Source organism: Strix aluco, chromosome 8, assembly GCF_031877795.1.
Source record: "Strix aluco isolate bStrAlu1 chromosome 8, bStrAlu1.hap1, whole genome shotgun sequence".
Taxonomy (NCBI): domain Eukaryota; kingdom Metazoa; phylum Chordata; class Aves; order Strigiformes; family Strigidae; genus Strix; species Strix aluco.
In genome coordinates this window covers 10,230,457-10,291,404 of record NC_133938.1, presented here as the reverse complement: position 1 = coordinate 10,291,404, position 60,948 = coordinate 10,230,457, and the positions used below count along the sequence as shown (strand labels likewise).

The window sequence follows — 60,948 nt, the reverse complement described above, 5'->3', positions numbered from 1 at the left end:
CAGCAGGAACTGCCACCACATCCCTGGCCCTGGGCTCTCCTCCAGCTGGAGGCAGACCGCAGACAGCACTGAGGGAAGGAGGTGGCTCCTATAGTCCCTGGTTCAGCCGTCAAGTCCTTGCTGCAGGGGCTGAAGCCTACACAGGACCATGAGGAGATCTGGGCTTCTCCCCCATGAACGTGCCCACTTGAGGGCTATTAAAGACAGACGCTCAGGAAGACCCTGGCCCACAAACAGCTGGAAATCAGCAAAGTGACCTGGAAAACTAGTGCAGGATGTTTGCCCTTCCCTGAGGCAGTTCATCTAGGATCTAGGACGCCGGGCTAGGGGAACTGTTGGTCTAACTCAGCGCAGCCTTATCGACCATATAGAAGCAGCCTGGGCATCTAAATGGTTTTTAGCACAGATCTCACCCAAGCTCTCAAAGCTGAGCAGACAGGCTCATGCAAGCCCCATGTGTGCCGGTAGCTCAGAATAAGGAGACAAAGCTCCCCTCTAGTGGCTGCACGGCACAGAACCTCAGTTACCTTCTCTCCCCACGCCAAGACTAACGTGTTATTTTCACCAGCCCTTAGGCTCAACACAGATCCTAAGTGCATCAAATCTAACAAACCCTGTGCAAGTTTTTAGTGGCTTAAAACCGGTGCAGCTGCCAATTTGCACAAACCCGCGGATAGACCTGGGGGTCTGTGTCCATGCTGCGGCTTGTAGGTGCCCATCCCCATGGCCAGCTCCCACCCAGGCCACACCAGGCGGCCGGCAGCGCGGTTCATGCACAGGTGCATCCCGGGCACTGGAGAAGCCACACAGCCACGAAACATTGCTGGCCTGTTCCTGCAGCGAGGACAGTTTGCAGGGCCAATTCTTCAGCTGAGTGGCTCCCCCTTACTGGGACAGAGGATCAGGCCTAGAGTTTCTCTTGGACTTTTTTATTATGGGTCCTTGTCCCAGTTTCAGCTTCATCACCACCACAGCAGCAGTCAGCACAGATCCGAGTGTGCAGTTCCAAGTTCTAACTGTAGCACAAGCACACACATTAGCGTATATATTTCCAAAAGTACCAAAACTTTCCACTTTTCCATTTACAAAGTAGGGAGCTTATTCACACTGTGTCAAACTTGCACCCTACAACTGGGCCACTGAATGTTGAAACAACTCTGTTTCCCATGACTAAAATGCTCTGGTTTGATGATGCAGCATCTCAGACTACCAGGCCATCTGCTCTTATAATCTGTATTCCTACATGATGTTATAATCTGTAGAAATACGGATTGTAATCTGTATACAGATCCTACAGGAATACAGTAGGAAATACTCTCTGAAGCTTCCCTGCTCACAACAGCATTTCAGTGGCACAGTCCATCAGACTGGCTTCCTGCAGAAAACTTTTCTGGGGCCACAGTAAATCCCATCCCCAGCAGCAGATCTGGGAATACCTCCCAGGAGGGTGTGCAACTTCCAGTTTTGCAAACCCTCAGCCCTCTCCCCGCCCTTGCACACACACGCACGTACAAGTCTAGCCACCTCTTTGCTCCTGTTCTTCTCAGGGAGATGCAATACAGTGCCAGATCATTGACACCAAGTCAGTCATTTCTGTGCCATGTGGTCTCACCCTGACACAAGAACTAACATGTTATGGCATGCGCTTCAATGAATACACCTGCAGAAAAAAGCCCTTGCTCCCTCCATCAGTCAATTCCACCTCTGCCAGGGCCAGAAAATGCAGTCTCTTGCAAAACAGCTGCAGGTGGTATGATCGTGACCTTTTCAGTTTGGGTCTTACTTAAAAACCATTCCAATGCATACAATGCAAGAAATGTTTCCTTTTCTTGACTTTGCCATTTCTGTCAGCCTGAAACCCTTGGAGAAGTTCTTAGGTTGGGATTAAGCACATGATGGGTTGAAAAAAAAACCACCCAAAATTACAGGTAGTGATTGCTACAGCCTTCACTGAAGACTTTGGTCTTTTAAGCTCAGAAAGAGGCTCAGGTGTAGATCTGGAAGCCTTGAATTTCACTCCTGTTGCCCATTACTCATCCAGGGATGTTATATTACAGCTATATTAAAAATGAATACAGCAACTTTGACATCTTCAAAGCAGGAAGTGAATAATGAATCAAAACTGCCCTTATTTCAGCTAAGGGAAAATGATAAATGGAGCATGAATGCTATAGAAGTAGAAAGGCTCTTTAATAAAGGTGCTTTGCTGTTCAGATTGTTAACAGCCCTATCCTCACCTCCTCTGATTATTCCCCTGCTATGCACACGCTCACAGACCCAACACAATCAGAAAGAAAAAAGACATTACCAGGGAGAAAGACCATCTTCTTGCAGCAAAGCCCAGGAGATGTGCCACTCCTAAAAACATAATTCCCTGAATGCACAAGAGTTCACACCCAACATATGCGAGTCACTGCTAAAATAGACCCCAACAATAAAACCTTACCATCTACTGTCAGTGCTTAGCTGAACACTGTTCACGTCCAAAGAATGGGCTGACAAAGTATGGAGTGACAGTATTAGAGCAACACGGTCCTACAATTACACTAGCAAACAGATTAAGAGCCCTTTATAACTAATCAAACCTTCCGTATCATGTCATGGTTAAGGGTAGCACAGATAATCTGTTACCAGCCCTACACAAAAAAATCTGTCTTCCTCTGACAGCGAGACAAGTTGCATATCCTTCTTGCCTCCGTTTCTTTGGCAAAGGAGGGAATGCTTGCCAGCTCCAGCAGGCTGATGGGAAGACACGATGTGGCCTGGACTCAACAGACAATTAGTTCTAAGGGCAAGTTAGTGCCAAGGATTTGATGTGGACATGGGAAAGCATTTAGTGTTGCTCCTGGGAAGCTCCGGGCTGTCCTCTGTTTACTAGTCTGCCTGTGCAGTGGTGTGTGCTGGCAGCCCACGCGCAGGCTGCACGTCGTGCTGCTGCAGCGTGCCCTTGTCCACAGACACACTGGCTGTCTCTGCTGGGAATGAAAACAAGAAAAGCTCAAAGCCTGAATGCTCTGGGATTCTTTTGTTGAAGGCAGGTTTAAAAAGCAAAACCAGCTGTAGTCCTTAAAAGCCAGATTCCTACCACCACTGCCATATTAAAGCAGCTATGCATATTCATACCAACACATTTTTTTCATGAATTGTCACTTAGCAATTGAGAAGCCAGTTGGTGGCTCGTGCTCTGTTACTATGCCAGACCATCTTGCTTTTATTATGAATAGTGCCTTTCCTGAAACAGGAACAAGAGCTATTTTCTGTCCCTTCAAATACCATTTGTAGAGCTGGCTGACTAGATGCCAGTCTGAGAAAAATTAATTCTATGAAGCAGGCAATAATTCCTCTACACTATTAAAAATATACAAAAATAAAACCATGCTCAGAATATCCTACTCCTCAAGAAAAACATCTCTAAGACAAAAACACAGCAATGGGATAAAATTAATATATCAATTAAGCAGCACAAAATTCCCAGAACAAATCTAGTCACTCTATTTTTTAATTCTGAGAAAAACACAGGTCACAGTGTACATCTGTGTAAGGAACCTCACACACAACGTAACAAAGAAGAGTCTGTTTTAGACCATTGGTCCTATTCTTTTTTCTTGATGGACAAGTCTGTATAAATTCCACACAGATTAAAAAGCACCGGACCATGCAATTATAATGGTGGAGGGCATTTAAAATGCATTTACTGAGAAGAAACGCTGGTTGTTATCTCTCTCCTGATGTCAATACAGTCCATTACATAGCTCCCCTTCTGTCACTTTATTTCAGATTTCAAAAATACAGCATGCAGCAGAAGTTACAGGATGGGAAAACGGCTTGTTCTGAGGAAGTCACACTGGAGTACAGGGCTCCACTCTGGCAATTAGTTATTGACGTTCAAATGGCCCAAGTCCTGCATCAGTGCCAGACAGGCTTGACTACCATACTCCCAGGATGTCTCCAGATCCTTTCTGTAGCCAAACCAACTTCATAAAACAAGTGAGACAGGGCCACTCCACCTAGGAAATCCCCTGCCTGCTGCTGGCTCACTTCACCCACAGGTCAGGATCTATGACTTGTCAGAAACCTGACCAGGTCTCAGTTCTCTTCCAAGGCCACTTTGCTCAAGCTCTGCTATAACTGACATATACTTAAATTCACTAGAGCTGTGGTTGAAGGTCTCCACTAATTTGTAGGTCTCAGAATGATCCGTTGCATAGAAAAGCTGCACCTGATTTGCCAAGCACTGTGCTTCGTGGACCACCTGCAAGTTAAAAGAAAGAATGTATTACCATTGAGTTTTGTTGTATTTGAGTATCCCACTGAAAATGGCTCTTCAGCAGCTGAAAGGCTGCAGTCCTACTCACCGAATGACTCAATTCCAAGTCACCTTAGTTTAGCAAATCTCTTAAACCACCTCCCTCTTGTTCCTGACCTACTTACACATTTTAGCACTGTGCCTTTAAACTTTAAACCTGCTGAGCATACACTCAGAAGTCAAACAATGTCAAATACATCCTTCATGATCCCTGCCCACTCTAGGGCACTGGAGATTCACCAAAGTCTCATCTTTCCCTTCTTACAGTTGACCTATTTGCAAAAATTGATTGTTTACCCAAATGCATAACCAATGATTCCTCTGTCCAGTGTTTCAGAACTGGTATAAGCAGGTCAGTTAGAGGTGGGATGCTTTAGTTATCTTGTTCCAAAGCCCTACTGCTAGTGGTCCCAGCACTGTGCTATTTACAGATATGCAAATACACCCACACCTAGAGAAAAGATCAAATACATGCAGAAACTTAACACAAAGCTCTGGAGGTCTCCTGATTTAGGAAGTAGCATTAAGCTTCAAATATACTGTTTTAACTTGTTGGCAGGTAGCAACAGCTTTCACTTAAGTATGCTTCCATTAATATGAAAAAAAGAAGCACTTCTATTTTTTTTTAATAACAATAAACTATAATACCCAAAGTAAGGAAAAAAAGAAGCATGAGCTTAAATCTCCAGACAGACAAAGACTGATGATTTCTTTCTAGCTTCCCCTAGTATTAAGTAGATTAGGTTAAAGAAATCTAGTGAGACCATTCTTTGGGAAAGGGTCTTTTAAAGACTTCACTTTAATTTGGTTTTAATTCAAAACTGTAGGAGTTGCAGCATAAAATGAAGGAAGCCACTGAGCAGATTTCTCTTACCAAGAACTTGGAGTCCATTTCTGCTGTCATTAATACTATCCCTTTTTCCTTCTGCAGCTCAGGATAATGGTACAAGACCAACTGGCTAGGAGCAGTTTCACCCTGGGTCTGAAGAAGGTAAAGAAATCAGCATCCCCTAAAGAACTTCAGCTCTACTACTGCAGATTTGGAGGCCTGATTACAAAAACTTGTGTATTAACTGCTATGGAGGCAGTCATTTTTCAGGGCTTAAGGGTCAGTTCTAATTAAAATTATTCCTGGTATTTACAGAAAACAAAGGATTTGCAGAGTTGTGTTGGGTTTCTTCTTGACTAAAAACCATTTTGCATTTAAAAGAACCCACAATTTTCAGGAAGACATTTCATCTTAGAGCATCTACTGGTATCTTAAGTAGCTTTTACAAACAGTTCTAAAAAGTTTGGCTCTTGCTTCTATTTTGAGACTATTTGACTTCTACCTCATTCTCCTTTAGATCAGAGAGACATAATTAATTTACTAATTTACCTATAATTAATTTACTAATTTACCCATAATTAATGGCAGTTTTTCCCTTATAATTCTTTTCAAGTTAAGCTAGACAACCTGTTCGTTAAACTGTCTAGGAAATATCTACACTGTAATATGCTGATATTATGTATTGCTGGATCCTAAGCCATTTTTGGACTTTTTATTTCAACCACTCACCTGAATGTTTATTAGGGAAGTGAAGTGCAATTCCATTCCTGACCACTGCCCCACGAAGAACTCATAGCCTTCTTTTCTTGGCAAAGCATATAGAAACTGCAGAGAATTATTAAAAAAAAAAACAGTTCTCCCTTTGATAGAACAAAATGATGCCCATGTCATACTGGCCTCCAGCACAAATGCTTTACCAAGAGAAACACAACAGAAAAAAGGGTTTCTTTGCTCCACCAGGAGTGACAGGACAGCAGGAACAAGACTTCAAAGCAGACATAAACCAGCATTACCTTATCAGTACTATTTCATTAGCAAATATGTTGGCACATATTTTTATCACTATTATATGAAACAAAGGAAAGGAAAGGACAGTGGAGAACATCCGGACACTGACCTTCTCGTTCACTTCTAGAAAATCAACAGCAGAAATGGTCAAATATAAGATAAGAAGCACTCAGTATATTTAATCCTCTAATTTCACCAACTGTTCCAGAGCAGGCAGCAAGCATTTTCTCTCTAGAGATTTAGTCTATTCAGCTCCACAGTCTAGGGACTTGCTCATTTTCCTACACCAAGGGAAAGGACAACAGGGGAGCAGAAAAACATGCAGGATACCTGACTAAATGCCAATGCACTGTACAGAAATGCACTTAAAGCTATAAATAACCTTCTGAGCTCCAAGTAGCTTGGGAGGCCAGATCTATTTGATCTTGCTCTTGGCAAGTGAAATATACAGGACCAATCCATCAATCCAGGAACATCTCCCATTCAGATCTACAAGAGCGCTCCTCTCCATGCAGCGAAGTCAAGCTAGTTTGTTTTCATAAAGGAATGAAGCATTTCATTTCTGCCTCAGCACAGTGAAATTCGCAAAGTCCGTGCTTCAACACACAAACTACTGTAAAAACACACTACTTTCAACAGAAAACAATACTAATCAGCAGCACGTGGTACAAACTGCAGAAAGATATCCTTTAGCTGTTCTGCTCTTTTGTAGTTTAACTTCTTCAAAGCAGCAACATGCTCATTCACACAGGAATCTTCTAATTGAAGCTTACAAGATATCCACCAACCCATGTGAGAAACAGTGAATCCCAATCTTGGGAATCCACTCATTTCTGAAATAACCATATTACGCATTCTCAGTATTTCATGCTTTGCTGTGCTGGCATACACTTAAGACACAACCCACAGAGTATTTACTCTATTATCTGTAATAAAGGGTTCAACTACACCCAATTCCCTCCTTCCTTTCCATCACAGCTGTTGAATTACAATGCTCTGCAACAGAACTGACACTACTAAGTTTTGCAGTACATGTCATATAGTCTTTTTTGATGACACACTTCCTTAGAGACAGAGGTGCATTACTGACACAGTATGGCTTCCATGCAAATAGCTCGCATTTGCTTACCAACATTTATCTATCACAGATCACCAGCATGGTGGTCAAGAAAGCATGGCTGTGCATATTTATGATGAGGAAAAGCAGGCTAATAGATGACAAGGTTCAGCTCTCTCTTTGGACAGAACCCCAACATATTGATTTCTTGTCTTTTTTCCCTTTCAGATACTGCCTATCTTCACTGCCAGTAAAGAAACATAAAAAGAAAGAGCAGCTCACACCAACCATTAGACAAGAGAACTCACTTTCTCCATGTACATGCAACGTAATGCCATGGTGACATGTAGCTATAGCTAACAACAGTTCCTCCAGCTTAAAGTGAGGATGCTTTAAGCAATAAGGAAAGATAGGCAGGAACATCAGTGAAGCTGGCATAAAAGGCTTGGCTCTTCACAACAATGCATGGAAGACACTTAACCACAAGACATCAGTTAATGGAAACCAGAGGCATGTAGCTAAATTCACTCCCTGCGAGATTCTGTGCTTTCATTTCTGAACCCTCTATCTCTTATATCTAGATATCTGACAGCTAGATCAAACTGTTTAATACATATGAATCGCCATTGCTTTTATCTGAACACTAAGACAAGTATTTGAACACCTGGACTTTACTAATCGAGCTGATACAGTGAGTCTGAATACAGCAGCGTCAAAAGTTGATGAATTAGGCTTTAGAGAGGATAAATGAATTACAGCTATACATCCAAGCATTGCGAGTCTCTGCCGTACGTACCGATGGACATTTCTGGGCTCTCTTCCATATTAAATCAAACTTCTCTGCCTTTGGGGAAGGAGAAAGAGAAACTCAGTTTTCATAACACAAACATGGATGCAGAGTTATTCAGAATCATCACGTTAACCTTTATAGGGCACAACTTCCATCTACAGAAGGTCTCGCTGTGGGAACAGCTAACAATGAGTGCATAGAAAACTATATTTACTTCTTAGTTACCTAAATGTCATCAGTATCGCATTTTAACAACGCTGTCTCTAAGATGCAGCAGCAAACTCCTCGGATCCAAAGCTTTATTCCTTGGAGGTGGGGGGCCCACGTGCCAGGCTTACATTACATCCTCTTTCAGCAATAGCTCCACTGCATCATGTGGTGACAACAGTTGAGCAAGACAGACGACATATCCCTGGCCCCAAACTGGATTTTACACCATACATATTTATTCAACTACTTATTGCTTACGTTTATATTAACACCACAAACATATTTGGTCATCCCTGATGAAACCTGGGAATCTCATTCACGTGTTCTCTGTGTTCTCCCAAATATTTTGCCTGCTCTTCTCTTCCCAGCACAATCTATTAATACCTACTCTAAGGTGTTCAGGAATGAAAACATATGCCATTCATCAACGTGAAATTCCTCCATGTGTGTTTCTGCGCACTAGAGAATTATGCGAGTCCTTTCTTCCAGCCAACAAAAAGCTTCTGGCAAAAGGCGTAGGTTTTTTTTACCCCCGATGACACCATGAACTACTTCCTAATGTGCCTAAGATCTGGTTTGCATTAAAGCCTTAAAAGCTTCCAAAGCTCCTCTAAAACAGTGCACCAAAGAACAGTGCCAGCCTCACTAATGAAAGACCTACACCATCTTAACTGGAATCCCTGGCTTTGGCCGTCTGCTACAGTAAATATCCAATTTAAATTATTTTCACAACATCCACATGTTGGGAAAACTAAAACATGAAGCTGCTTGACTTCAAATCCCTCACTGCCATTTTCAGAGTATACAACACTTCGTACAACAGCCTTCCACTGACTTCAGTTGCAGCTCAAAGGGCCAAGTACAATTGCAAATCAGACCCCAGATCTAAATGAGGTTTCAAGAAGTCCAGGAACACACAGTTTGAGCCGAGCTGTGAAACGACAGATTTAAGAGATCACAATCACATAGAGACTCTGAAGCAAAGAATGAAAAGAAATCCCAAAAGCGAAAAAAACTCCTTCAGCCTAACAGAGATTAACAACAATTAACATCTGGTAAAGTTATCAGGAATAAGAAATATGATCTTATCACAGGAAGCACCATGCAACCTCAATGAAAGACAGTGCTGCCAATAATTTTAAATGCATGAAAGTCATAAGTGATTAGCCACAGGCAAGTTACTAGCCAAGTGCTCTAGTACTGCCATATTAAACTCGAGTTAGCCGAGCATGCTGCAAGGAAGAGGGGAAAGAAACTAGCAACTCTGAGAAAAAAAGATGCGAGAATACAAATGCTACCTCCATAAATACTAGGGCCCCACAAAGAGTATTAGGTACTCATAATAAAAAAATGCCTGGAAATTCAAGCCAGGTGTGCAGGAAAAGGTACTAGATTTATTGAGACTGATGTAAGTGAGAAAAAGAGTGATACACATTTTGGAAACAAAAGCCTTTATTTGAGGCAATAAGATCACTCAGTCTGGAAGAAGTTTGTTCTTGAAACCTCATTTTCCTTCAATGATTGCTTTTAAAAGCAACAGAATCAGAGTTAGAAAGGAAAGCTTTGCACACTGGCCTTTCCAGTGCATAACTACAGGGGAACGAACTACTTACAGGAATAACAGCATAAACCGTATCTTTTGCAGAAAAATACTGATTCCAAATCTGCAGGAAACAAAGGAGATAAGATACAGTTAAAACCAAGCATCTAGCAATAATATTAAATGCGTTAAAAAGAATTCCATTTGTCAACTAACCTTTATAAACACTTCGAGAGGTCATTTTCAATCAAGCCTGACTTTCCTGCTAATGAGATACACTTCTCCTAAGGTTCCAGAGTACTTGTACCAAAAAACAGATTTCAACTAGGTAACAGAAATGAGCAGAGGGCTCAGAGGTAGCTCAAGATTTACCAGCCATCAGAAGTGCTTCCTACATTTTTTCCCAACAATCACACTAATGATTTCTAGAGGGTCTGAGGTTCGGGGTTTTTTAATAAAGAACATACAAAACGTTTTCAACAGAAGACAAGACTTTGCATAATAATCCTCTGTGTTCACAATCTTTTTCTTCACCACAGCAGGATGGCAATACCTACACAAAAAGCTCAAAGTCCCTTAATAAATGGACAAGTACAGGTAAAAGCCCAGAGTTCGGGACTTTTTCAGCTGTTCTTCCCCAGACCTACATAACTAATGATAATTGTCTGTAAAATGTTTAATGAATGAAACAGAGAGGAACTCGAAGGAAACTCATGAGTTATCAAATCCACTTCCTGCTACAACTGGTTGCACACCATCCCCTGCAGAGCACATAACCACTTCCATAATGTTCTCACACTATCAGGAAAGCAGCTAGATTTCTGCTTTCTAGTTGTGCCAGAAGGCTCCTTCATATATGCTGTGCTGCTCCCCTTAAATGATCATGTCTACATAGCTTCTTGGCATACAGTCTGATAAGGGAAAAAAATACCAGATCCAACTTAAGCTACATCAGAAATGTTCAAAAGATGTGACTTATAACTAGATAAAAGGAAATACAGTGCAAAGCCAAGCAGATATTAGGGAGAGGAGCTTGATTCACACTGTTCTTCAAACAGTCCCATCCACCTCCTTCTTATCCTAACCAACTTTAGTACAAGTACACAGGCTCCTGAATGACAGATAGTGCAAAGGTACAAGGTGGTAAAAGCTCTGTTTTTATTCCTGCAGAAGAGATGTAACATAATTCATATGAGCTATTGCTGGGATTTCCTTTTACCTGGCTTCAAACCTGACAGGAGCTTGCTAATGTCAATTCAACTGCCACACATTAAATGGCAACAGTAAGAACTACAGTAGAGATAGTTTTTGAGTGATCAAGTCCAGATGTATTACCTATCAAGTGGATATATCCTAGGTGGACTTAACTATAGGGAGAAAACTATCTTCTACTGTTAATATGCATGTCAATATGCTTTTTATAAATCTACATCCATAGCCATATTTTATTTTTCAGTACAAGTAAAATTTCCATCCTCACATGTAGATTACTATTAAACACAGATGTAGAGCAAACTTTATTCCATTTAAATCCATCACCTGTTTTATCTCCTCCGCTGATTTTTCTTTCACCATCTCAACATTAAGAATCGAATCAAGCGTCTGCAAGAGAAAGCATAAGGAATTTAGCATGACAGTTCTGATTCAAGTGAGAATCCAGAATGAATGGATGCAATTACAGATAATAAAATCAAGCCAGAGGAACTTAATTCAAATTACAGTGGGAGTAGTCCTCTTAATTGCCAAAGAAACCAGTAAATCATAAGCAGTAACACACTGAGAAGTGGATTCACACACTGAAGCAGAATAGAAGAGATTCTGTCAGGACACACTTTGCTCCAGTTGTGCAGATCTCTACTGAAGCTGCAAGAGGAGCTGCAGCCTTCTGCCTTCAGCCATCTCAAACGCATGCTCTGCTGGCAGATTTACACAGAAAATTTGCCAAAATAAAAAATGTGAAAGAGAGTAAAACCATTCTCTTGTCCCTCTGCTGGCTGATCTTTGGAAATATACTTACATGTTGTGCAGGCAGCTCAACCCTTCCCATTTATTACTGCAAGCATTCAGTACAGATCCCCTAACTAGTAGGAACTTAAGGGTATCAGAGAGAAAGGACAGGATTATAAAAACCCAGAGTGCCAGGAGTTTAAGATTGAACACGATCCCAATAGTAAATTAAAATCTTATACTTGAGTGCAGCATCAGTTTTATGTCAAGAACCTCCCAGCTGAAGCACTGATGGTAGCAACACAAGTTAATCTACATCCTTGATTTGCCAGCACATCCTCTCCTAACACTGAGGTTCATTTCCCTTACCTTATCCTTTGTGAATCCTCCCTTTGATGTCTTTGTGCCCAAGCCTTCTGCCTAGAAGAAAATATTCTTCTTTAGTTTTTATAGCCGATGCTTTAATACCATTTATTTGCCTTCCTTGCCACGCATAACATGGCTGCTGACAGAAGTCTCCTGACTAGGAGCTCAAGTTTAAGATATGTATAGATCACTGCAGTGTATTTTTAATAACACAAATGATTGATTAGCAGAAGTAAATCAAATGAGTAACTTAATATGAATTATGAATATCAAGGCCAGAAAGGATTAGTTAAAAGCAAGCTATTACGCATTTTTGGATCCAATATTATTGAACAGTTTTCTTGCATTCACTAAGAAATGATAAATGCAAGATCATGTCACTCCATCTGGCCAAACTAATCTGGAACTAATGAAACACTTAAACAAGGCAGCAAACACAGAATTTACAGTCAAAAAATTGCAAAATACTACACTGGAATACAGAACAATACTTTTAGCCAGAGAGTGAAATTCTGGGGCTCCCCAGAGTATCTGCATGCTGTATGTTTGTAGCATTATGCTGATCCTTTATAAATGACATTATAGTTTTGATACGTGCGAATTACAAAAAAATTGGCCTTGCCTTTTCCTCCATGCATCTGATATATTCTCCTTGATTGGAATATCCCACAGGCTGCTTTTTCACTTCATTTCTTTTTTCCATACGGGATTCAAACACATCTGGACTGGATCTGAATCAGAGAAGGGACTATTAACAGTACTGGGTGATTAACGTCATTTGGCTTTTTAGAGTGTTTACTGTGGTACTGGTTCATGTTCTTCAAATTTTAAGAGATAATTTTACAAATAAGAAATTATCAAGCTGATCATGTTGGGAGACGACTCCCTCATTGACTTGGTGCCATGTGAATTTCAGGGCAGCATTTGGCCTAAACGAATTCATCTTCTAAGGGCGCAAAGCTAAACCTGACCTCCCCTCCTCTCAGCAAAACCCAGCTCCCCCATTTCCCAAAAAGCAGCACACAGACACACACACCCCCCACCCCGACACCCCGCTGCCCCCTTCCAGCCCTTCCCCTCGGGGCCCGCCCCAGCCCCGCACCTCCGCAGCTCCTGGATCTTGTGTCGGTATTTTCCGTAGAAGGGGTTCTCCTCCAGCGGCTCCCCCCCCGGCCCCGGGCCCGCCGCCCCCCTGCACGGCGGGGCCAGCAGCCCCAGCGGGCGGAGCGCGGCGCGGCTCCACAGGGCCGCCCCCAGCCCCCAGGCCTGCAGCAGCGGCCCCGCCATGGCGCCCGCTCCCTCCGGCCGCCTCAGCGCCCCGCCCGCCCCGCCGCCCCGCCCCCGGAGTGAAACGGCCGGAAGCGCACGCTCGAAATGAACTTTTATTGAGAGAAATTAAAAGCCGCGTTACATGATAAAAAAAAAAAAAAAAAGCGTGAAGTGCCGTAGCGCAAACCCGGCGGAGCAGAGGAGCACGATGCGCGGCCAGCACGGTACGGCGTCGCTCCCTGTAAAGGTCAGTCACTGAACTGAAAGATACGCAGTGGTCCCTAACACGGGTCACGCAAAACAACACAAATATAGCCTGAAATGAACCCACGAACCGCCCCTCTGGAAACCCCTACACAGGGGTCACCCAAAACGGCACAAATACAGCCTGAAAATGAGCCCAAGAGCTGCCCCCCTGGAAACCCGCAGTCTGTAGGCACGAGCTACAGCAGAATGCAGATCTGGACAAGTGTATTTGTTCTGCCTGTGGCTTTTATACGCCCTCTGCCATCTGCAGCGTGAATAAAAGCTGGGGAAGGAAGCCTGGCAAGCCCCAGCGCCGGGGCTTTGGGAAGCATGCGGGATGGAGAGCAGCGGCCTGGCAGAGAACTCGCGGGGATGGGTGCTCCCAGCCTGCAGCACACCGCTACCGGCTACCCTAGGCCAAACAGAAGCGACCACTGAGCTCAGGGGGGATCGGATTCGTTAAACTGACAGCACAAGTCCATCCTACAACAGCAGTGACTACAGCAATTAGCGATCGACTATGCTCTTGACATGCAAATTAAGCAGTGCCAGTGGACAGCTGTGCCCCAGTGCCAGTCACTGACCAGCTCAGCTCCTGGGCCACAGGCAGAGGCCACGGGCAGCTGGGGCAGCACACGCTGTCTCTAGCTGACAGTTTCACTACTGCTGTTGAAGAGCCTTCTAGAAGTAAAGCAGACTGCAACAAAACAAAACACCAATAGATTCACATGGCAATACAATAATCCCTTAAATTTTAAGGTAAGTTAAATTCCATACAAATCAAACTTCCAAAAATATTTTGCAAACTCTGGCATATGGCTATGATACAGTATGTACAAATAAAATACCAGAATGGTTACATTTTATTGCTCTTTTTTTTTTATTTGGTTAAGGAATTATACAGTAGCGTATAAAAGGGCATGGGAAGCGGCAAGAAGCAAGTGGTGGCTTCTCATCCTCTCAAAAGCCAAGGTTGGTTGGTTTTGTTTTGTTTTTAAATACTGTATTCTCAAACATCACATCAAAAGCATTTCTGTATTGAGTCACATCTGCATTACCCAAACAGGATAGAAGAGCAACAGTGAAAGCAGCCTAGGCAATGGGTAACAGGGTTCCATTTTGTATATTCCTTCACTACTTCATACTTCCAGAATACAACTATTCATAAAACATCCAGTCTAAAGTTATATATAAGTCAGTTATGAACAGACTTCCACATAAACTGATGTTTCAGTGAGGTGGGCAACTTGAATTCACTAATCATGCAGAAAACTCCCAATAAGATCAGTGATATCGGTGAGCTAAATCATTCAACTTGGCTGTGATCTAGCCTGCAAGAGAATCCCTTCTGCAAAAGCCATTTTCTACGTTCCAGAAGGTTATAAACACTGTGTTTAGATCCACTAGTATAACAAACCCTTAACTTCCTCCACAGTACGGAAACCTCACTTATGAAGCATGTGTCAGTAGAGAACATCGACACGATTGCATACACCTACCCTGCTTTTTACATCCTTCTGTTGGCAAGAACACAAAAGGTAAAGGTACCAAGAAGTGATCACGTTCACATTAGTCAGGAAAGAGCCCACAAGTCTACTCTGGGCCTTCACCACCTGCTCGCACTCCTAGTGACGAGGAGCTTTACTCTGGACACTCCATCAGAGTGACCCAAACAACAGTGCATGGAAGAAACTGGCTGCACCAGCAACCCTGTTCCAAAGATCTCCAGTGACCTGTCAGTGAGACCATCAGCATGGCACTGACTGTACCCAAGGCATGAACTATTCAGGCGCTACTCAGCAGGTTGCATTGTAGACTTTTACCTCTTAAGCATCTGTTATTCAATACTTTCCTTTGTTTTTTAAAAAACAGATAGGCTTATCTCACAAAGTGTCATCTGGACGCAATACAGCAAAGCTAAAAGAATGCTGAAGTGAAAACCCAAGCACTTCGTAGGTAATTGCTCCTGTAGGCTCATGATATAAAAACACTTCCAACCCTTCCCTCTAAAAATAAATCCTGCTATAGTTGGGCATGATTTACCACTCCTGCCTTCCTCTGACTGAGTCCAAACTCATTCATGGATATACTTAGTCAAAATTAGAACTTTAGCTGAAGCTCTTAACCACGCCTTTTAGGCTCAGTCTCTCATTACAAACAGCTTACTACCAACACAGCCCCTGACACAAACTTCCCCTTAAATATGCATAATTTACTCTATCTCAAATATTTACAAGCAGAAGCAGCCTATCTTTACAAGACAGACTTCCTTCTGCTCTACATAAAGTGCAGCTCTCTAATTTAAGGCAAATTTCAGTGAAATATAAAACCATAGTTTTATTTTAGTATGTACACATTTTAAATTAAAAACAAGAATTCCTTGAAAAGGAAAGAATGAGAGGAAAATGTTTCCAAGTTTGGGAATTTTCTGGATTTTAACACAGTCCCAATATTATGTCCTATCGACATAAATTTGTAAATTTCTTCTCAATAAATGCAAATGAAATAAAGAGGTGACAATGTGTACAGTAATTTAGCTCCAAAGATCAGTAAAACGCTGGGAAAGTGCAGACATAGTTTTTCATGTCCCATAGTTTCCTTTAGCTACAGTAGCATCCATCATTATCACATATCTACATATATATCCTATACACCTAATGCTAATCTCAGTTCTTGTAATGAGTATTTCTCATCTCCATCTGTATCAAATTTCTTAAAGCTCTGTGACTCTTGGGCTGTAGAGCCAAGCAGCTTTTGAAGATCTTCATATGATAGTTTTCCATTAGCATCTTCAGTTGCTTTTTCAAACAGATTCTGAAGATCTGCAAAGAGAACAAGGATTGAAAAGTAGCTCCTTTAAATACACAGGAATATCCTATAAGCTGCTCTTCCAGTTTTACTGCACTAAATAAAGCATCCTCAAGTACGTAGTTTGCCTTCTGCATTGTTGCAAGCTGTCAGTAACAGTTTAGGAGAAAAAAAACCCATGAACATTTCTGGATTAAGTTACATTAAATCTGAGAAAAGTAATCCCTATTTCTGGCCACGACTAATAGCCCATTCTACAACCACTAACTGCATACAGATGCAGTTATCCTCCACAAAAGCAAGCTCTGAATGACTGTTGCTATACCAACAGCACAGATGATATAAAGGGAAAAGTGTCTATTCATTTCCTGATGCAAAGCATTGGCCTTTCAGTAGCTGGAGAGGCTGAACAGCAAGATCCAGGAACTATTCATTTGACCAGGCAGTGTTCTCTTAAAATAAAGAAGAAAAAAACCCCAAAACATACATACTCACACCCACTTCATTTTTCTTCAGCACCCGCATTCTGCCCTTGACTTCTCTCATAATCTCTGGGGCACTTGGTATAATACTTTGGCACTCAAACCAATTATAATTCACACTCTTGTTTAAATCCCAGTTTCTTTTCTTTACATACTGTTCTTTCATTTTAGGTTTTGGTTAGTTTTTTTTAATTTTTTTTTTTTTTTTTAAAAAGCATGTAGTTCTCAAGCTTTTAAAATTGACCTCGCATCTCCCAGACCGCCCAGACATGCCACCATAATTCCAGTTATATTTACTGTCTCCTAAACATTTACATGAAATAGTCAGAAAAAGAAAAGGTCAGTCCACAAAGGACACATACCTTGGATGCTGGAAACTCCTGGTAAGGACAGATGTCTCAGCTGTCTGTTACTCTCTGTGTTGTCATCAGCTGTCCTTGAAACCAGCCTTGAAAGGTCTGTGGGCATTGCTGTAGTACTCAGACTACTTTCAACTGTTACAAAACAATTTCTATTAGTCTTACTAATTCCACAGAATTAGTTAGTAGAAACAAAAAAAAATCTGAAAAAACTAATTAATTTTCAGGTTGTTTTGCATCACAGATGCTGTATGCGATAAGAATGCTGCAAAATTGTTTCCGAATACAGCAGTGTTGTCTCTTTTTACCAGTAACTGGTAAAAAGAAGAGCAGAGAAAGAACTTATTGGACAGTTATACAGCTTTAATCTTTCATGCTGTATTAGGAGATGTGTATTTGTAAATCCCATACAAAGAATGACTGGGAAGTGCTTTCTACTTCCCAGTCTGAAAGTGCTGAAAAAACTTTATTAAGCAAATTACATCTGCCCACCCAGGATGTTTTCACCATGCCAATGCAGGTATCTACCTTCCCCAACAGCAAGGTCTAAACTTCCAAGTTGCTGCTTAGCACATTAACAAGCACAGTTCTGTTGTAATGAAATATTTCAGATCTGATCTTCAGCACTACCTGTATACAGCAAAAGTGCAGAACTGAGACAAGTCAGCAGAGATGCAGACCTTTCTTCTATGTTACACTTAGATTTTGAAAAAGCAAAAATAGATGTTACTGGGTATAAATTTCTACAGGTTAATCACAGTATGCCTTCAAATACAAGCTATTGATACATGTGGATCCTCCTATAGACATGGAAAGTCACCTTCAAACTTCTGTAGTCATATACAGTTTTCTATTTTAAAGCCATCAGTTTCCTACCACTTTAATCTTCACCAAAATCTTAAGGAACAATCTAAGTTATCCACCGTCATTAGTTATTCTTTGAATTACACAGGGAACCTTCCGGTTTATGGATTACTACCGTAAGACATTCTTACCATTCTTTGATGTCTCAATGGGTCTGTCATTTTCTGGCTTGCCTGTGAGAGCACTGATCAGCTGAAGCTTCTCTTTTAGTTTTGATACCTGAGAATCTCTAGTTTCTGTTTCCTGCATATGTAGAAAAAAAAAAATTCTTAAGAAGCACCTCTTCAGTAAATGGAGAGGATTGGGAAAAGTACTTTTGAGTGAGACTTGGAGGTCTCCAGGCTGATCAAGTTTAAAATTATAAACAAGATTTTAAATTAAAAAGATGTAAGGAATAAATTCACATGGTCTGCAAGAAAACAGAGTCAGTACCTACCTGAAGAGTAGGCAACTATTTTGCAGACACCAATTTAAAAGAATCTAACATTTAATTTCTGTATTTCTTATATAAATGATCAAGACTCTGAAAAATCATCACATAAAACAGTCAAACATACTTGTAGTGAACATTAATTGAATTGCATAATCGTTTGAAATGTTTGTCTGCAGTACTGACTACCTTAGTGCAGGAGTCACATACCTCTGTCAAAGTAAAAACACCCCATTTTTTAATCTGGAGCTCCTTTGCTCTTTTTATGAGTCAGTTCCAGAAGATAGGTTGAGTTCACATCAATCCAATCCAAGCGTAGAACTGACCGTAGCCAGTTCGGTCACCTGCCTTCTTTCCAGAACATGGAAACTAACCTCAGCAGTGCCGCCTCATACCCAGCCCACAATTTGGCCATTCAGTCTGGTAAACTCACTCACAACCAGTCGTCAGATCCTTACTGAGAGGTGGCTTTCAGCAATTCCTAGACTCCACTAGTGCAAAGTTTCTCCAAGAAAGTTTTTAAAGCTGGATAAATGCTGCAACCCCATTTGCGATGTGAACCCACAAAAATTGAGCTAGCTTTGCTGAGAGCATTGCAGTGGGTGCTCCAATGAGCTGGCTGCCAGTCCCCTGTTCCACTGGACCATGGTCTGAACCTCCCAAGATTCTTTCAGCTGCAGGGAAGGCTATTACAGCACCTCTGCTATGTTACCCCATATGTAGTCAGAATGGCAAAACTTTAAACTATTGTAACTTTTCTCCCATCTTAACTGACTTCCTGTCCCCAGAATGGGGTAGATAAGATGTCCTACTCTGGACTTCTTTAAAAGAAACTTCATCAGATTAGCCTACTTGCAGATCTTTCCTCAATTAAGTCTCATTTAAAACATGATTATAAAGACAATGACATGCTCTACTAATCCAGTGTAATTTGGGTTTCTTTACCTTTGTTTCTTTATTTGAATGAGTTTCATTATCTAGTTGATCTTCATTTTCCACTTTTAGAGAGGTAGTTACATCCTACAGGAAAAATGGAAGACAGCCAAGTTTATTCACATGCTTATTATATTCTACAATTGAGTTTCTTTACTTCAAATTTGGCAGACATGAAGCAGGAAAAAGACAGGACAAATACATGCTAAAATAAACATGGAAGACAGTGGGTTATGTAATTTACCACAGCAACATCAGCATGTTCCTTATTGCTAAACATACAGAACACGTTCTCAGAGACTGGCCCCAATATGGCATACAGAAGCACTGGAAGTATTTACAAACATAATTAGTTGGTTGGGTTTTTTTTTTTAAACATCTAAGCACTGATGAACAATCCAGAGGCCCACCTAGCTCCTCAGTGGTCTTAACAGACCCATGCCAGAGTGCCTTCCTAAAACATAAAAAGGTTTGTGAATCCTGTCCCATTAAACAGTCACACAAGTTTTAAATGTCACAGTGCTTTGGACATTTTTCTGTAGATTCTGAAGGCTAGAAATAACCACTCTCAGAGATACTCTTATGTTGGTTATCTGTTCGGAAATATGGAACAAATTCCAGCCTTTAAAATGAAATCTTAGGTGTCCCAAGTTTCACTCTGACATTTTCTTTTGTTAGGTTAAGTTGTATCTGTAGTGTATAGCAAGTATTAAAACTACTAGCCTGAGTAGACACCCTTAGTCATCAAATACTCACCACATTGGTAGACAAGTTCTCTCTTTTGTCCAGATTATTCACAGCAAGGGGAGAGTTTTCTAACAGCATAACCCTCCGGCTAAGGTTACCAATGGCTGAATCCACATTTAGAAGATTTATGTCATTCAACTTTTGGTACACCACTACAGTATTGTTTAGCTCTTCCAAAGCTATATGCAGTGACTGGCTTTCCTGAAATACAAAACCAGCACATGTCAGTTTACTCAACCTCTGCAGCGCTCTTGCTATTAACAACATGGTGACTGACCCAGTTTAACTGGGCAGACTTCAGACTGGTTCTCTATTGACACTGCTGAAAACATCTAACTGGAAGCTTCCAGAAAGTTATTCCAGCTTTCAAAGTCTGAAACTGAGACTCTTCCTCAGGGCTAACCTCTTTGTTCCTAATGTAATCACTTCAGCTGTGCCAGCCAACACAGAAAGCCTATTCATCTAATTTTCCAGGGCAAGCTTAGTAACCACAACAACCATTTTTCCCAAGAAAGCATGTAGTAGGCATATTTATATACAAGATTCATTTTTCAGGAAGATATCAACTGTATTAAATGTAAATAAAAGCAGTGATTCCATTCCAACCCATTCAGCTAGACACGCACACCTTATCCTTTTTTTTTTTGTTGCTGAATCCCTGCTTTCCACACCTCATTACATTAAGGGTGACTCACTACATGCCACTCCCAAATTTGCTGATTGGCAAGTACCTGCCATAAAATCCATTCCATAAGAAGCCTTTAACTCATGTCCATTTACATGGGCAAAGTACACCTATAATTTGTTGGATATTGGTTTCAGTCTTTTTACTCTTCACCCAGTTAGAACACAAAAAAATACTGACTAGGGTACTTTCCTGTTTGCACGTACACAGGAACAATTATCTTATATTTTGTTTTGAAGTATGCCATCTGTATTGTCTTGATAAAAGCCATACTTTTTTGTACATGACAGTACTGCAAAACACACAAAAAAGTTACATATCAGTGATACTTGTACCTATATTTCTTATGCAAGGGAGAAAAATACCTTTTTGCAATTTTCTGTCTGATTTCTCTCAGTCCTTGGCACAACAGTGGAGGGAAGTGAAGGTATCTGTTTTAATTCCTTCTAAGGAAAGAAGTAGAAAATTGTTACCAAATGCCTGTAAAAAAAAATACTAAGCTTCTAACAATTGGCAGGCTGTAGCTAAGAATGTTTTGCTACAATTATAGTCACTCATGTCTGTTGTGCATGCAGTATTTTAACCAGGCTAATACAGAGTTTTCTTTAAAACACATAAGGTCCAAATTTATTTTAATTAAACCCTCCTAATTAGCTCTTCTCCCTTTAACAAAGTATTATGATACACTTTTCACTGCTACCATACATACTGCCATATCGGCAATGTTTTTGTAGCACCCACTGACTAAATCAAGTTTTATAGTGTGTCTAATTTAGATATTATCTGCAAGTATTCTTATTAAAGTAATGCTGTATTGCAGTTTAGCCGAAAAGCTTTAATTATTGGCTCAGTTTGTTAACGCCAAGTGTGAGGTTAGTATAAATACAGAGAGTAGGTTCTGGTAAAGTTGGTCAATAATTTCATCCTTATACACATCCTTAATTCAACCAACAACCTTTATCTCAACACTTCCAGCATCCCCAATCCTAAAACAGTGCAGAGAGTTACCACAAGCAGTACCCTGAATCACACAGAAGCAGAGATTCCCAAGGTTCCACATCTGTGTAGTAGGAAGCAAAAAATCTGCAGGGTAAGTGTAGTAGGGACCAAAAATTCTGGCTCCAGAGAAATACATACTCAGTACCATATAGGAGATGCCACACAGGGATTAGAAGATTAGAGTATTAATGTACCAACCAGCACCTACTGAAACTTCAGAAGTATTTCGAAGGCATAAGGCAGAACTCCACACAGTTCTTAAACTTGGCTTCATAAATGTAACCGTTAAAATGCAGTGTTAAATCAGTACATTTTCTTACCACATCATTCTGGAGTATTTCTATGGATTTCTTGTATTCTTCAATAGCTGTCTGTATATTTTCAACATCATGAGAAACACTCGTAAGCGTGCTACCGATGTTCGCTACAGTCTGGAATAAAGAACATGACAAAAAATCTCAGCCTTCCTCAAGCTGCACTGTCCCAAAGTTTCAACCTGCTAAACAATGTTTTCTTAGTGAAACTGCAGGCAGACTGCCACAAAAATATGCATGTGAATTTGAAGTATTTGGGACTTTATTTGCAGACAAAACTGTAAATTATACCCATCACATCTCCAGGCCAATAAAGACACACTCTACACCATGAGAGCTTAAGCTAAATAACCACAATTACAGGTTTGCTACTCTCACTCCTAAAACAATACAAATGTTCTGGCATTAATTAAAAAAAATCCTGATATTAAGACATCTTACCTCCTCTCTACATGGAATATTTGTATTGAATACAAGGATGTTGACATCACCGATTTATCTTGCCTTAATTGTCTTTCAGACACATCATACACTGAAAAAAATCAGTCTGCCAAAAGTTGCAGATTAGATTTTCAGGCAAGGACTGCCTTTTTTAAAATGAAAGAATAGCTCTGAAGTATCAGGAAAGCTGCTGTGAATTCTGTGGGTACAGTCAGTGTGCTCTGACAGCTGCCTTTGCTTCTGACGACTCCTGTCTCATCTTTCCCTTGCCTTCACCTATGTGAACTCCCCCTACTTCTCCCCAGCTCTAACTTTAGAAAGTAACTATTCTGTAAAGCTGTACTGGTGTTCTAGCAGCTGACAGCATTGCACATAGAGTCAGATTGTCAGCTAGGATATCTGCAAACTAGTGGAAGTTACAGTAGCAGGACAGAGCATGCCCCTATGCTTCTTATTCCATTTTTAATACTTTCTTCAATCATTAAAACAAACAGAACCCATTTTAAAATCCCCTTTTCCTACGACTGTTATGCTCATAAGCTCTTAAGGCACTGAAGCGAGCCTCTAGCTACCCAGACTACATGCAAACAATATCCACCCAAATCTTCCTCCAGCTCTTCATTTTGCAAGTCTGAACACAGGTCCAGGAGACAACCTCTCCGCCCTGGAGGACCTTAGGACACCTTTAGCACCTTTCATCAGTCTGAACAAAAGCCGCTGTGCAAGAGGAACTCCCTCAATAATCCTTCAGGACTCTAACACCAGCAGGCAGCTCCCCATTTTCAGGAACAACACCTGCAGGGAAAAAGGCTTAAGAAAACCAAAATCCTATTCTGAGAATAGCAGCCTTTTCACAGAATCACTTAGGTTGGAAGGGACCTTTAAGATCATTGAGTCCAACCATTAACACTGCCAAGTCCACCACTAAACCATGTCCTTAAGCACCTCATCTACACGTCTTTTAAATTCCTCCATGGGTATTTAAAATGCTGCTTCCCTGGGCAGCCTGTTCCAATGCTTGACAACACTTTCTGTGAAGAAATTTTTCTTAATATCCAATGTAAACCTCCCCTGGCACAACTTGAGGCCATTTCCTCTTGTCCTATCACTTGTTATCTGGGAGAAGAGACCAACAACCACCTCACTACAACCTCCTTTCAGGTAGTTGTAGAGAGCGATAAGGTCTCCCCTCAGCCTTCTCCAGACTAAACAGCCCCAGTTCCCTCAGCTGCTCCTCACAAGACTTGTTCTCTAGACCCTTCACCAGCTTCGTTGCTCTTCTTTGGACACGCTCCAGCACCTCAATGTCTTTCTTGTAGCGAGGGGCCCAAAACTGAACACAGTATTCAAGGTGTGGCTTCACCAGTGCTGAGTACAGGGGGACAATCACTTCCCTAGTCCTGCTGGCCACACTATCGCTGATACAAGCCACAACGCTATTGGTCACCTTGGCCACCCGGGCACACTGCTGGCTCATATTCAGTTCACTGTCAGCCAACACAACCCCAGGTCCTTTTTCACCAGGCAGCTTTCCAGTCACTTTTCCCCAACCCTGTAGCATTGTATGGGGTTGTTGCGACCAAAGTGCAGGACCCAGCACAGAGCCTTGTTGAACCTCATACAACTGGTCTCGGCCCATCAATCCAGCTTGTCCAGATCCCTCTGTAGAGCCTTCCTACGCTCAAGCAGCTAAACCTTCCCACCCAACTTGGTGTCATCTGCAAACTCACTGAGGTTGCACTCAATCTCCTCATCCAGATCATTGATAAAGATATTAAAGAGAACTGGTCCCAACACTGAGCCCTGGGGAACACCACTTGTGACTGGCCACCAACTGAATTTAACTCCCTTCACCACAACTCTTTGGGCCCAGTCACACAGCCAGTTTTTTTACCCATAGAATACTACACCCATACAAGCCATGAGCAAACAGCTTCTCCAGGAGAGTACTGTGAGAAATAGTGTCAAAGGCTTTACTAAAGTCTAGGTAGACAACATCCACAGCCTTTCCCTCATCGACTAAGTGGGTCACCTTGTCATAGAAGGAGATCAGGTTAGTCAAGCAGGACCTGCCTTTCATAAACCCATGCTGACTGGGCCTGATCACCTGGTTGTCCTGTATGTGCCACGTGACAGCACTCAAGATGATCTGCTCTATAACCTTCCCTGGCACCAAGGTCAGAGTGACAGGCCTGTAGCTCCCCTGATCCTCCTTTCAGCCCTTCTTGTAGATGGGTGTCACATTTGCTAACCTCCAGTCAACTGGGACCTCCCCAGTTAGCCAGGACTGCTGATAGATGATTTCTCCCAGGAATGGCAGGCAATTCCAAAGACAGCTGGATGCAATGGACAGTTGAGCAGGAGATTTTTCACCAGGGCTATCAAAAGCCAGGCTACCCACCTACACCCACTGAAGTTCTCCTGTATGACAGGAGGCAGTGCAGCACGCACACAGAGGTCAAAAAAAAGTCCAGGTCTTGAAACCTGTCACTCTTCATTAACACGTACTTACAAACTATTAAAACTATTGTATTTAAATCTCCGAATAGTTCTTCTACACTCAACACCTCACACTATATCTCCTGGAAGGATTTCAGCTCTGTTTTTATTACATCAACCTTTCAAAACATAAATGCAAACAAGATAGCATCAAGAGAGCACTGGAAACAGATGTCACAACTAACACCTTAGACTTAACAGCAGAGACTGGCAAAAACTCAAAAATTCCCAAGATATTTGATTTTCACAAAGTATGACCAAGGGTGGATTTATTTCAACAAGAAAAACCCCTGCTGTTCAGCAGATCTCTGCAAGCTGAAACCTGTTGGCCCTAACACTTTGTCCTGACTGTACCAAAGGCAGCAAGATGACAACAAGGTTTCTCTATACTATATATATATAAAAAAAAAAAAATAGTTGTAGGTTCCAGACTAGGTACTGCCTTAAGAATTACTTCTGATATGACACAGTGAAAATCCAGCATGCTCATAACAGCAAATTAGAAGCTTAGGAAATAGCTTTGTACTCCTCCCAGAAAAAGAAATCCTAGCAGCCTGATCAGCCAAACCGCACTAATTGCTTTGCATATGACTAGCTTGTTGATTATACATTAATTTTGTAGGGATAGGAGATGAGAAGCGGAAACCCATAAAAGCCATAAAGACTGGACTGACATTAGGTGTTAGCCCAATATAAACATTTATCACTAAATAAAACAGAACTGCATGGAAGAGCCAGGAAGTTTCAACAAGCCATTCTTTTTCCCAAAATAAACAGAACAGTTCTTCAGTAAAGAATGCTCAGCTAAGACATACAGTAAGACACTGTATTAACAGAAGTCACTTCAGATGTCAGCTTGTGTCCCCAGTAGGGCCCATCTTTCAAGGGATTGTCAGAAAACCATCCCAGTACAATTCATCTTTTGCTGTGCGTGTACTGAACACCAAGAAAGCTCCCATGCTAATGTTCCAGGCCCACTGTCCCAAGTTAGACCCCCACCCACCTCAAGACTGTAAATGCAAAGCCAGATGTAGAACTATATGCTGCTGAAGATGAGGAAGTTTTCCAGAAAGCAATTCATTTTCTCTTCCAATTAAAAAAGCTAAACAAACCACCTATTTGCAAGCAGAGTTGTAAAACTGCAGACAAGACTTTTTGCAAGTGCCTTAAATGATATTAAGATTAGCAACCTGAAGGAAAGCAACCAGAAAGATCAGCTCCAAGCTGAAGAAGTGACAACATAATACATCTCCATAAGAAACAAGGAGAAACAAGGCCTTCACATTTTCTACCTGCCATACATTATCGTAAGACCATACAATATCAAGTATTTGAAGTCCAATTTAAAAACAAGAGAAGCAAATATTCCTCACATGCAATTCAGGTAACTCCTGTTGTCACTGCTGTCCCCAGGAGCCCAGCTGCAGCTTCGTACCACAGAACACATTTAGCAACAGCAACATTTATAGTACTTGCCTTCTGAAGTTTCTCTACTGTGAGAGGAAGAGAAATCAGATCAGAAGCAGACTTTATGTTATTTTTGAGATGATTTACTGTTGAGGTCAATAGTGATATCTAAAAACAAAAAGGAATATTTAGAATTAGTCAACATATATTGATTCTGACCTTTGGCAGTACTAATGACTTAATTTGTAACACTAAAACATAAGGCAAGACAAAATTATATATGTACACACACAACACACCCCCATCTAGGTCAGAAGTCCTTCCTAGGCTACATTAAAAATATTCTGCCTCTTGCAACAGAAGCAAGATTTTTTTAAAACTGAATGAAAGACATAGAAGCCTCCTCTTTTCAATAAGGTACCCTCTGCCCATTTTACATTCATCCCCTTAGAGAGAGGCTGTTGACCAAGAAAGATTTTTAAAAATTGTGCAACAAACCCTTACATGGAGGAAACAATCATCCACTTCTGTATTTAGCAATCAAACCTGCCTGGCAAAACCCAGCAAAGCCATGCAACTCCTCTAGCTGAGTGATGGGCAAAGAACTTGCACTTACCACCCAAACCTTCTGCCACAGAAGTGAAACAGTGACAACCTAAACGCAGCAGGTTAGCTCAATTTTCTGTTAACTGTTTAACCCAGGCAGCAAATTATTCAATGAGTCTTCAAGATTACTTACTCATTCCAACTGGGAGGCTGTCAAATAAACTAACTACATGCTAGCTATTAATTGCTAACACTATCACTTTAAGACCAATTTGTAGCCATTAGTCATCAAAAATAATTTCTTCTCACATTTGACAACACAGAAGTAGAGCAGATAAAGCCTACTTTCTTCTGCTTAAAAAAAAAAAGTTGTTTCGCAAGCTGAGGAAATGGGCAAGGTCCTAATTTTACATTACGCCAATGATGATCAGCTGGCATGCAGAGCCTCTGGTTCCACAGCTGTGAATACTGGCTGAAGTAATTCCCAGGCAGCACATCCCAACAATTCATGGAAAAACAGTAATTAAATTTTGATCCCCAGAAGAGCTAGCTCAGATTGTAACCAGTCTCTGAAGCAACTTGAGGGCCTGCAAGAACCATGTGCAAGTATCTTTAACATGCAGGTGCAGATGATAGCATTTTAAAAGTCCAATGAAGCACTTAAATATCTGTGGGTAATGCATATTGACAGATGCCAAAGAAAGCAAGTCAAATTTTCAAATATATTTATATGCCCCATTAAGCACTTTACCACTGCATGGGACTGAAAAAAACCCAGTCTGAGCAGGCACCTCAGTATTCTTAAAAATTAAACCCAAAGCACCAGTGTCAGGGAGGGTTCCATACCCACACCTCTTGATACCACTAACTGTGAGCAGCTCTGAACTTTTACCCTCCAAGGCAAGAATTTCAGTAACAGCCTTGCTGGATGCATTGTTTGAAGCATGAGTTAATACAGCAGCTGAGGAAACAGCTTTCTGTTAAGTGGCTTAGTTCTAGCCACAAACAGAGCTAAGACTTACACTGGCTCAGATTCTGGGTGTGTATTAGCAGATTCTATATTCACGAGACACCAGTACTTCATTTGTAGCAACGTGAACTTGCACTGATATGGGTAGCTCCTTTCCACGCTTATGAAACATTTGCGGACACTCCCAGAAATTTGCAGTGTCAAATCTCTCATTATAATTATCACAAGTGTCTGGCAGGAAAATTAAAAACTGCACGGTTCTCAGGTTCTTCGAAGTTCTGCCTGAAGTCTTTCCACCAGTTGTGTAACTTCTCTTTGCGATCAGTCTCCAGTCCAACTGGATGCTGAAACTTTTTTTGCTTGTTTAATAATGAGGCTCATACTTCATTTTAACTTTAAAAATAAAAGTGTAGCATATGGTCACAAAAGTCCTTAGATAAAAGCTCAGCCCTGCATTTGAAATTAATTCCTGTAAAAATAAAACTTGGGAGTATTTCATTATTTTTCAAAACCAAGCACTGATCCCTCTCACCTGTTTGTTGATCTCTGTGATATTTATCCAAATTTTATTTAGCCCCAGTTCTCCAGTCTCAATTTGCTCTAGTTGCTTTTGCTTCTGTACCAAATCTTCATTCAGTTTAGGAATTTCTTGGAATGATGTTTTTTGATTAGATTCCACTAAAAAAAGTGAAAAAAATAATTAGATTTGCTTTTAAAAAAACCCCAAAAGTCCAGGTAAACAAGGTTGAAAGGCAGAAAACAAGTTACAAGCAGCAACAATCTACATCAGTGAAAGAAGGCAATAACAGTTTCTACATATGGGTTTATTGCCAATTCAGAATTAAGTGTTTGTTCAGAATAATAGCTCTTTTTTTCTAAGAGTACGAACATCTGCAGAGAACCCAGAGGGATCATACTAAATTTAACACTCTGCAATAGTACTGTCATTCTGGCAAGCCTCAGCAAGTCTTTATTTAGTGCAGTTATTTTGCATTACTTTCAGGGAGGAGCATGAAATAGTAATGGGAGTGTGAATAAGAACTGCCAACAGTACCAGGGCAAAGGAGGCACATGAAATGAACCTCAGTGCCCTTTTCAAGCTTGCAAAGGGGCAATTGACAATGAAGTGAATTCCGAAGAGATTAACGTGATTACAGTTGTTCCGTGTGACAGAAAGACAACTGGAAAAAATGTATAAGCTTACACAGTAACGTCTGTTGGTAAACAAATAAGGAAACAAGGTCCTTGGGAAGTAAAGTCAGTTATTACTGCAATTAATACTACAGCAAGGGGGAAACACATAGCTCAAACCAATGCAAGTGAGCCTCAGAAATGCAGCTCTTCAGGTCTGCAGTGACTAAGCTGTTTAGCCGCAAGCACTATTAGGCAATCCTAAATCCCTAGGTCTAGGGAACAAATAAGCAAAGGTTTTGAGATGGAGCTGACAGAGTTCTCCAAAACATACACCTCCACCCTGTAAGGCAGCACTGGAATGCTCCACAACAAACCACCATCGTTCAGACCAGACTGCCAAGAGCAGTGGGACCTATGTGGTACGTAGCTGGCAGCTCCCAGAACAAATTTCCATGTGTGACCCATCTGGTCAAAAGGGGAAGCCTTCTGGAGTGCTTCATGCCTGTGGAGTGGATGCCTACAACTGGAAAGTCGTGCATCTTCAAAAACCCACTTCACTTATCTTGAAACAAGTCCTAAAAGTCACTTCTAGGTACAGAGTAATCTACATGGATCACCCAAGATCTGAATAACACTTTTGGTTAAGTAAGACCTTGAAAGATGTATTTTAGCCAAAACAGGCTGAGAGCTAATTGTGCATTTGACACAAGCAGTTCACACTGAATCTGATGTTTCAGAGGCTTTTGTAGAGAAATTATTTTCTGTTTTGCTGCTCTCACTCTGTACAGTGAGACTCCATTTAAGAGTTTCTTGCAGTGCTAGGAAGGTTAAGTACTACATGCATTCTTAGCATCATTACTAACAACTGAAGGGAAACACCACAATGATTTCCCCCTATCCTAAACATACTAGATGCAAAGATGTCTTATTAACAAGCATTCATGCCATACTCAGTTTGTTCAAAAGATGGCAGAATATTAACAAATACTACCACAAGAATCTGCTCTTATGGGGAAAAAATCTGGATGAAGACTCAGAGAAGGAAGGTTCTTTTCCCAAACCTGTTGTAGGACAGACTGATCCTGTGCCTTTGTTTCTCCATCCACCCACACATCTCACCAAAGCACAGTGTTACCTTTCAGAACCAGGTTATTCTTGCTGTCTGGTTTTTTGTTGCTGTTGTTTTTAACGCTGTACCTCATTATGAGTCTCCCATCCAGCAACTAGGCATGCTCTTACAGTGGCAAGGACATCTGAGACTATTTTATCACTAGACAAAGTATTAAATGCACAGCTTTTCTACCAGAGCTATTCAGGAAAAAACAAGCACATCTGTAAGTCTGACAGTAAGCACAGAGAGAGCAACTGCTTTAACAAAGAGGTCTATGTAGAACAGGAACGATGAAACTTAACTACACCAAAGCCAACAAATGTTGTCATCGTGCAAAACTTTTACTACCAGTACATACTTGAAGGAGACCAGTCCAAGAGCAGCTTCTGGGCAGCCAGCTTACCCAGAACACAGAAACAGCTACTGCAGAGCTGCCCAGTACCCTCACAGCCACAAAGCAGCACCTGCAACCAAAGGTATCCTCCGTAACTGGTGGAAATCAGTTACGGCTAACTTTCAGAGTTCAGTATCAGTTAATATAAAAGTACATCTATCAGCAACACTTCTTCTCACTCCCAGCCAGCCAGGAGGTTCCACTTCAGCCAACAACTCCCCACCTCACAGCAGAATTACACATTTGAACAGGAAGCCCTAAACACCAACAGCAAATAATTTCTACACACATTTCCTCAATAACTCTTCCACCACAAGCAAATCAAGCCCTTTGCTTACCTCCAGCCCTAGCAGTCTCCTAATCTTTTAACTGATTTCATCAGCCTTATTTTTAAGGTCATCTTCATGGCCTGGGCACAAAAATTCTAAGATTAAGACCAAAGCTACGGGACAAAACCTACAGTCAACAGCTGCGCTCCTCAAGCAAAACGTAACTACCTAGCCTTTCTGAAGCAGCTAGAGACCATCTGAATGCTCAAGCTTCACTCTCTTCTGCTCCATTCACACAGCTCCTCAGCTTATCCTTTTTCAATACATCGCATTTTAAATACTACTAAAATAAGGCACCAAAACATATCTTGTGTCCAGAGGTGAGGTATAGAGAACCGAGAGTGTACGTTACATGCAAATCTCACCATTTGTTATACCTCAGCACTACAGAAGTTGTAATACTGAGATCTTAACATGGACGGAGACAACCCAAGACCTACAAGCAAAATGCTTCACATAAACTCCGTACCTCAAAGTACTAAACATAACGTAACTCCACACCATACGCAACACAACATAAAAGTTGAAGAAAAAGGTCAATGCAAGCAAGATAAACATTCAGAAGATACAAAGAAAAAACATAATACCAAAGCCATGCTCAAATTGGAGTAACACCATAGCAAGCATTAGAGGTTTTTAAAAGAGCTCAAGACAAGAACATTGTTTTCCTTTAATTTTTTTTAAGGGATGAATCAAAATCCCCTAGATTGCTTTTACAGGGTTGATCAGAACTTTTTATTTTTAAATAGTAGCTTCCTTTGGAAAAGAGCACTCTCAAGACTGAAGTCAGGAATTTCAGAAATGTATGTACAAGTAACTACAGGCCCACCTAGTCCAGTGTCCCTGCTCCTCAGAAGATACAGAGCAGGCAAGAATATATAACATTTGCCTTAGATCTGTCCAGCCTCCAAGTGTTTTTGGCTCAGAGGGCTCCTCAACTCAGGGGCAGTTTGTCTACTCGGTACCTTCAGACTTTGAAGAAGCAGGTAGGCAACTAAAGCTCTTCATACTGCCCAAAGCAAATGTGAAATACCATCATTACATTTATACTTACTAGTTCGAAACTTCTCCTTTATTGCATCCAGATCCTCCTTAAGAGCCACCTGCATCCACACTAAGCCAACACACGCTACCACACAAGCGGCAAGAATGACAAACGCGCATAATGGGTAACAGAACTTGCAGCATCGTAGATAGTCGCCTCTAAATAAAACAAAATAACAGACTGTGAACACTCAACAGTACCTAGAAAAGTTTTATTTTAAATGTTGCTCTATCAAAGTAAGGGAAGTGCTAGAACAGCACGTTTTGGCTGACAAGAGCTAATGAAGAGCTTTTCCAAGAATAAATAAGCCTATACGGTGAGATCAGGGCTATTACTCTGTTCAGTTTATTCTCAGGAGGTACATCTAGCATATTTAAAAGCAGCTGTCAGGTTTCCCTTACTCCCCTTTCCCTCTGCTCACATAAACTTATGTTCAGAACATCTGCTTGATAGCTTGGAAGGCAGGCTTCAGGAAAGGGTATTACCATAATGTTATGACAAGTACTCTAGATTATCCTAAACTGCAAAAGTTTAAGTTTCTCTGCGACGTGCCTACTTTTAGTTATTCTTAGAGGTCCATTAATAACGCTGTTACTTAACTGAAAAGTTTATTTATTGGCAAAAGAACATCGTGTCCACGAGGAAACCAGCCCTGCGTCAGCTGGCAGATACAGGATTGTGCCATGCTGAGCACACACGGATAACTGCGCCCAACGCTTCAAGCAACTGCCCCCAAACCGCTCAAGCACTTCATTTGTAGTGAGCGTAAAACAGAAAAACCAAGAAAAAAGCCAGAAAATGGTTTAGACCTACTTTCACCCCCAGCCAGGCGACCTGTTGGGCCAGACACACTCAGGGCAGCCCCAGATCTTTCCTGACAGCCCCCAGCGCCCCACACCCCGCCCGCAACCGCGAAGCTGCCCCGCTGACGGCAACGCAGCCGTCTCCAGCTCCCCCCCGGAGACCAGCGCCGAGGCGAGGGGCTCCCGCCGCGGCGGGGCCGGGGCCTGGGCCCCAAGCGGGTAGGACCGGGCCTGGGACGCAGCGACAACCCCGGGGACTCACTTGCCGCAGCGGCCCCGCGTCCCCGCGAACTCGTCCTCCTCGGAGCTGGACTCGGAGTCGGAGGCGGGCGGCTCGGTACGCAGCAGCCGGTGGCCCGAGCCCTTCTTGGCGGGCTTCTTCCTGCGGCCGTCGGCGGCCAGGCCGATGAGGGCGTTCAGCTCCTTCCGCTTCTTCATCCTCTTGTGGGGCGGCAGCGGCGGCGCGGCCGGCGGCTGGCTCCCGCCTCCCTCCTCCTCCTCCGCCGCCGCGGCGGCCGCCGCCGCCAGCGCGCCTCGGCTCGCCAGCCTGCAGCCCGGCCGCGGCTACAGGCGCTCCGCGGGGCCGCGGCCGTTGCTCCCCCGCCGGCCCCGCGGCGGCACGCCCGGCCCCACCGCTACCGCCGCCCGCCCCGCCCGCGCCATGGCTGCTCCCGGCCCCGCCGCGCCCCGCCCCCTCCACCTACCAGCAAGCCGCGCTCCCATTGGGCGCTGCGGGACCGCCCCGCTCGGGGCTTAAAGGCCCAGGCGCGGCCTCCACGGGGGCCGAGGAATGCGCGGAGGGCCCGCGGGTTCCCGTCCCGCCCCCGGCGGGTGGGTACGAGCGGTGAGGGAGGAGCCTAGAAGAGGCCGAGCGGAGGGGCAAGGCCCGGCTGGTGCCTCCCTCCGCCCCCTCGCCCACCAGGCTCGGCGGGGACCCTTCCTCCCAGAGATAACGGTGACAGGGAAGCGGTATTGCCTGGCAGCTGCCTGCCCTCTGCCTGCCACAGAGCTGTGCCAAAGCTGCCACGTTAGCCAGGCTCTCAGCTGACACAGCACCGCAAAGCCGGCCCGGTGCAGGATTCACGGCGCTCGCTGTGGAGGAGATGTTGTCCCGGCCGTTTTTAAGACGCGACTTGAAATGATATCTCGCTCGGGGGGCTGGCAGCGGGCAGGGGAGGAGGGGTGGAGCTGTCAGCCGGGATGCCGGGATGGAGATGAGGGTGAAAGCTTGGGAGGCAGGAACATGTGATGAAGACCTCGGGGGGAGGAAGCCCACGGTATGCCTATTTTCTCCTTCAGGCTTGCGTGCACTAAAAGCCTAAAGCCCTACATGTAAAGGAGCGATATTCCCAAATGCCGGTTTCGCACGCCCGGTGGGATGGTGGTTACACGCCCCCACTCAGCCAGGCTCTTTTTTTTTCCCTTTTTTTTTTTCTTTTTTTTTTCTTCCCTAAAAGCCCCGATCGGCTGGGTCTCTGCAGCTTTCCCCGGTGGCGGTGCACAGGCCGGCAGCCGGGGCGGGGTGGGGGATGCGAGCAGGCTGGCAGCTTACTTCCTCCTTCCCTCCTCCTCCTCATCCCCATCCACCGCCGCCGGTGAGGTGCAATCCGGTGCGGGCAGCGGGGAAGAAGGGCAGGCAAGGGCTTTGAGCCCATTTTGCGGGCAAGCGGTGCATTTCCCAAGGCTCCGTGGGCTCCTTCCCTCCCAACAAGCGCTGTCGTGATTTGGCAGCCGCTCGGCCTCTCCACCTGCCTCTCCGCCCGGCATTGGCTGATCGCGGCCGGTGCCGACCGGGGCGCCCGGGCGGGGTGGGCAGCCTCCGCCGGAGCCAGACGGCCGGTGCTTGCCTTCCCCGGGAGGGATGAAGCTCTCCTGGCTTGGCGTGGATGTCTCCCGGGTGCTGCACTTGGCTGCCGTTTTCTGCCTGACCTGCGTGCTGCTGAAGGCCATCCAGCTGTACCACCGGCGGCGGGAGCTGCTCAGGGCGCTGGCCGACTTCCCCGGCCACCCGACCCACTGGCTCTTCGGCCACGTCCACGAGGTAGGGCGAGAGCCGGGTCTGCACTGCCGGGGAGGGCGGGGAGCCGTTTCCCCACGTCGCGGGGAATGGTGCTGCAGGGACTCACACCCGTGGTCCAGGAGAATTGCTTCTGCCAGTCCCAGGGGGAAGGGGAAGGTGGGCATCCTTTTTCTCAGCCATACAGACCGCTTTCTCTGCTTGTGATGCCGAAGAACAGCACGCTCAGGCTGCTGCAAAATGCACGGTGGAAAGAGGTGGTAGCTGGCTCGCAAGTAAAGAAAGCAATAGTAGAATGGGGTGTGGGCAAGGTCGTCCTGGCGTGTAACCAACCATGCTGCTCCGTCCCGGGACAGGCTCAGCTGTCACCTCTCCGTGCCTCTGACACGGCCGCTGCAGCCGTCGCTGCGACCCTGAGCAGATGCACGCTGCTCCCAGCATCCAGAGGCACCTTCTCTCCCTTGCCAGCTTGCACTGGTTTCATGGCAAGGTGAGCCAGACAGGGCACTGATCAATTTGAGCCACGTTAAGCTACAAAACATCCCAGCTATAGCGTCTGGTACAGGGGCCACAGATCTTTTTAAGGTTGCATTAAAACCATGACTAACTAAGCCTTGTTCTGGGCACTCACGACGTGGATGATAATTCTCCAAGGTACGTGCTTGCCCACACAGATCAGCATGCCTGCCTTGGCAAACAGATTACCACAACTCATCGGCAGCTTCATGAGGAGTACTGAGCTGCCTGATGTGAAAAGCTTTTCCATACATGCTAAAGGTTGCTTCAAATTGCCCTGACCTCTGCTGGGCTCTGCTGATGCCCTGCTCTGGCCAAATCTTTGGCATCTTAAAAAACTGGCACCCTGAAAAGTAGCTGGGAAATCTGGAGGAGATCTCCTAGGCCTTGTGTCTGTGCTGTGGTGGCCCCAGACAGGCAGTCTTTTGGCGACGTAAGCATGAAGATGGGCCAGTTCAGGGCTTTGTTGCTTTGCCAGTTAGACTTTAAAACTGCAGTTAAATACAGTATGTTTGCCTTTTTGTCAGTTGTGACTATTTATCCTGGAATGGGATTTAACCATTTGGGCCAATCACTAGCTCCCATCATGGCTAAGTTGTTCACGGCTTTTTACCTCAGACAGTATTTTTTGAAGAGTTCCTGTTTTGCAAATTTAATCATTTGCTGGTTAAATGCTGCTGAATTCCCCAGAGCCCAACAGTTCATTGAGCCAGTGAGGAAACTGGCAATGCTCTGGGTACAGACTGAATACAACATTTATACGCATCTCAGAGGAGGACCTGAGAGCTGTATTCAGGGAGAGCACTGACATTTCCTATCCTGTTGATTTAAAGCAATTAATTGCCAGTTTTGATTCAGGCCAGTTTAGTATCTATAGTTGTCATACTTCGGGTGGATCTTCTGGGAGTACCTCACTTTGTTTTAAAGCATTCTTAGGTATTAGTCTCTGCTTATCCAAAACGTTTGGTAGAAATCACATTAAAATATCAGGGGAGGTTGTGTAGAGCTATTCAGCCTCACTGCAGCAGCAAACCTTAGTTAAAACCCATGGTGCCAGTCCCGAGCTGGCCAAACCGACCTCCCATGGCCACAGTTGGTGGGAAGCAGAGGAGAACAGGGTCGCTGCCCCACGGGTGTAGGGGAGCTGTCAGTCCCTTGGCAGCCCTTTGCCTGCATCTGCCCTGTGCGGGCAGCTGGTGGAGGGGAGCCAGCCTGGTTCTGACTGAGCACAGCGCAGCTTCGTGCTCAGATTTCAGTTCCCGTCTTTTCTGTTTCATCTGCTATCAGTGCGTAGTCATTAAAAGTGCCTTTAAGCACCACTTCCCAGATGCTTTTGGTGTTGGATCTATTTCAAAACACATTTCAGCATGAAATCATGCTATAACCTTTCTTTCTTAGATCCGATAAGGGGTTATACTTTTCTTTTCAAGCCCCCAAGGGGGGAAGAAGTAGAAGTGATGGTCTTTCATGCAGAGCCTGGCAGCTGGAGGCCTGGTTAAGAAGCAGGAGCTTTCTGTTCCAGTTCCTCTGCAGCCCACAGGACTTCTTTACACCCTCTGCCCGGGGAGCGCTCAGCACAGCAGGTAGAGGTTACTCACCTTGGGGTAACATCTCCTCACAAATAAACCCATCCCACCCTCTGCCAACATAGGGATGGTTCTTGATAGCAGAAGCCAAGGCTGGCGCTCCAACAACAAGGTTTGATGCAGAAGCTTCTAGCGTTAGGACTTCTGCCAGTGAGGCTTACTCAGCATCTCCCAATTACTTCCATTTACGCTTTCTGTGATTTCATGATGGGAGGAAGCACAAGCAGACATATCAAAGGGACTTTTCTGTGTTGAAGTGTCACTCAGCTAAAGGCACCATGCCAAGCCCCACTTCTGCTGGCATTGCCAAAGGGGTGGCCACTGCGGAGGGCTGCCTCCTTTTACCCCAAAACTTGAACCCTGCAACCAGAGTAATGGATGTTTCTCTTTAATAAGTCCAAAATATTGAACCTGAGCAAGAGAAGTTGAATGATAACTTCCTATCATTAATGATAACTGGATGTAGTTCGTCATTCTGCTGAATGCAAGAGACACACACAGGATGTGCTGCAGGGAACCCCCCAGCTCACAAGGAAGGGGGATCAGCCTCAGTGCAGAGTCTGGTTGTGCCATCACACAGCCTGTGCAGTCCCCTGGCAGATGCCCCGTGGCTCCTGAGCATACTCTCTGAGACAAGCCTGACATGGGTGATTATTTGAGTACAAGCCATCTCCCAGACTGAGAAACACTAGCCAAACTAAAAGATGAGCTGAGCTAACTCAGCACCAAAGCAATTGAGCAAATATTCACTTGACTCAGTCCACAGGGTGATTCTCTGGCTGATTTCTACATCAGTAGATAGATGTAATTGAACTTCAAGCTTCAAGTCAAAGCAGCAGCAGCTATGTCAGCCCTAGCTCACCAAAATCCTTCTCCCTGCATATTGTGACAGAATAGTTTCTGTTCAAAGAAAAGGGAATTCTTAAATGGTTTTGTTTCTGTGATCTTTTTTACTCTGCCTGGGACTTTGGATCTTTCCACTGATCTTTCCACTTGTTCTTTGGTTGTTGCCTATTTAATATACAACAACACTGGCTATAAAAGCAATAAAATGGTGATTTCATTTGAAGAGTAAACCTGCCAGTGTCGCTGATACAAATGCTGGTGCTCACATTACTCCTCAGCGTGCAGCTTCCAAGGACCAGAGATGAACCTTTCTGGGAGCACCAGCTCTTCATCACCTATTACATTCAATTCCTGAAATCTTAACCTGACATTATTAACCAGTGTCCCCTCATCTGTACAGTCTGTTGGTGACTTTGGACTCATTCTGTTGAATTTTACCTGGACACTGGCCTTCTCCACCTAAATGTCTGGAGGAAGCTGTGGCCAAGGTTTTCCAGTCGAGAAGCATCATTGCACCAGGGCAGACACAGCAGCGATGTCCTTCGCTGCTGTAAAAGTGCTGCTGTATTTTCTCATGACTGCAGGATGCTAATTGCTCAGCCATGCGCAAGTGAGAACATATTTGCACGCCACAAAATGCAGATGCTGTCTGGGGCAAATCTGAGTCTTCTTTGGGGTGGCCATGGAAAAAGAGCAGAAAATGTATGTGCACTGATAGGCACCACCACTGTCCCTAAAGATGTTCTCCATGGTTAGGGTAAATTGATAAGGAAGAATTATTTTGTATGAGGTTTAAAAGTAACAAGCATCTCTACTTCTGATGCTCTGCAAAACCAGAGGGACAACACCTTGTTTGCCATTGCCTGGTTTTGTGACACAGAAAGACCTTGAGCTTTTTAAGACAGTGGTTTGGGAGATTATTTTTTTTTTCCACCAAATCTAAGTATTCTTTCTCTTATTACTTCCACACCACTACAGTTTCTCAAGGAGGAAGAGGTGCTGGACAAGGTGGAGATCTGGGCACAGAAGTACCTATATGCTCACCCTCTCTGGTTTGGGAGTTTCTCAGCATTCCTGGTTGTCACCGATCCTGACTATGCCAAGGCTCTGTTGGCCAGAGGAGGTGAGAAGATGGTGCCTTCAGCTGTGGAGCAACAACCATAGCCTGCAGATTTCCCATGCCAGCCTAAAAATTCACAGCAAGGCAGGGTTTTGCAGAGAGCTTGTCTTGCAGAAATCATCTAAAGTCATGGAGAAATACCCCTTCTTGGTGCATCAGGCACAGGGCTATGGGGGTGACAGGGGCCTCTCCAGATCTGACAAATCAGACTTCCTCAAGTGTTCCTTGAAAAGTTATCTTCTTGGTTCCTGATCCCAGCAAGGAGAAGAGAGCTGAAAGCTTTTTTCTAAGCTCAGACCCCTGGCTCCTACTGTAGAGCTGTATCTTTAGTGCATCCAGAGAGAAGGGTGCTAAACAGTGCTGTCTGGGTGGGTTAATCATTTATCTAGACTTTGGACTACCAGTATTCTTGTTTACTCCACTCTGGGCATCTGCTGTTATAAGCATTTCTTGCAGCTGGGCCAAACGATGTTGTTTTGTTGTGAAATACTGATGAATTCTGCAGGGATGCCACCAATTCTGCTTCATACCCAACCAAAAGTGAGAGCCCAGAGGGAGCTTTCAGGTGCAAACCAGTGGGTTGATGCTACTGAAACATTTACCATTTTATTTTCTCTTTCTTGATGATTTTTTTACAGATCCCAAGGATAACATCAGCTATAAACACCTTGTCCCGTGGATTGGTATGTATTCCCAGGGCTTTGTCTACCAGGAATGATTCTGAAGTTAGTCAAGATCATGCTATAAATAAACAGCATTCTGTTTGTTCCTTGATGCAGTTATAGCTAAAAGCTTCCTGAAATTTTTACATTTTTTTAAAAAGGTACTGAATAATGCTATTTTTTGTCATTCAAGGAAAGAAAGTTCAGACATAATCATACATACAAATGAGAACCACTTACACATCCATAGATAGCAAAGGGTGGTGATGGGAAAAACTCAGATTCAGTGGAGGACCGGTGAAAAATGCATCTGATGATCTGAAGCTCTCAGCTCCAGCAGTGTTGGTGCTTCTTTTCAGAGGCAGTGCTGTGTCATTTCAGTGAGCAGGGCTCTGCTTGGCCCTGGGAACCCTGGAGCTGGTGGCAGCATTTGGAAATACACTCTCATAGCAGCTCAGACAGCAGATTTAATCATGCTCCTTGCAGGCAGAGGCTGCATCTGCAGGCAGGTGAAAGCAGCCTGCTTGTGCCCAGCAAAACATGCCTTGCCTGTGTTTCCACAGGGAATGGGTTGCTGATCTTACATGGACCAAAATGGCATCAACATCGAAAACTCCTGACTCCAGGGTTTCATTATGACATCTTGAAACCATACGTGGCCCTGATGGCAGAGTCTACTAATGTGATGCTGGTAGGACTCATATGTGATCCTCCTTTCTCTGCCCTGTTTTCTTTACCCTGATCCTGGCTGGTAGGTAAATGCTGGAGCAGGGTTTTCTTGCAGTGCCCTTACTCACAACCTGGTAATTTTAAGGACAGGCTGTGTCCTGGCAGTCAAGCTTTCTGAGCCACCACAAATTCCTGCCCGTGAGTTCTCTACAGGGACTATGTCTCTGATACTGCTTTGGGCTCTGGGGCTAAAATTTGAGGATTAATGTTACTGCCATCCCCAAACTGCGCATAATCTCAATCCCAACTGCAGCTGCTTATAAGGTGTTTTTGTAAATGAAGAATTGAAGTAAATAAAGGTTTGTAATAAATGCTCAAAATATACAGGTTGGAGCAGAGCTATACTGTGACCTAAGGTTAAAAGGTATCATTTCCTGTCAGCATACCCATGACTGGATTGCAATCCCTGCCTTGGCTAATAAACAGTGAAACTGCACTGTTCTTCCATCCATCAGTGTTGGGCACAGTGGAAACCAGTGTGAATGACAAGTGAGGGGCTTTGTGCATGTGGACCAGCAGGAGTTTGGGTGCCGAATCTATTCCTTCTCCTTTGCCTCACTCCATCCAACCTCCCAGCAGCTCCCTATGGATCCTGGCTGTCCTCCCTCCCTCGAGCCCAGGGAGCAGCCAGGAGCCAGGGCTGGAGAGCCAGGAGGGCTTTTGCAATGCACACAACTGCCTGGCAGTTTATAATTCCTTGCAGACAATGCAAAGCGCCTATTGTGGGAATCCATGCCACCAGGTGGCAATCGTTGAATGTGCTAAGGACATAAATCTGTCCATATAAGCCCTGTTCCCTAGCCTGGTCTCATGCTGTGGGAGCTCAGATGTGGGTGTACTCCTCCATCTCCTCCCCTTCTCGGCTTTTGAGTCCACTGGTTCCTTACAGCCATGAAGGGACAGAGAATCATTTCATGTCTGCCAGGCAAGAAAGACACTTAGATTTTCTCTAAGGATCCCCTGTGGGAAGAGCTGAGCAAGAGCTCCTATACTATATGCTGGAAAAGCACAGCGGCAGAGAGATCATGGGATGGAGGAAAAAGCTTGGTCAGCAGTTTGCAACTTAGGCACCAAACTCATATGTGTTTGAGAACAGATTTGGTGAAGCCCAATGTTGACATGTGCTGCTCTTGTGCAGGAAAGACACTGCACTCTGAGAAAGACTTTGGTAACACACCCCATCACCCAGCAATGCGCCCATCCTCCAGGGTGCCCTTGCCCCAGGGTAGGGTGTACCAGGGCTCAAGGCTGCCAGGATTTGAGAGTAACAGCTGCCTAAGGCAAATCTTGTATTAACTATCCTGCTCTGGGATTTTGACAGCAATTAAGAGATCCTCTTCTTTTTACCATTTCTCTGGGATGTATCCCTAGCTGAGCACTCATTTAACCAGAGGATGACTCCAGATTGTGCAGAACTATCCCTTGCCTTCTCATTTCTGTCTCCTAGGATAAATGGGAACAGCTGATCACAGACGGGGAACCAGTGGAGCTCTTTGAGCACGTCAGTTTGATGACTCTTGATAACATCATGAAATGTGCCTTCAGTTGTCACAGCAACTGCCAGACCAACAGGTCAGTGCTGGCTTCCCCCAAACCCTGGCAGAAAGTTTGCAGCTCAAAAGGGAAATGGGCAAATTGGTTGTCATGATGCTCCCAAATTTACACACTTCCACCATTCCCCTCTCCCCAGGAAAAACACCTACATCCAGGCTGTCTACAGCCTATGCCTCATGGTGCACCAGCGCCTTCGCATCTTCCCCTACCACAATGACATCATTTACTGGCTCAGCCCCCACGGATATCAGTTCAGGAAGGTCTGCCAACTCGCTCACGACCACACAGGTATTCCCTGCCCTCATCCTCTCCCAAAGCTTTCAAACAGGGTGAGTGGTGGCTGACTGAAGACAATCAAGTTGCCTCCTTGCCAGTGATCCTGCCCAGAGGCTTGGAGCTGGGATCTGCTTGCAGCAGTGGTCTGATCTAGGCATGAAGCAAGAGGCTCTCGCAGCTCCTGGGTTATTAAACTGGTTATTATAATGGAGGAATTCCCCTCTGGGAACGCTCCTGTTAAATGGCCAGACACTGGTGAGACAAGGGATGGGTGTTGCAGGCAACACTGATGAAAGGAATGATTTTCCTTTCCAGGCCAGGTGTGATTTTAATGCAGGAGGGGTGGGTAAAATAGGCTGTGGAGTCTGTGGTGGACAAAGAAGCGTGCAGAAGAGGATGGCAGTGTGCACGGTATTTGTTGCCGTGCTGCTGAAAAAGCCAAGCTGCCTGAGATGCAGAAGCTCACGTCAGATGCATCGTGGACTGAGTGGTGGTCACCCCCTTGGGTGAGCTTTGCATTTGCAGTGTGATTTTGCAGCTCAGCATCTCCTGCCCCTGCTGGAACTTTAAACTCTTTCTTCCCCAGACAAGGTGATACAGGAGCGAAAGGAGTCCCTTAAAGATGAACAGGAATTTGAGAAGATCCAGAAGAAGAGACATTTGGACTTCTTGGACATTCTGCTGTGTGCCAAAGTGAGTGGTGAGGAATGGGTGTGCAGCAGGGCAGCAGGGGACTGGGCATTAGTAAAAAATTTTTCACAGAAAGAGTGGTCAGACAGTGGAATAGGCTGCCGAGGGAGATGGTGGAGTCACCATCCCTGGATGTGTTTAAAGGTCATTTAGATGAGATGCTGAGGGATATGGTGTAGGGGAGAACTTTGTAGAGTAGAGCTGATGATTGGACTCGATGATCCCAAGGGTCTTTTCCAACCTGAATGATTCTATGATTCTGTGAAAAGCCAGTCAGTCTTTGCAGGGGTGCCACAAACCACCAGAGACCCTCAGGAGTGCACAAGCCATTATAATAAATAAGCCCAGTCCCACCCAGTTGAGGAGGAGCCAAGATGATCCAGTTTTCCATCACTGAAATCTTGGTAGCATCTCTTGGGGAATGCAACACACAGAGAGATTTTATAGTCCTGGTGGTTTAATATGGCAGGGATAAAGGGGTTTATAAGTGAAGGAACAGGGGCCCCAAATTCAGTCTAAACAGAGATTGATTTTGTTTATACATATCCCAGGGTCATCGCCACCCCACTTTCCAGTAGCTGAAAGAATATAATGGTCCCTTCAGGGATATTATCTTTTTTATATATATTTTTATATATATATATATGGACCACTATAATATAGATAATCTGTATTATCTGTATTCTATATGTCCTATATATCATTGTTATATATATGGGCCACTGAAAGTGTCTCTGGACTGTTAGGATGAGAACGGAGCTGGACTGTCCGATGAGGACCTGCGGGCCGAGGTGGACACATTCATGTTTGAGGGCCACGATACAACAGCCAGTGGGATCTCCTGGCTCTTGTACTGCCTGGCGTCACACCCCGAGCATCAGGCACGGTGCCGGGAGGAGATCCAGGGGATCCTGGGGCACCGGGAGACGCTCCAGTGGTAAGCTTGCACATCTCCTCAGCTGGTAACTTTTTTCCCATTGCTGCTATTTCTAAGTGAGCAATGTCTTCAGGGTTTGAAAGCTGGGGTGCTAAAGGTTGCTGCATGCACAGGGACTTCATAGGATGGAGCAGACACTGCATCCTTCAGCTAAACCTGCTTCCCTGCCCTTCAGGGCTCGTATTACCAGGGCAGACACAAGACAAACCACCCCAGACCAGGAGGGACATGCAGGATGCCGTGCAAGACATGGGCCACCAACATTACTTTTTGCTCTCTCCTGCTTTCTCACCACAGGATGTTGTAGTTGTGGCTTTTCACCTTCTGCTGTCACTTTGCACTTGAGCTTGTTCAGAGGCTGTTAAGGCTGTTCAGAGGTGTCCTGGGGTCCCCAGCTCGCAGCAGTCTGTGGTTGGACGTTGTGAGTCCCTCCATACGCCCCATCTGTTGCAAGGGGATCTGCCCAGGGGGCTGCTGGCCATGGGACAAGGGGCCTCCCAGCACAGGGCAGCGGGGGGAGCACGGGGATCAGCCTGCCTCTGTCCCGGCAGGGAGGACCTGGGCAAGATGACTTACAGCACCATGTGCATCAGGGAGAGCCTTCGCCTTTACCCACCAGTGCCCGGCGTGTCCCGGCAGCTCAGCAAACCCATCACCTTCCCTGATGGACGCACCTTGCCAGAAGGTCTGTAAATCCCATTCCCACTTCACAAAATTGTGCTCTCGGGCATCAGCCTCATCCTCATTTCCTGCCACAGAACAAAGGTGACAGCCCTGCCTCTGTGACCTGCTCCTTGCTGGCACAGACGTTCAGATAGTGCTGTCCAGATGTTGGCATCCTGTTGATAGACTGAGGTCTGGGCTGTACAGCAGCATCCCTGTGACATCCTTCCTGCCACCATTGCTATAGGGCAGCTGTGCCTGTGCCAAAAGCCCCTTCTCTTCCTGGCCAAGCACATTTTGTCAAACTGCAGGCGCAGAGGGACAGGGACTGGTCCCATCCCAACTCACAACATGTGAATTGCCCTGTGCTGCTCCTTTCCTTCTGTGATTTGACACACAAGTGGGCAGTGTTGGTGGGGGGATGATGAGCCTACAGTGCCAGTGCCTTCCTCATTTCCACCATTTGGTTGCTTACAACTAAACAAATGGAAGATGTTTAGTTTTCTCTCAAGCCAATGACAAAACCCTCAAAGGTTTCCAGTTGACAGATAAGACCATGATGATTTAGAAAGATCTATGTGTGAGCATGCTGCAACCTTCCCTTTAGTTTCTTTGTCACTGACCCCTTTTCTCCTCAATTGCTTTACAGGCAGTATTGCCGCGATAAGCATTTATCTCATTCACAGAAACCCTGCCGTATGGAAAGACCCTCTGGTGAGTTTTCTTTTGCCCTTCTAATAATTTTTCTCATTTATGTTGTGCCTCTTCCAATGTTCCCCCCATGTGTTAGCAAGAGAACGGAGCCCCCCCCTTGCTCCCGAACATCTTTGCCCATGGGAATCATGCTGAGAAGCAATTGCTTTGTGTTAGTCTCGTCCAGCTGTGGCACAGGGCGGACAGCAGAATTAGGGCTGGGTGCTGCCCAAACAGTAAGACAGAGTGCTCCGAAGAGCTTGTTGTATTAACAGGCAAAAAGATGATTTTTTGCTCAGCCTGCACATGGAGAATTGAATCCCAGCTCCCTGGTTTTCAGCATATCTATGTCTGGTTTATCTAGGCAGCGCCGCTGCCAGGCTCAGTGGAAAGCAAGGGAGTCTGGTGTATGAGTTTCAGTCCATCTCTGAATTCTCTCTCCAATGGGGTTGTTCAGAAATTACGGGGTGTCATGTTTCTGAAGATACCAGTCAGTACTGTGCTCCTTAAATATTCGCTTTTTCTTGCTGCATATTCTTCCTTTACAGGTGTTCGACCCTTTGCGGTTTTCCCCAGAGAATATCTCTGGCAGACACTCTCATGCTTTTCTGCCTTTTTCTGCTGGAATGAGGTAAAGTGTATTGAACGCTGAAGGAGTAGCAGGGAGAGAAAAAATGCAACCCTGGAAACTGCTGAGCCTGAAAAGTGTGTGCTGCTGTTATAATTGCTCTCAGGGAAGCACTCACAGAGTGCTTTCAGAGACCACCACCTGAAGTCCTGGCCCTGCAGCATTAAACAGTTCATGAGCATATAACAAGCATTTGTGCTGCAGAGTGGTTCTGATACCAGCAGGCTAAATGGGAAGGAAACATCCTTGGCCCCTCCTGGGGACAGGGAACCAGGTCCCAAAGCTGTGGAGCATCTTGCTGGCATCGTGTGGGGAGCCTGCAGCATCCTTGGCTCACCTGCTCTCCTCCTCTCCTTGATGAGGAAACCCCATCCCACCCCCTGCCCCACCCTTTGATTCCCCCTTCTCCCCTGGCCCCAATGCTGCCCTTCGTCCTGTGCTCACCCCGCCAAGGCAAAAATGTTGCAGACCCTCCTGCTTGGGGACCCACCACCTCGGCTCTGCTGGCGTCTCCTTTGGTTTCCCCATCTCCCCTCCCTCTTCGTGCTCATTGAACACACATCCAGGAGCTCCAGATGCTCCCCGAGATTCCTTCCCCCTGCTCAGTCCATGCCCCTGCTTTTGCTATCCAAAATACTGCCTGGGGCCCCCAGAGCTGCAGAGGGGAAGGGTTGTGTGCCGGTGTGAGTGCTGGGCTCTGGCCACGGGGGTTTGCTGTGCCCAGCACTGAGATGTAGTGGCTGAGCTGCTCTGTTTTACCCCAGGAACTGCATTGGGCAGCAGTTCGCCATGAATGAGATGAAGGTGGCACTGGCCCTGACCCTGCTCCGCTTCGAGCTCTCTCCTGACCCCTCCAAGCCTCCCTGCAAAATACCTCAGATCATCCTTCGCTCCAAGAATGGGATTCACCTGTATCTAAAGAAAATCCGCTGATGCTGGAAAACGTCCTGCCTTCGCCAGAGGAAGGGACCAAGCAGATGGCGGGACAATGTTTCTCTGGGGCAAAAAGTGCAGGGCAGGATTTGGGCATGAGGATTCCTGATTTCTGTGGTTCTTCCACGAGCTGAAAGCCCTTCTCGGCCTGGGCCCAGCTAGCCTAGGTGACCTTGCACAGACCCATTGCCATCTGCTCTGCGAGCGCTGCTCTTGGAGCAGCCGGGCATGGCCAAGCCTCTTCTCTGGCTGTCCCCTTGTCCTGCCGTAAGGGCTGGCCTGGCCTGGGAACATCTGCAGGTCCCACCAGCTTCCTCCTTACCAAATCCTGCCTTTGCACTCATGTCCTGGCTGAAACTAACCGTTCCCAGCCCTGCTCCGTCATCAGCACCTTCCTCAGTGCCTAGAGGTCAGCTCTCTCTTGCAGCAGGGACAGCCCGTGGCAGACCTCTGTCTTCTCTTCTCACACTCAGTGTGTCTCTGTTTTGTTGAAATCACTGATTCCAGTTTGGGCTCTGAAATTCTGCCTAAACTCCAAAATATTCTGTAATTTTTGTGTTAATAAACCAATAATTATTCCTGTAACAGCAGCTGCGTCAGTTTTTATTGCTGATGCTTTCCTGCTTCATCACAAATATGGTGTAAAAGCCCTTTAGAAGTGGGAGATGGAGAGGAAACCCATGAGCAGCAAGAGGCAACCCTGGGGGTGTCTGGCTGGACTCCTGCCTGTGTGTCTCCAGCCGCAGCCAACGGAGCATCTCTTTCCATGGGCAACCCCGTCCAATGTGCAATCTTCATTTAAAGCTGCAAGGGAGGAGTTCTGATAGTTAGAAAGGGTTTTTATATTCTTTTTTTTTTCTAATTTTTGTAAGCTGATAAAGTTACGAGAGTTGTATGCTTGAAGTACACCGGAGGACACTAGTGAGCTGTCCTTTGCCTCTGCAGGAGTCGTTATTGGGACAGAAAGTGTCAAACTGGGAAATCCCAAATGCTGCTGTTGCAATTAGTGTCATGGTGATGTCAGCTGTGGTTCCGGCATTGTGAGCAGGCCTCTGTGCCGTAAGACAGCAGCTGACTTCATACAGCTCTCATCTGCAGAGATAAGGCAGATAGAAAGCAGCAGGGGAAACAGGAGGACCTTTTTGTGCGATACACTGTGCTAGACTATCAACACCATGAGTCCAGTCACCGGTGAGCCCCATTAACGGAAGGTTATATCAAACATAATGTTTTGTCCAATTTTAATTTTGTATATATAAAGGGTGCCCACAATAGATAATAGACATAATACAAATAACTTGTGTCATCTCTTACTCTGAGCATACTACCAACCCACTGCAAATGTCACACCAAAGGTGTCCTCAGAACAGCTGTAACTGAGAAGCTGCAAAAACCAGGCCAGTATGTTGTGCAAATAGGGTTGCCCATGCGCCTTCTCTGCCACATTACCCTTACCTCCTCTAACCACAGCTGTATCCACAGCTACCGCCAAGTCTCCCCCAAACCCCTCGTGTGTCCCCTCCACTTACCTCTGTGCCAGCACACCCAGCCACTGTAGATAAAACCTGCCCATCATGGGGTGCTCGCTTAGCGAAGCAGCCTCGAGAAGACACATCCATCAACCAACTTCACCTTTGATCTCCATACCTCATGGTGCTCCAGGCACCCAAGCTACAAATTATTTCCACCTATGAGCAAAACCTCCAGGCTGCTAAAGCAACTCCTATGATTCAGTAATATCCCATTTCAGAAGAAATGATAAAAGAAAGAAATCACCTGCATGCATGGGTAAGACGAAGGACAAGACTGCATCATCCAGCTTCACCTGAATTCAGTTACAACTTTGTTAAGCCTTTTTCTGTACACAAAAGAGTACACAAAAAATACCAGAAGATTCCCACCCTGCCATGGATTTGCATCCATAACTAGCAAGGAGCAAAACTTGGGTCACTCCATATCCTGGAATAAATTAAAGGAAAACAATGATTTATCTCCTCCTGATGAGGCTCTGATCCAGGAGGAAAGCAGTAAATGCACCTGGCTCACAGCTGCTCAGCCACAGCCTCAGTGATATGGCAAGTAATAAGCTGATAAAAGCCATTTTTTTCAGTTACGTTCAGTTACATTTCAAGGTCGCTGGGTAAAAGTTAATTGGGTAAAAGCTGCAAACTCACCTCACTTCTTCAGTTATGCTTAACCATATTTCAAGGTCACTGGGTAAAAGTTCATTGGGTAAAAGTTGCAAACTCACCTCACCTTGATTACTAAACTAGGGCTGTTCCAGCTACAGCAGCTGAGGAGCTACGTATCGGGGGTGATGCCAATATCCCCATGCAAACCCACAACTGTTCTTGTACATTGAACAGTCCCAGAACGGTGGAGCTCAGCACACCAGAGCCATGCTGAAACGCATCACAGAAACAGCAGGAGTGCTGTACATGAAGCGTGAATGGAAATGGCTGTGTGTGAAAGCACTAGAAAGAATGACATAAAGCAAAGATGGCAAAAATGGCCCATATCAATGACCAAGGACACAAGTGACAGCAGTAAAACTGGTGAATTCTGAGGAAAATATTTATATAAGGCAGGTGGCCCCTGTGCCAAGGCGGCCACAGGGCAGATGGCTCACCAGCAGAAGAACTGTGCTCTGATGATAGGAGGATGGAGAAAGATTGCATCACCTTGTACCTGCCATTCCTCTGCCTGCCTTTAATGTATTATAACCCCTTAACTTACCATTTCAAGTGAGACCTGAGCTATAGATTGTCACCCAGTGAGCTGAGACAGCATGTAACTGCCAGGAAAGAGGAGGTGCCAATCAAGCCCCTTTCCTCTCTCCTCCTGTGCTGAGGAGTTTGTGGTCCAACCACCACAGCCAGAGTCTGAATGAACAAAACTGGCCTCAAATGAAGCTGATCCTGGGCTGTGACCCACCAGGAACTCCTTTGCTCTTTATGTCCATGGAAAATATACCCATGGAAACTATTTTGCAGGGCCATGGAAACACACAGACATCCCACCAGTGGGAACAGGAGCAAATTGCAAGTGCAATTTAAAATTCACACTTAGAGTTTGAAAAGGGCAGAGGATTTAAAGCTGAAGGAAGGTTTAGTGACACCAGATATCTGGAATCAGAGCCGAAGTTTGATGTGGAGGTCTGTGCAGAGCCCAAGCCACCTAGGCAAGAGGACAACTTTTCACTGTTATCATCACCTTGAGAAAGCAGCTGGAGAGCATCTGCCCAACCAGGCAGCGCATGCACTCTCAGCATCACGAGCCATCGGCAGTGCTGGAAGCATCCCCCAACACTCCTGCACACACCTTCATGAGTCCATCCTGCTTATTGAGAGCACTACGGCTGCCTAGAAAGGGTTTGCAGGAAGACCTACTATTTTTTAGGCAAAAGACTTGAAAATCTGTGATACTGAATTGATAATTCAAAAAAAGAATAATTTAAAAATAAATAATAATAACTAAATAATAATTTAAAAACTGAAGCTTCCAGCAACTTCTCATGAAAGAGCATGAATGAAGCTTGGGAAAGTGGGGACCTCAGGGGCCAGCAGGAGCCATTGAGGCTACACTACTTCCCTTAGCTTGTCTGGGTGGGTAAGAATATGGCAGATTATTTTATATGCCATACTGTCTGGCAAAAAAGCACATGAAAAAAACAAACATCAGGCCAGAATTCATTCTAACCTGATAATTATTTTCTGGGCTTAAAAGCAGAAGATATTCAAAATACCATTTCTCTTTTCAAATTTCTTGTTCCTTTGAAAATCAGGACTTTCTGGAGGTAAAGTCTCCCAGGAAGAAAAATATATTCTTAAGAAAAAATCAGAAACTTGTTGAGCCCCATATTACAATCTGAATGATGATGCTACTCCCTTCCTTTGTAATGAATTCCACCAAAAGAACAAATGTGAACTTATATTGAGAAAGATATATTTTGAAAATATATTTAGGTTTATGTGTAAAGGCAGCCCTTGTCAAATGGCAGCTCAATCAGCAAGCAGCCTTAGCCATTGCCCTCATTTATATACATAAGGATCAAGACTAGAAAGTAAAATGAAAATAAGATTTCTCAGTAAATGTGCTTTTCCATGTGCTTTTTCGTCTCTATTACCTGCCCTTCAGCAATCTTGGCTTTCTGCCTTTGCCAGGAAAACTGAATCCCAGTTCAACTTATTTTCGCTTCCAAGTTAATCCAATTTATTTCAGCCTGAGCCAGCTCCTCTCAAAGAAGCAGGAACATGAGCATGACGGTACGGAGGCCACTTTGCAGGGGATGCTCGCACAGCTGCAGCCACTGCACCAGGGCAGCCCGGGCGAACGCCTGCTCACTCCAGCTGCCTGTCCCCTCTTCAGACACGAGGTGCAGCTCTTGAGTTGAAATCAGAGATATCTCTGCAATGGAGAGAAACAGAGTATACTTATTAAAATGTAAAATGTTATAAAACTATGAGACACTGCAAGCTCTTTAGAGGGCGGTATTAGGATACAAAATTATCTTGATAAATTGAAAAAATACTGAAGTGAATGGAATGCAAGTCCATAAGAACAAGCACAAAGCACAAGAGCAGGCACAGCTGTTGCACAAAACCGAGAGTGGAAATGACTGATAGGCAGCAATCTCTGAGAAAGGTATTTTGTAGATTTAGAGGCTGACAAAGGTAATACGAATCAATAATATCTTGCTGTTGTAATCAAAGCAAACATCATACTTGGATACATAAACACAAATATTTCTCAAAAATTTTTCACTTGCATCTCCTTTCACTAGATGAAATGAGACGGTGTCCTTCAACCCTGTTTGGAGATTTAAGTATAAAGGCAACTGCATTTACTCCAAAATGTACCTTGCCTACATATTCTAAAGTGTAGAATGAGAACATTTTTAATCAGAATAGCTGAAGTCACTAGAAGGAAATGACATGCATCTCTATATTGGATTCAATTTTCTTTTAAAGACAAGATTTGAAAAAAATGCTATCTAAAAAGGAGTGGATGAACCTAGGCATGCAAATGTGAAAGATTAAAGCAAGAACATCTGATGAGGAGTGCAAGGCTGAAATCATGGTGTACTTAAAGAAAGTAGGTAAAAGGGGATCAAACTAGGGGAACTTGACATAACACTCCTCATGTAAATAAATGGCAGCTAGGGTAGATACACATTATATAGCATAAAACACTCCCTAAGGTTTCTTAAGCCCTGACATAGGTGGCCTGGAGAATCTGCCCTTTCAGAGGTTTTAAGAGCAGATCACCATTTTTGCTGCATAATCCAAAAGCCCTAAGAAGCTAATGAATGTGATGTAAGGTTACAGCAGGGTACCTCTGGTCTGGCTTTTGGGAGTGAACTGAATCGGGGGTAGAGGAAGGGCTGCACTGCTGCTTTCCCAACTGTATCATCCAACACAGGAATGTTTCTGGCCCTAGGAAGGAAAAGCCAGGCTGCTCCTGCCTTCACCCTGTTCAATCATTGTTCCCTACATGACTTTTAGGATTCACTAAAAATCTGTCTCTTCATATCTGAAGAGGAAAAAGAAAGGTGCTCTACAGCATTCCCATCCTCATCTCTGCGTTGTGCTTGTGGCTTCTTGGCACAGGAAGGGAGCCAAACACAGTTCCCCCTGCAGTCCCATACCCAAACCCAACATCAGATCTGCACACAAAGCTCTTCTTGGTGCTAACACCCTCCAAGGCCAGGAGCTATTCTAAATAATCCACACATGGCAGCCCAGCTCCTAGTCTCTCTGAGCCACGCGGGTCAGCACTGCATGCCAGGCCACCCGGCCTGCGTCCCACATCCCACATCCTGCATCCCACATCCTGCATCCCGCGTTCCACATCCCGCATTATACCACATCCCGCATCCTGCGTCCCACATCTTCCATGGCTTCTCTGCTTTTGAACTGGAGAGCTGGGCTGAGACTGCAACAGGGCTTCTGGGGCAACAGTCTCCCAGTGCCAGAGCAAGCCAGATCTTTCCAGAATGTAATTTTTGAGAGCGCCTCCCCCCAATTACCTTTCCCCTCCTAGATATTAGAGACATGGTAGTAATAAAAAGACCTGGTCACATGGGATGTATAACTCAGAGCAATAAAGACAGTCAAGGACTGGATGCAGAGAGGTTACAGTATTCTTTAATCCTTCTCTATTTTGTGCAGAAAGGGTAATTGCAAAGATGATGAGTTGACCTTGGACTGCCTGATTCAGACCTTCAGATAGCTAATTTAACAAGAACTTGGGAGAGGGGCTATGTGGGATGTAACAGGATATGTCTGTATTTCAGTTAAAAAGATCTTGGATTTTTCTCATTGCTACAGCTTGGTCTTTCAATAACGGCAGAGCAAAGACGCCATCTATTCACACAGTTATTCCTTTTCCTACAGAGATTGTCATAATAGTTGTACAGCCACATCCCAGGCACACGAAGGGTACTCATCCATTGCATTCTGGTGGTGGTACTTTCTCGCACACTGCCAAGCATGACAGGAGCAGCAGAACCAGTGGCGAGAGCAGGGGGATGCAGTCCCTGCACAGGACCCACACCGCTCTCTGGGCAAAACCATTATCAGCTGGTACAGCAATTTCCATCTAAACCCCACTGGGATTTAACACTGGAAGCAGCCTGTAAATTAAATAAGCATTGCAACATATTTATAAGACAGCTATATTAAATGCTTCCAGATATAAATTCATCCTCGAGACATGTGTGGTCAGATGGGATCCAGGCAGCACACATTACTCTGCAACACTTGCTGGGGTCTTGCCGTGATTTCCTCATATATCATGTGTTTGGAAGCTTGAAACACTATTATTTTTTTTGGCATTACAGCTACATTTCATCTGTCAGCACTAAGCACTGCAGGAATACACAGGGACAGATGGGCCTGGACTCTTCTTCCTATCTGAATAAACACAGGCACAACCCGGGAAAGCAGCTGCTGCAAGGTCACACTCTGCGGCAAAGTACCTATTTGCCACCTAGATTTCACAAGCTCAGTAAACCAGTTCTTCTGCAATGAATGGTCAACAGTATGAGTTAAATCAGTGAGGAAGGGCCTCTCCTTCTTCTCTTTACGTGTCTAAATTAAGTGGGGAAATTCCCAAAACCCTGAAAGCAACTTCTGTAGCCCGATGTGTCCATAGTTGTGGTACACGATGGGAATTCTTCAGTGCGACAGATTGGGTTTTTTATGTTTATGGCCTGACCTGTCATGGCATATACGGCCATCATGTGGACACCTACAACGTCAAGCCAGCTGTGAAGAGTCTCTTTGCAAATATTTGATCTTCCAAGTATCCTTTAACACCCAACTGTAGTTTTGTCAGCCTCAGATGTCTAGAAGGTCAAGCCAAGCTCCTCTACACCCTACCAACCTCCCCATACCTCTCTGGCTATCAGGAGACCCTTGTAGCTGCTTTTTCATGCTGAGATCTTCTTTCAGAGGCTCTGTACTTCAATCAGGATGCCTTGGAGCAACAGGGCTGTAGGTTCTCCTGGTGCTAGTCAGACTGTTTCTGGCCTTGTCCCAGTCCCTTACGATGACCAGACCGGTGCTGTCCCCTTTCACTTTTCTCCACTTGTGGCTCTGTGGCCATTTCACTTTCCCTTTTGAAATTCCATTATTTCTTCCCCTGCAAAAACCCCTGAGTTATCTTCTCCAGGCTGTGCTGAAGAGTGTCAGACCAAATGTACATGCGCCCTCTTGCCATGAAATCTCTGAAATACATGAGAAAGGCATTTCTCTCCCCTCCACCAGTGAAACAGAAAATGCAGAGACTGGATTAGGCATCCAGTTTTGCTGTCACCCAAGCTCAGATTCTTGATCCAAATCCCCATCAATGTAGGTTTAGCCACTTTGTCCCCAGTGGTCCCTCCCTATCAGCTCAATGCTTGACATCTCACTTGACCTTCAAGACTACCCATATCTCCTTGGCTCCACACTCAACAGTTGTTAGTGGTTATTAAATATCTATCAGGGAGACAGATGGACAAAAAGCCACCCTGCACCGTAATCCATGGTCAAACCCATTGCCCAGAGACTTTGTCACCAGTGAGACTTTCTGTGTTGTTATAGAAGTTTCATCTGAGGATGCATCAGCAACTCCACTGGCCTGGCCCCTCCACCTGTGGGTCTTGGGGGATTTTTGAGTTATTTTGTAGGTGATTGCTGAAAGGTGCCAGATAGACCCAAATCAGAGAGTCTGGTAATTGGGTAGGTGCCACGGGACACACCAAACCACCTCCACTGGTGCTGACCAAAGGCTCAACCCCCAGCTCTCCCTGTTTTCCTTACATGAACCTTGTAAGGCACCCTGCATGACACTGCTGGATTTATGATCGTGCTGCAGGTCTTCACATGAGGGACCCACAGTAGCAATCCCACCTTCCAATGTCCTCAGCCCCATGGAGGTCCTCTTCTCCTCCCTCCATAGTCACAGTCAAGGCCAGACAAGAAGCTCATTGTTTATGGACCGTTTTCTAGAGAGGGGTCTCTGAGTGAGCCTAAAGGACATTTTAGAGCTGGTTGAGAGGAAAAAAAGCCTGGAGGAGGAACAGCTTTGAGGCAGAGTCCATGATGCATTGGAGGTGGGGAATAGGTTCTCTTGTAGCATACGCCACTTGAACCTAACTTCAAGGTCAATCCCAAGCATCATGGCAGACCTGTCCAAACTCTCTCTGTGACCTTATCTGATAACAAGAGAAAGTGCATGGTAACATTGCTCTCCGCACACCCTTCATCTGCCCAGTCTATTTAGGTCAGATGCACATTTGAAGGCAGCTTGCAGAGCCATAGATCTGGCTCAGACAGCCCATACGTGCCTCCTTGTGCTGCATGTTCATCCTTCTCCTCCTCAGGTAGACAAGAAGCATCAGCAGGAGCCTCCCAACCAACTGCAACCCACACACTTCCCAGTCAGCTGGCCGACCAGCCAACCAGCCTGCACTGCTGCATCTCCTCATGGGAAGCCCATCAATCACAGTGCTGCAGGAGAGGTGGAGGACCATAGGAAGAGCTAAAGGTACTAGATGTGTCTCCTACACCTTCCATGACTGTGAGGTCCCTGGAGTCAGGTGCTCCTGCTCAGAAGTGTGGCGTTGTTATAGCAGATCAGGTCCCTCTTGCTCTGACTATGGTCAAAGCCCTCCCTAAGAAATGCCTAACCTGACAGAGTGCAGCCTTCTGCCTCCTAAATAAAAATCTTTAACTCTCCTCTGACCTTTCACACACATCCAGCTGGCTCAGCATAATGAGATACACTTAGTTTCATGAAGATGGCCAAGTGTGTGAAAAGTTACCGCTGTTCAGTGCCTGCCAGCTATGTTCTCCAAGGTAACAAAAGGTAGGTTGGTGTGTTCTTTAAACTTCAAAATTGACTGGTGTGGATCTGGCCCAAAGGACTCAGCATGTTAGCAATCGATGGGGAGAAAGCAGGGTGACAAATGCCAGCCAGAGGATATAACTCCTCCTTCCTCTTCTTCCCAGTCTGAAGAACCAGAGACACAATCTTAATGTAAGTTACAGGAGGCCAGTTCAGGGGCCAGTCACATTGGAGTGCTGAAGAAATGTGCTAGGACAGGGCTCAAGCAGTCAAAGCACCCAGGTTTGGGGAGATATGAGATTTTCAGCTGTTGTCATTGGCTCTTTCCAATGCATCTTCTTGCCATGCTATCAAAAGCCCAGTGCCGTGCAGATGGCTGTAGTGTTGACTGGGTCATCTTACCCCAGCCGAGGAACTTATGCAACCATATTTCTGGGGAAATGCAGAAGAAACTTAGTGTTATAGACAACGTTGGCAGACTAGCAAAAGGGTATTTGCAGACCAGGAACAGACTAAGAGTAGATCACAGAGTTGATGACATTCAAGAGAAAATTGTGTTTCTAGAGCATTCTTCTACTACCAGCATGCAGAAGTAACGGACAGACCCCATCTTCAGCTCAAACTTTAGCAGGCATCTGGACATGCATGGTAGAAGCTGACTGTTAGCCAGCTGACATGCCCAATGCTTTTTGCGCTCTGGGTACCCATGATGGCAGGTGTCTCAAAGTCAGTGTTGTCTCATCTTATGTAGAAATGGCCAGGTTGCCAGCCTCAGGATGCAAACCCAGAAGTGTGTGAGGACTCCTGAAACAACATCACTGCTGGAGCTGGAGGCCACTGTTAGAAACTGCCACTTCCAATATGTCATGTCCAAGCACTTGCAAAATATCACCACCTGAGAACTAGGTGATGTTGCACATGACAGAGACTGCGTAGCACAGTAGTTAATGTCAGCAGAAGGATTGATGTTCACCCAGAAAATCCACAGCTGAACTTCCAAGAGCAAACAGAAGCAGTAGGCCTCACAAACATCCCTCCAAGGGACAGGAAGGTGAAGTCACATGAACTCACAGGGTCCCTCTGTGAACAGTTCAGTTGTGAGGTTCAGTCTTCGAATGGCACTCAGCACCCTCTAGCTCATGACAGGGAGGACAAATCCTCTCCCTTGCAAGGACCCACAGGTAATATTGCAGTGCCTCTGTTGGAAAGACGTTCAGGCTGAGTCTTCCTGCTCCATGCACTCCTTAACCCACCCACGAAGAGGAAAAAAGCTTTGCTGAATTTGTTTGTACATATCAGCAGAGGAATCTGCACAGATGCAAAGTAAAGCTGCCCCAAATGCCCTCAGATATGGGGCTTTGCACTGTGAGCTCCCACGAGGGGTTGAAAGCTCAGAGAAGTTGCATGTAAAAATTACAGGTGAGAAGGGAGTTGCTTTAACAATGCTTCCTCCTGAGGAGTGCTGTACACCACACCTAAGCATTTCCACAGTCTGTTGATTTTTCTCTCAAAGAGCACAGGATGAGTCCAGCTTTCTCAGCTGGGCACCTTCCCATGTTTCACCCAAACTGGCACGTGCTGTGACCTTCAGCCTGTTCCAATGAGCAACATATCGCAATGGATGAGCAATGTATCAACAATCCCTCACATGGCTTTGTAGCAGCCAGACACTTTACATCTCCCTGAGACTGAAATATAAACAGTACTATCTGTACCTAGGGCTTCACCTTTCTGATCATTAATTAACAAATAGGCTACAAGCCAGCTGAGTGAAAAGTTACTTACTTCACTATCTTTCAGACATTTTTGTGGACTCAGGTAATTCCCAGACAATGGGTCTTGTAAGATTTTTTCATATATTCTTTTTGTTTAAAAAGTTTAAATATTTTCATTGGGGCTGTGCAGATTCACTTTGGCCAGCAATCTCCATGTCTTCCATTCTAAAAAGGATACATCTGGACAATGAATACCAGACAAACAGTAGATTTTCCAGTAAAATTACTCTATTAGCAGAAAACATAGGTTTCAATTGGCTGTGATGTAATTTAGACTAAAAGCTAAAGAAAAGTGTCCAAAGATCAGAAGACCCTCATCCCAGAGACATGTTAAGTTGACGAGAAACACCCACAAAATTCAGCAGCCTCTATGTAGTAGCCCATCAGACTACCAGGTTTAGCAGCTGACCCATTTGATCCCCATAATGTCCTGACATCCAAATGAGAAATTATTTCAGCCCATCTGGGGATCGTTCTCTTTGCAATATGCCTGGAAGTCACCCACATGTGGCAGGCTTTCAACCCAAGTCCTCCACCAACTCTGAAATTCCCTCCAAGCCATTCCAGACTTCTGTGCCAATGGGATGTGAGCCCAGGTAATCAGCAGGATCTGCTTAGGGATTGCTAGAAGCGGTCCTACCTGGGGCCCAACCAAGCACTGTGTTGGAGAGGTAAATGGGGTGATGTGGAGTCTTTTTTGGAGGATGATGAGATGCTGTGTTGACAGGGGAAGGAGGACTCACAGGACTGTAGAGGGAATATGACCTTACCATCACAACTCTCTTTCAGGGTAGACATGCCCTCACTCTTGCTGCAGCTCATTTTACTGCTCTGCTGCTCTCCCTCTCCTTGTCTGATCTATTGACCATGGTAATTCTTCTGGGCAACAGTTTTGTCTCCTGGCTTTTCTATGGTAACAGGGCCACATCCTCTTGTGTGCTGACCAGGTTATGTCTGTTCTCTTGATTATAGTCTTGTGATGCTGTGTGATGTTGCAGTCACTCAGAGCACTTTTTACAGCTGGAGGCAGCTGGATCCATACAGCCCATATGTTGGGCAGAGGTGGCCCATTTGTTCCTCACTTCACGCAGGTGGATGAAAGGCTTCCAGTCCTGAATTTGTCTGAGGACAGCATGGAGCTCAGCTAGACCCTGAGCCTGGCTACCTCTTACCTCTTCCCTCCTATGGCTTCATCCACCTGGGCATGGGTGACTGTGAGTGATTTCACTTGCTGCAAGTAGCAAATATGTAGAGGTTGTTTGTTAACGAGCTGCCTCTATCCACATGTTACTGGAAGCAGATCAAAGGTTGAGTGGGAGCAACAGGCAATCAGGCTGCCTGTCAACCTGACTCAGCTCTTACCATGAAGTTCCTGCGGCTATAAATTGCTGCCAGCAACACTTCACGAGGTTCAGCTCCAGCAGAGCAGGAGGGAGAGGATTTTTACCTGCACGTAGCTCCCTGTCAGGAACAGACACAGGAATAGCAGAAGAGAAGCAGTCAGGAGAAGGCAGTATCAGGACGCAGGGCCAGCATGGCATCTCTGCTGGACAACATAGTCAGACCTTCTGCTGTCGTTTTGCAGCTGTCTGTGGTGCTTGGTATCATCTTTGTGCTGCTGAAGGTGGTCCAGTTCTACCAGAAGAGGAAGAAACTCATCAAAGCTCTGGAGGCATTCCCTGGTCCCCCAAAACACTGGCTCTATGGCCACAATCACCTGGTAAGGAGAGAGCTGGGCTCAATCAGGGTGGGTTTGTCCCAACAAATGTGGAAGATATCAGTCAGGATGTGAGAGGGCACCGGGTGGGTTGTGCATGTCCCCTGCTTGTGTTCCTTCCTACAGGAGAAGACCTCTTTGCACAGGGAGTGCCAGCACTTCTGCAGAGCAGGCAGAAAGAGTGCCTGGATATGAGATGTGCATCATTTTCGTAAAAAACAGAGCCACATTTTTTGGGATCATGTGCTTAAACATGGATTTAAGTGATTTCTGGGACTTTCATGAAATTATTTAAATATGAGCAACCATAAAATGTCTCTCTTGTGCATTAAACCTTCTACCAATAAAAGTGTCTCCTCCTACACCCACTTAAGACATGGCCACAAAAGCAGGGCATTTTATTGCAGGCATTTTTATCCTTCTATAGTGCAGATGTTTGCACTTTGATGTTGCATACCCACCTTGCACTGCTGAATTTAGAGAACAGGGCTGTAACAGCCTTGGTCCCCTCTGTTCACCGGGCATCCTGGCATTGCCCATGCCAGCTGTAGCTCCCGAGTGCATCACCAAGCTGCTCTGAGCCCCAAAATGCTCCAAGCCCTGGCTGTCCTAACGCGGCTCGACTGCAGTCAGGCCCCAGCTAGGGACTCCCCACGGAGCTGCCTTGTGCTGCAGGGACAAGGGGACTCAGGCAGCTTTGTCACCTGTGCACAGTTCCTTTGTTATGCCCAGTAATGTCTCCACCCGAAGCATGGAAAGCCCTGGTGTGTCCGCCCACTCTCCCCATTTCCCAAGAGAGGATTGCATGGCTTTCCATCAGAGGGCAAGTTTAACCCCTGCTTTCCCTGGCACATCCCTCTTTTTCTGCCTGGATTCAGTTCCTGCTTAACTGTCATTGCAGATAACTTCCGATAAAATGTTAAATCAGATCGTGTCATGGGGAGAAGAATATCCCTATGCCTTTCCCAGATGGTTTGGACCAGTCTTGCCTTCTCTAATAATCCACCATCCTGAATATGCCAAAAGCATACTTGGCCGATCGGGTAAGTCTCCACATCTGGTTTTGGGAAGTTGTGTCCTTGACATTTCTCTAGGGAGAAAATCATGGAAAACTTGCTTGGAGTCATCTCCTTTGCCAACTTCCTTCACAGCTATTGCAATTCCTCTTTTGCTCCCCTTCACAAACCCTCAGGCCACCCCAGCTTTGATGACTCAGTTTGTATTCTCCTGCAAAACAGTGACCACGTGTCCATTCCTTCCAGTTCACTGTCTCCATTATCATTGGTCTTAATGTCTTCTGTGACATCTACCACCACAATATCTGTGCTTCCCAGTAAACCCAGTAATAAGGGTGAGCTGGCATGGCAATAGCTCTCAGAAGACATCTTAAGTCTTCTCCTCTGTT

General features: G+C 44.8%; 4 protein-coding genes across 6 annotated transcripts in view; 2 read left to right on the top strand and 2 right to left on the bottom strand.

The window, feature by feature from the left end:
- Nucleotides 1-3,481: 3,481 nt before the first annotated feature.
- On the bottom strand, nucleotides 3,482-13,380 carry ATPAF1 (ATP synthase mitochondrial F1 complex assembly factor 1). Its single transcript, XM_074832105.1, has 9 exons — nucleotides 13,156-13,380; nucleotides 12,676-12,784; nucleotides 12,057-12,107; nucleotides 11,280-11,342; nucleotides 9,814-9,864; nucleotides 7,997-8,044; nucleotides 5,865-5,960; nucleotides 5,181-5,288; nucleotides 3,482-4,252 (listed from the first exon to the last, which is right to left on the bottom strand). The coding sequence occupies exons 1-9, from the start codon at nucleotides 13,338-13,340 to the stop codon at nucleotides 4,058-4,060; spliced, it is 906 nt and encodes a 301-aa protein (XP_074688206.1). The 5' UTR covers nucleotides 13,341-13,380; the 3' UTR covers nucleotides 3,482-4,057.
- Nucleotides 13,381-13,421: 41 nt separating this feature from the next.
- Nucleotides 13,422-33,458, bottom strand: EFCAB14 (EF-hand calcium binding domain 14). The gene is made up of 11 exons (XM_074832104.1): nucleotides 33,131-33,458; nucleotides 32,075-32,223; nucleotides 28,585-28,730; nucleotides 26,606-26,704; nucleotides 22,196-22,306; nucleotides 21,242-21,322; nucleotides 20,201-20,392; nucleotides 19,457-19,531; nucleotides 18,213-18,324; nucleotides 17,221-17,352; nucleotides 13,422-16,390 (listed from the first exon to the last, which is right to left on the bottom strand). Exons 1-11 carry the CDS (start codon nucleotides 33,304-33,306, stop codon nucleotides 16,215-16,217), a joined length of 1,449 nt encoding a protein of 482 aa, XP_074688205.1. The 5' UTR covers nucleotides 33,307-33,458; the 3' UTR covers nucleotides 13,422-16,214.
- Nucleotides 33,459-33,644: 186 nt separating this feature from the next.
- On the top strand, nucleotides 33,645-47,303 carry LOC141926413 (cytochrome P450 4B1-like). Of its 3 annotated transcripts, XM_074832101.1 has the most exons (13): nucleotides 33,645-34,145; nucleotides 34,326-34,909; nucleotides 38,812-38,956; nucleotides 39,592-39,636; nucleotides 40,179-40,306; nucleotides 41,792-41,916; nucleotides 42,035-42,186; nucleotides 42,761-42,867; nucleotides 43,611-43,801; nucleotides 44,353-44,486; nucleotides 45,114-45,178; nucleotides 45,706-45,788; nucleotides 46,550-47,303. In XM_074832101.1, the coding sequence occupies exons 2-13, from the start codon at nucleotides 34,730-34,732 to the stop codon at nucleotides 46,716-46,718; spliced, it is 1,524 nt and encodes a 507-aa protein (XP_074688202.1). In that variant the 5' UTR covers nucleotides 33,645-34,145; nucleotides 34,326-34,729; the 3' UTR covers nucleotides 46,719-47,303. The 3 variants fall into 3 exon arrangements, with proteins under 3 accessions (XP_074688202.1, XP_074688203.1, XP_074688204.1); XM_074832102.1 differs by lacking the exon at nucleotides 44,353-44,486 and having other exon boundaries at nucleotides 33,645-34,909; XM_074832103.1 differs by lacking the exons at nucleotides 38,812-38,956; nucleotides 40,179-40,306 and having other exon boundaries at nucleotides 33,645-34,909.
- Nucleotides 47,304-59,250: 11,947 nt separating this feature from the next.
- LOC141926412 (cytochrome P450 4A10-like) overlaps nucleotides 59,251-60,948 on the top strand; it is an 8,401-nt gene continuing 6,703 nt past the window's right edge. The window contains exons 1-2 of the mRNA XM_074832100.1: nucleotides 59,251-59,546; nucleotides 60,445-60,586. Of these exons, the coding sequence (XP_074688201.1) occupies nucleotides 59,361-59,546; nucleotides 60,445-60,586 (328 nt within the window). The 5' untranslated portion in view covers nucleotides 59,251-59,360. The remainder of the gene's footprint in view (nucleotides 59,547-60,444; nucleotides 60,587-60,948) is intronic.

What these genes read in the sequence shown, in the direction of transcription:
- ATPAF1 (XM_074832105.1), bottom strand. Translation starts at nt 13,340, where the DNA reads ATGGCGGGGCCGCTGCTGCAGGCCTGGGGGCTGGGGGCGGCCCTGTGG. An exon ending in AAGATCCAGGAGCTGCGGAG is followed by an intron (nt 12,785 to 13,155) that starts GTGCGGGGCTGG and finishes TCTCTGATTCAG; the next exon opens with ATCCAGTCCAGATGTGTTTG. An exon ending in AAATGGACTCCAAGTTCTTG is followed by an intron (nt 4,253 to 5,180) that starts GTAAGAGAAATC and finishes TTTAACTTGCAG; the next exon opens with GTGGTCCACGAAGCACAGTG.
- EFCAB14 (XM_074832104.1), bottom strand. Translation starts at nt 33,306, where the DNA reads ATGAAGAAGCGGAAGGAGCTGAACGCCCTCATCGGCCTGGCCGCCGAC. An exon ending in AGACAGAAAATTGCAAAAAG is followed by an intron (nt 20,393 to 21,241) that starts GTATTTTTCTCC and finishes TTTGTATTTCAG; the next exon opens with GAAAGCCAGTCACTGCATAT. An exon ending in AGAACTTGTCTACCAATGTG is followed by an intron (nt 19,532 to 20,200) that starts GTGAGTATTTGA and finishes TTTTTCCTGTAG; the next exon opens with GATGTAACTACCTCTCTAAA.
- LOC141926413 (XM_074832101.1), top strand. Translation starts at nt 34,730, where the DNA reads ATGAAGCTCTCCTGGCTTGGCGTGGATGTCTCCCGGGTGCTGCACTTG. An exon ending in TGGACGCACCTTGCCAGAAG is followed by an intron (nt 44,487 to 45,113) that starts GTCTGTAAATCC and finishes ATTGCTTTACAG; the next exon opens with GCAGTATTGCCGCGATAAGC. An exon ending in CCGTATGGAAAGACCCTCTG is followed by an intron (nt 45,179 to 45,705) that starts GTGAGTTTTCTT and finishes CTTCCTTTACAG; the next exon opens with GTGTTCGACCCTTTGCGGTT.